Source organism: Electrophorus electricus, chromosome 3, assembly GCF_041902795.1.
Source record: "Electrophorus electricus isolate QZ-2024a chromosome 3, ASM4190279v1, whole genome shotgun sequence".
Taxonomy (NCBI): Eukaryota; Metazoa; Chordata; class Actinopteri; order Gymnotiformes; family Gymnotidae; genus Electrophorus; species Electrophorus electricus.
Window position 1 is genome coordinate 40,214,496 of NC_137499.1, and position 70,205 is coordinate 40,284,700.

The 70,205-nt window shown below is 44.1% G+C and overlaps 5 protein-coding genes and 2 long non-coding RNA genes across 13 annotated transcripts in view; 5 read left to right on the top strand and 2 right to left on the bottom strand.

Annotated features, from left to right (window-relative positions):
- The window catches only part of cacng3b (calcium channel, voltage-dependent, gamma subunit 3b), a 48,078-nt gene extending 37,742 nt beyond the window's left edge, over positions 1 to 10,336 (top strand). Inside the window, exons 3-4 of the mRNA XM_027031053.3 lie at positions 5,959 to 6,099; positions 8,439 to 10,336. Of these exons, the coding sequence (XP_026886854.1) occupies positions 5,959 to 6,099; positions 8,439 to 8,932 (635 nt within the window). The 3' untranslated portion in view covers positions 8,933 to 10,336. The remainder of the gene's footprint in view (positions 1 to 5,958; positions 6,100 to 8,438) is intronic.
- A 3,623-nt stretch (positions 10,337 to 13,959) lies between these two features.
- On the top strand, positions 13,960 to 19,471 carry LOC113590759 (uncharacterized). The gene is made up of 3 exons (XR_003412125.3): positions 13,960 to 14,097; positions 16,133 to 16,297; positions 19,443 to 19,471. It is a non-coding gene; the product is annotated as an uncharacterized LOC113590759 (long non-coding RNA).
- LOC113590757 (uncharacterized) lies at positions 14,091 to 20,673 on the bottom strand. The gene is made up of 3 exons (XR_014122931.1): positions 19,906 to 20,673; positions 16,860 to 19,745; positions 14,091 to 15,530 (listed from the first exon to the last, which is right to left on the bottom strand). It is a non-coding gene; the product is annotated as an uncharacterized LOC113590757 (long non-coding RNA).
- Positions 20,674 to 21,406: 733 nt separating this feature from the next.
- On the top strand, positions 21,407 to 35,372 carry rbbp6 (retinoblastoma binding protein 6). Of its 4 annotated transcripts, none has more exons than XM_035533978.2 (17): positions 21,407 to 22,453; positions 22,991 to 23,093; positions 23,317 to 23,353; positions 26,139 to 26,180; positions 27,501 to 27,589; positions 27,685 to 27,781; positions 27,948 to 28,090; positions 28,247 to 28,419; positions 28,502 to 28,605; positions 28,734 to 29,173; positions 29,313 to 29,385; positions 30,093 to 30,153; positions 30,255 to 30,306; positions 30,408 to 30,773; positions 31,003 to 31,122; positions 31,215 to 33,077; positions 33,207 to 35,372. In XM_035533978.2, the coding sequence occupies exons 1-17, from the start codon at positions 22,288 to 22,290 to the stop codon at positions 34,717 to 34,719; spliced, it is 5,442 nt and encodes a 1,813-aa protein (XP_035389871.2). In that variant the 5' UTR covers positions 21,407 to 22,287; the 3' UTR covers positions 34,720 to 35,372. The 4 variants fall into 4 exon arrangements, with proteins under 4 accessions (XP_035389871.2, XP_035389912.2, XP_081567709.1 ...); XM_035534019.2 differs by having other exon boundaries at positions 31,027 to 31,122; XM_081711583.1 differs by having other exon boundaries at positions 27,951 to 28,090.
- Positions 35,373 to 42,619: 7,247 nt separating this feature from the next.
- On the top strand, positions 42,620 to 51,204 carry LOC113590760 (uncharacterized). Of its 4 annotated transcripts, XM_027031054.3 has the most exons (9): positions 42,620 to 42,702; positions 45,650 to 45,682; positions 45,931 to 46,245; positions 47,960 to 48,274; positions 48,348 to 48,632; positions 49,705 to 49,992; positions 50,074 to 50,397; positions 50,477 to 50,608; positions 50,785 to 51,204. In XM_027031054.3, the coding sequence occupies exons 1-9, from the start codon at positions 42,672 to 42,674 to the stop codon at positions 50,994 to 50,996; spliced, it is 1,935 nt and encodes a 644-aa protein (XP_026886855.2). In that variant the 5' UTR covers positions 42,620 to 42,671; the 3' UTR covers positions 50,997 to 51,204. The 4 variants fall into 4 exon arrangements, with proteins under 4 accessions (XP_026886855.2, XP_081567711.1, XP_081567712.1 ...); XM_081711585.1 differs by having other exon boundaries at positions 42,628 to 45,682; XM_081711586.1 differs by having other exon boundaries at positions 42,628 to 45,682; positions 48,459 to 48,632.
- On the bottom strand, positions 51,126 to 53,669 carry LOC118241526 (heat shock 70 kDa protein 1-like). The gene is made up of 2 exons (XM_081711588.1): positions 53,555 to 53,669; positions 51,126 to 53,161 (listed from the first exon to the last, which is right to left on the bottom strand). Exon 2 carries the CDS (start codon positions 52,876 to 52,878, stop codon positions 51,811 to 51,813), a length of 1,068 nt encoding a protein of 355 aa, XP_081567714.1. The 5' UTR covers positions 52,879 to 53,161; positions 53,555 to 53,669; the 3' UTR covers positions 51,126 to 51,810.
- A 12,652-nt stretch (positions 53,670 to 66,321) lies between these two features.
- The window catches only part of wnt9b (wingless-type MMTV integration site family, member 9B), a 5,680-nt gene continuing 1,796 nt past the window's right edge, over positions 66,322 to 70,205 (top strand). The window contains exons 1-3 of the mRNA XM_027029784.3: positions 66,322 to 66,426; positions 67,666 to 67,919; positions 68,682 to 68,947. Of these exons, the coding sequence (XP_026885585.2) occupies positions 66,341 to 66,426; positions 67,666 to 67,919; positions 68,682 to 68,947 (606 nt within the window). The 5' untranslated portion in view covers positions 66,322 to 66,340. The remainder of the gene's footprint in view (positions 66,427 to 67,665; positions 67,920 to 68,681; positions 68,948 to 70,205) is intronic.

The window sequence follows — 70,205 nt, forward strand, 5'->3', positions numbered from 1 at the left end:
TGCTAGGTGTTGGAATACTGAATCTGGATGGTTCACATCAACTGATAAAAATCACAATCTTAAAGAAATGTACCAAGTTACCAAACCGTGTCACCATGTCAATGTAACTAGTTTCAGGAGGTCTTCAGCATCTTGGAAATGTCTTTGCTTTCAGACAGACATATACTATCGTATATATATGAGATAGTCTCATATATACCCGCACAAGGGGAGTCTCACACAGATAGTCTCATATATACCCGCACAAGGGGAGTCTCACACAGATAGTCTCATATATACCCGCACAAGGGGAGTCTCAAACAGATAGTCTCATATATACCCGCACAAGGGGAGTCTCACACAGATAGTCTCATATATACCCGCACAAGGGGAGTCTCACACAGATAGTCTCATATATACCCGCACAAGGGGAGTCTCACACAGATAGTCTCATATATACCCGCACAAGGGGAGTCTCACGCAGTTTCACATATACACAATGGGAGTCTCACACAGATAGTCTCATATATACCCGCACAAGGGGAGTCTCACACAGATAGTCTCATATTTACCCGCACAATGGGAGTCTCACGCAGTTTCACATATACACAATGGGAGTCTCACACAGATAGTTTCACATATCCACAATGGGAGTCTCACACAGATAGTCTCACATATACACGTATTCTCTCACCTTGGCAGTCTAACATAAACCTTCATAAAGAGAGCCTCAAACAGGTGGTCTCACACAGGTGGTCACACTCAGGGAGTGTAACACAGGTGGTCTCACATAGATCCTCACACAGGCAATTTGTGGAGATACAGCACAGATGTGGGACTGGCATCTTGAAAACAACAACCCACAGCAAGCAAGGCTCCTGCCAATAAGTATTCACAAAAGGCTTTTTTTAGGCTGAAATGCCTGGGGAAATAGGTCTAAGTCGCAATGTGTCCATGTGTGTGTGTGTGTGTGTGTGTCTGCGTGTGTGGGAGGGAGAGCGTATGCATTTAAGAATCTGCTCTCCAAAATTGTACTTCCAAGATCTTGGTATTTTTTTCTGTGTCTTGAGGGGAAGACTGATAGAAATCATAGAGAATCTGAGACTGAGAGAGAAACAGACAGAGAGAGAGAGAGAGAGAGAGAGAGGGAGATAAAAATGAGATAGAATGAGAGCGATGGAGGGACAGAGGGAGAAGCAGACAGACAGAGTGAGAGAAGGCGGGAGCTCCGTCCACTGAGAGGTATGTGGACATGCCCTGCGGCCTGGCTGGGAGCCTTTCACTGGGGCTTCCTCGCAGGTCTTGAGAACGATTGTTGGTGTCATTGGACTGTCAGCGGAAATAAAGGTACCAGTCGGATATGTTTCGGGGCACAGCACCATTTTGCAGGCAGCCTGGTTTGAGAGGAGCAGAGGGGTGGAGTGGAAATGGGACCCTCCCTCTCCTTCTGTCTATCTCTCTCTCTTTAAAGTGCTGTAAGCATGCCTCTCTTTGGTCATATTGGAGCTGTCTTAAACCAGGCGATGTCCTCTGTCCTGCACTGGACGCATCCCTTTCTGTTCTGTGAGGTGTTGGGTACCGCCCACCCACCACCCACAGGCACAGGGGCACACGACTCATGTCCTCCACCTCACTGGTAGCTGTGGCCCCTCCACCCTACTAAGTGCAACCCCACCACCCGAGAGGAGTGGTACCTCCACCCAGCCCACCCTCCAGCAGTGACTCCTCCACCCTGCTGTGGTACACGCTCAGAACTGCACTGATTCTGTGCTTCACAGCACTCTCTTCAGGCAGCTCAGGACACCTAATCATGTGGCCTTATCTCCTGTGGTAAATGGTCTCCACAGACTCCTACAGAGATTCATTTAATTCACACCCACTTTCAATGGTGTTTGTTCAGTGCGAGGGATTTTTTTGGCATGGTTAACACCACAAGGAATATCAAAGTGGAATCTGGCAGGCACGTTTAAAATATGCTTTAACAAGTGTCTCCCATCTCCTCCTGTAGTTAAGTGTCTCCCATCTCCCCCTGTAGTTGAGTGTCTCCCATCTCCTCCTGTAGTTGAGTGTCTCTCATCTCCCCCTGTAGTTGAGTGTCTCCCATCTCCTCCTGTAGTTGAGTGTCTCCCATCTCCCCCTGTAGTTAAGTGTCTCCCATCTCCTCATGTAGTTAAGTGTCTCCCATCTCCCCCTGTAGTTGAGTGTCTCCCATCTCCTCCTGTAGTTAAGTGTCTCCCATCTCCCCCTGTAGTTGAGTGTCTCCCATCTCCTCCTGTAGTTGAGTGTCTCCCATCTCCCCCTGTAGTTGAGTGTCTCCCATCTCCTCCTGTAGTTGAGTGTCTCCCATCTCCCCCTGTAGTTGAGTGTCTCCCATCTCCCCCTGTAGTTGAGTGTCTCTCATCTCCCGCTGTAGTTGAGTGTCTCCCATCTCCTCCTGTAGTTGAGTGTCTCCCATCTCCCCCTGTAGTTGAGTGTCTCCCATCTCCTCCTGTAGTTGAGTGTCTCCCATCTCCCCCTGTAGTTGAGTGTCTCCCATCTCCTCCTGTAGTTGAGTGTCTCCCATCTCCCCCTGTAGTTGAGTGTCTCTCATCTCCCGCTGTAGTTGAGTGTCTCCCATCTCCTCCTGTAGTTGAGTGTCTCCCATCTCCCCCTGTAGTTGAGTGTCTCCCATCTCCCCCTGTGGTTGAGTGTCTCCCATCTCCCCCTGTAGTTGAGTGTCTCCCATCTCCCCCTGTAGTTGAGTGTCTCCCATCTTCCCCTGTAGTTGAATGTCTCCCATCTCCCCCTGTAGTTGAGTGTCTCCCATCTTCCCCTGTAGTTGAGTGTCTCCCATCTCCTCCTGTAGTTACATTCTTAAGTGGCCAGTGATTCATTTTTCAAGGATGGCAGTAAAATTGAATGATGGAAGAGTATTTGGTCTTCCCCTGGGCACCAGTATATTAATGAGGTGTCCCCCTGGGTACTGCTGATTCCTTTGAGAACTCTGACTGATGGAGGAGGGCAGAATGGCATGGGCTGGGGGGGGGGGGGGGGTAGCTGATAGAGGAGGACAGGATGGCGTGGGCTGGGGGGGTAGCTGATAGAGGAGGGCAGAATGGCGTGGGCTGGGGGGGTAGCTGATAGAGGAGGGCAGGATGGCGTGGGCTGGGGGGTAGCTGATAGAGGAGGGCAGAATGGCGTGGGCTGGGGGGTAGCTGATAGAGGAGGGCAGAATGGCATGGGCTGGGGGGGTAGCTGATAGAGGAGGGCAGGATGGCGTGGGCTGGGGGGGTAGCTGATAGAGGAGGGCAGGATGGCGTGGGCTGGGGGGTAGCTGATAGAGGAGGGCAGGATGGCGTGGGCTGGGGGGGTAGCTGATAGAGGAGGGCAGAATGGCGTGGGCTGGGGGGGTAGCTGATAGAGGAGGGCAGAATGGCGTGGGCTGGGGGGGTAGCTGATAGAGGAGGGCAGAATGGCGTGGGCTGGGGGGGTAGCTGATAGAGGAGAGCAGGATGGCGTGGGCTGGGGGGGTAGCTGATAGAGGAGGGCAGAATGGCATGGGCTGGGGGGGTAGCTGATAGAGGAGGGCAGGATGGCGTGGGCTGGGGGGGTAGCTGATAGAGGAGGGCAGAATGGCGTGGGCTGGGGGGGTAGCTGATAGGGGAGAGCAGGATGGCGTGGGCTGGGGGGGTAGCTGATAGAGGAGGGCAGGATGGCGTGGGCTGGGGGGGTAGCTGATAGAGGAGGGCAGGATGGCGTGGGCTGGGGGGTAGCTGATAGAGGAGGGCAGGATGGCGTGGGCTGGGGGGGTAGCTGATAGAGGAGGGCAGAATGGCGTGGGCTGGGGGGGTAGCTGATAGAGGAGGGCAGAATGGCGTGGGCTGGGGGGGTAGCTGATAGAGGAGGGCAGAATGGCGTGGGCTGGGGGGGTAGCTGATAGAGGAGAGCAGGATGGCGTGGGCTGGGGGGGTAGCTGATAGAGGAGGGCAGAATGGCATGGGCTGGGGGGGTAGCTGATAGAGGAGGGCAGGATGGCGTGGGCTGGGGGGGTAGCTGATAGAGGAGGGCAGAATGGCGTGGGCTGGGGGGGTAGCTGATAGGGGAGAGCAGGATGGCGTGGGCTGGGGGGGTAGCTGATAGAGGAGGGCAGGATGGCGTGGGCTGGGGGGGTAGCTGATAGAGGAGGGCAGGATGGCGTGGGCTGGGGGGTAGCTGATAGAGGAGGGCAGGATGGCGTGGGCTGGGGGGGTAGCTGATAGAGGAGGGCAGAATGGCGTGGGCTGGGGGGGTAGCTGATAGAGGAGGGCAGAATGGCGTGGGCTGGGGGGGTAGCTGATAGAGGAGGGCAGAATGGCGTGGGCTGGGGGGGTAGCTGATAGAGGAGAGCAGGATGGCGTGGGCTGGGGGGGTAGCTGATAGAGGAGGGCAGAATGGCATGGGCTGGGGGGGTAGCTGATAGAGGAGGGCAGGATGGCGTGGGCTGGGGGGGTAGCTGATAGAGGAGGGCAGAATGGCGTGGGCTGGGGGGGTAGCTGATAGGGGAGAGCAGGATGGCGTGGGCTGGGGGGGTAGCTGATAGAGGAGGGCAGGATGGCGTGGGCTGGGGGGGTAGCTGATAGAGGAGGGCAGGATGGCGTGGGCTGGGGGGGTAGCTGATAGAGGAGGGCAGAATGGGGGACTGGTGAAACTGACAACATGCATGGTTGTGTTATTTTTACTAATACCATTTTTCAGTAATTTGTTTATAAGTAATACAAAATAATAGTAATAATGATATTTGTAAATATTATTATCATTATTATTATTTTCTATCTATCTATCTATCTATCTATCTATCTATCTATCTATCTATCTATCTATCTATCTATCTATCTATCTATCTATCTATCTGTCTGTGTCTGTCTTTCTGTCTGTCTGTCTAGCCATTTTTAATATGGCTTACAGATGACTTTAAAGCTCTGGTGGAAAGCTGGTGAAGCACTAGCGTGTAACAGAGCCCTGTGTGACTGATGTGGAGCGGCTGGCGTGGGTGCCAGTCCCTCACCCCTCTGCACAGGGCACAGACATTAGCACCATATATACAGCAGAAGGGCTTTGGAGGGACAGATGCGCAGTGATGCATTATCTGATGCCACCCTGATGAGAGCAGATAGGCAGGCCATTCACATTGTTCTTCACACCTTCCCAGGTTCCACTTCCATTCTGCCTGAGCTGAAGGCAGGCAAGAAGATGACGGGGGGTGGGTTGGAGGAGGGACTGGGGGCGGGGTTGGAGGAGGGGCTGGGGGCGGGGTTGGGGGAGGGGTCGGGGCGGGGTTGGAGGAGGGGCCGGGGGCGGGTTGGAGGAGGGGCTGGGGGCGGGGTTGGTCCGAGGAGACCCAGTTTGGAGTGAGTTTTCTGCTCTAGGACTTCAAGGACAACATGTGGCTAATTGGGGGAAGTGTGACGCTTCTCAGACGGAGGCTGTCTGTTCCAGAGGTCAGATCTGTGAGGGCTAAAGAGTGTGGAGGAGCTGCTGTTTCTGAAGGGGTCTGTCTGTCTCAGTTCAGACGCTTGTACCATGAAACAAACCGCTGAAGATCCTGAATGTCACACTGGATTCTAGTGTAGCTACCGGACCCTGTCCGAGTGCCACACACACACACACACACACACACACACACACCAACACCACCAATAAACAAACAAATACACACACATTCAATAACATTTAAAACAGGTCCAAAAATATTAGCTTACAGCTATTAAATTCAGGTATAACACATTACATATATTGAAGTTACACTAATTCAGTATGATGTACTAATGTATTAATATGATGGCTGAAGTCTTTGTGTGTGTGTGACGTATGTGTGGTGTGTGTGGTCTGTGTGAGTTTGTGTGTGTGTGTGTGCGCGTGTGTGTGTGGTCTGTGTGAGTTTGTGCGTGTGTGTGTGTGCGTGTGTGTGCGTGTGTGTGTGTGTGTGCACGTGCGCGCACATGTGTGTGTCTCTCTCTTCAGGGGCAGTTAGGGCCTCCAGTGTATTCCCCATTACGAGTGTTGGTTTGCTCTTCATGGGAGGACTGTGTGTGGCTGCCAGCGAATTCTACAGAACCAGACACAACGTCATCCTCAGTGCCGGAATCTTCTTCGTCTCAGCTGGTAACACACACTGCCCTATCTACAGCACACACACACTCAGATACACACACAGTGCTAGTCTATACACACTACCCATCTACAGCACTGTGGTAACACACCCTCCTCATCTGTAACACTGCAAAAAAAACACTTCACCATCTATAAAACTGCGAGAATACACACATTCATCATATAGTACTGCAATGCCAAAATAGATGTCTGTCTACAGAACCATTACAACATGCACAATCATGACTATTAAACCTCAGCAACACACCTTGACCCCTCTAGCTTGACACAGGTGTAGGCGGATTGGCATGTGAGGACCCTAGTGGCTGAGTTCTGTATGAACTCGTTTGTTCAGGGTTTACCCCCTTACTGCTTCCCTACGCGCACAAGGGGATTCATAAACACCCTCATATCCTTCTTAAATCACTCAGATTGTTCTGAAACAGCTATGAATTCATTTTTAAATCTTTCTTAAATCGTTATTAAATTGTTCATATGTGTGATTCATGAGGAGTTATTGCATCCACCAATTTTCTCCCACTTAGAATAGGATATGTACAAAATTTATGAGACTACCTTTATTCATCTAATGGATTATAACTATTTTAGCTAGCTGTTAAATTAGCTTTGGGTTTGAATATAAAATATAAATTAACCTTGATGTGTCATCGTCTTGCAGCAGTAGTACTGAAGTTTTGAGAGCAGTTATTCATCAGCTAACGTCTGATGAGCTATATCACCCACTGACTTTATATTCTGAATTTACTGCCAAATTAAACTTAAATTAAAATTAATTCATGACATTAGCAATTGACGTTCACTGTCCAGAGACCATTCTGTAAGACATGACAGTGTGAGATTACCCATCAGCCCTTGCTTTGCCAGGCCTGATTTCCTATGAAACCATACTTTCTTTATGTCTGTGTGGATAGTGACCAGTACTGACTGAACGTGAAGCTTGTAAGGCTTCTGTTACTCAGCTTCAGCAACTGTTCAATCCACTAATGAAGTCGTTAATGCTCAATTCCAATTATTGATCAAGAAAGTTGTGCTTTTTACCAGAAGACGTTATTTTAATGAATGATACAAATCAGACATGGCGCTCAGCTTTATTGATCATTTATGGGTGTCAAATATGTTAATTTATAATTCTCATGAACTGTGACCTCTTGTACAAACAGTGCCATCCAAGGTAATTTATGACAATTTGGTGACGGTGTAAGCTTTTGCTGAATCTGACTCTCTGAATCTGCCACGACAAAAGTACAAGAAATGTAATATAATACGAAAATGTACGAGGCCCATTCAAAAGTCAAATTTATAACAATTACATTTAGGAGGAGCTGTAGTTTGTAAAACATAAAAGCCATGCAACGCAGTGCGTGTAATCCTTTACGGTTTTTGACCGGCTGAGAATCAGCGAACTGGAGCTAAACGTCCAATCAGGGCCGTCTGTGCATGGCTGAGTGTCTGGGAGTGCGCCCAGTTAGTTTGCAGTGCACTGGGAACATATTCACTCACAAACGTGTTATGATGTCATCCGCCCCCACAGACGCTGAGGTGTGTTGACTGCTTGTTGACTGATTAACTGGGATTATTGACACAGACACTTTCAGGCCCTGTTAGAACACAGCATTGATCCATGTGGTGTTGTGCTCTCACAAAGGCTGGTAGGCGTGAAAAAATTCTATGTTGATAAATATTTAGAGACGACCCCATTAGGAACTGGAAACACATAAATGGCTGATTCAGTCAGCTGTATTTAGTGAGCAGACAGGCCTAGAGTCTGCTAAACAAAATGAGAATGACACCTTGTGCTATGACTGCATGTGCTCTGTGTACCTCATCCAGTGTCTGTCTGTCTGTCTGTGTGTATCAGCTTATGCTGTATGACTCGAGCATTCTCCATATGCTAAACTATCTTATCCAGAGCCACTCATAGAAGGTAATATTTTACATACTTTCACAACATTTTTACATTTTTAAATCACGTATAATCCTTTGGAATTGAAACATGACCTTGGCGTTGCCAACATCCTTCTACCACTAGATACTCCCTTCTTATCACTATATTCAAAGTTGGTGAAACCGAATTTCTAATCATTTCCTCTCAAAAATTAGTGAATGGATGAAACGCAGCTAAAATTCTTGATGTGTTTGCTGCTCTTGGCTGGTGTGGAACGTGCTGAGCCTTTCTGTGTGAAGGTGTGACGAGGTGTGTTGAGACTCAAAACGTGTAATGTATCCTGACTCCTCCCTCCTTCCTTCTTTCCCATCCCTCCTTCATTCTTCCTCTTTCTTGAACGCTCACTCCCCTTTTCTCCCTCTCCCCTCCCTGTCCGTTGCCGTAGGGCTCAGTAACATCATCGGGATAATTGTGTACATATCTGCCAACTCAGGAGACCCCGGGCAAAGTGATTCCAAGAAGAGCTACTCATACGGTTGGTCCTTCTACTTCGGCGCGCTCTCCTTCATCATGGCCGAGATGGTGGGCGTGTTGGCCGTGCACATGTTCATAGAGAAGCACCGCAAGCAGCGGGCCAAGTCGCGCACCGAGCTCATCAAGAAATCGGCGTTCGGCCGCATCCCGAGCTACCGCTACCGCTTCCACCGCCGCTCGAGCTCCCGCTCCAGCGAGCCTGCGTCCCGCGACACCTCCCCTATGGGCAAGGGCGGCTACAGTGGCCCTGCCAGCGGCGATATCTCCATGTACACGCTGTCCCGCGACCCCAGCAAGGCCCCCGGGGGGACCTTGCTCAACTCGGAAAGGGAGTTCCTTCAGGCTCACAACTCCAACTCCAAGGACTTCAAAGACGCGGCCAGCCGGAGGACCACGCCGGTGTGACCCCTTCATGGGGGGCGGCGGGGTTTAGGGGTGAATCCAAGCACAAGACAAGTGCCATGGCCAAGATTTTACAACCAGAGACTTGGGAAGAAAAACCCCAGCGCAGGCAGTAGAAAAAAATTTAAAAAAATTAAAATAAATAAATAAATTTAAAAATATATATAAATATAAATATATATATATATATAAGGGTCACAGATGTAGGGTAAATATAGGGTTAATAGGTAGTTATTGTTAGATTATTGGTGCTTCCTTTTATTGTTCATTTTTCAGTCCGTTTCTTTTGTTTTAACTGAGAGTGTAATTGAACACACCCTCCTCCCCCTCTACCCCCAGGGGGCGACTGTTGCTGCTCAAATTGAACAAGCAGACTATACTTTCTTCAATGTCACTCTTCAATGAACTGCCACTGTTATTCCTAAAATGTGACATGTAGACAGTGAAACTGTGAGATACTAAACTTTTCCAAAGCCCTTTGGAAGTGAAGGAGGGGGCAGGGTAGAGTTTTCCGACAGCTGGACTGAAAGGCTGACCCTCGCCTGCCCTTCCGGATAGGTGCCCTGTCCCTGAGAGTGCCTATCCTCATTCAGGAGGCTGTAATCAGCAGCACTCCTTCCTGTCCTGGGCTGGGGGCTTTAACCGAACCCCCCCAGTACCATCGACTCTGGGACTACGACAAGCCATTGCCCGCTGTCATCCTCGTTCCACACACACACACCCAAACGCAGTCTGGTCACCATCCTCCTCCTCACACCAGTAAGCTGCTACACTAAGCTTGGCCTGACATCACTCCTCCCAGCGCGTTCCTCACCAACACCGTCTTCACACTACTTATCGTCACGGGGGTATAAACGCTTGCTATTAAACATCGTCTTACACCCCACCTAAACTCCTGTAATTACATTTCTTTCACTAATGTCTAAAAAAAATAAGAAACTAGTATTGCCATTTATTAGTATGTATATTCTTATCTTAAATTAGTTCAGATTTCAGATGCTATCAACAGATTAGTGCGTGCCTGCCAACTGTAGACTTTCATTTTGTAGAGTTAATTTTGTAGAGTTTTAGATAGAACCAGAAACATATTAGATGTGTCTTCTGTACATGTAGATGTTGGTGGGGGTCAGGAGCTCCATACAGACTGTAAGCAGTTCTCCACAGGAGAGTAGTGTCTGATATTGCAGAGGAACGGTATCCGTGGACTCCACTGAGAAATCTCTGGGACGTTAGAAGTTCCGAGATTGAACTCAGATGGGGTGAGACCCCCACAAGTTCTTCTATTTTCTAATCTCTAATCTCCACACTAGCATAGCACACAGACTCTACAATCAAAAACACTAGTAAACAGGCACTTTCGAAACCTGAAGTGCTTAATCCACAACGTAGAGTCGTTTAATATAACAATGATAACTTCTGACTCGTACACACACGTGATGTAAATACAAAATAGAATTATAATACAGTAATTTAGTTGTTATATTAATATAACTCCAAGGGCTTTTGATTTTTAAATTATTTGAGCTGACAAGGGCTTTGAAGTAGTTTTAGTCCAACTGATGGAAAAGATAGTTTTGCCCAAGGAAACATTTAAATTGCAAAACCTTTACATATGGTACCTGTTCATACTCATGTTTGCAAAAGACTTTTAAGGTCAGATGCGATACTGTTAAGAATACAAAAATGATGCAATTTAGTCTGCATTACATCTCCTTTTGCCTGTGATACAGGGACGGAAATATGTGAATTATAAAGCCATGCAGTTTTATGGGTGTCTTTCCAGTCATATTTATGCAGAGCTAAAGATTTACCTGCCATATATAATCTCCAGGTATTATGTAATTTGCATCCGCCTCCAAATGTGTCTTCTAGTCTTGTCCCATTTTGCTCAGAATCACATCGTCCATTGTTATATACACGACATTACCCAACTTCATTCAAAGATAACTTTCACTTAGGGGTTATTATTGTAAATGTTTTGTTTCAGTTGGGTTTAATTTGTGTTGTGTTGTGTTGTGTTGTTAAAGAGTCCCACAGGGGTGTGTTCCACAGGGGTGTGCGATAGGTCCATTTCAGATTATTCCTCTCTTCCACTCTCTCAGGCCACCTACTGCCTGTTGCTCCTGCCTTTAGAGAGCCTTTCTCCACAGGTCGTCTCTTCCTCTTTCCTCCAATCCCAGCCATACCTCCAACTCTGCTCTGTCGGGACTGTTACTGTTGAGCGATGACCCACCCTCTGTCGCCAGACCTGGCTGGTCTCCAAGATGGCCTGCAGGCAGCGTTGTGCATGTAACCTCTTAACAAAGGCTTCAAACATGCTGTAGAAAAGCACACCTTTTAAATTCCATAGTTGTTTAGAAATAATTAAGGTAATTATAGCCAGAGAAATATTTAAAAGTTAGAAAATAAAGTCAGTTTTGAAAAATGACAAAAGAGGACCTCTTTGTCTGTACTTCATTTTCAGCATGTGAGTTAAATTCTTTTCCCATGCTGTACATCTAAACTGTTTACTCATGCTATATGGGAAATGACTAGCTTGACTCACCCGCGATACTCTAATTTGAATTATTTGAGTATTTGTAATTATTTGTGTGTGCTGTAATTACCAGAGGTTTTTAATTAAATTACTCATGACTTAAGCCGTTGTCCACAAAACATTCAAGTAAACTGAGTTTCAGAAAACATATTTACATAGCATATAAAGAATGCCATCCTTGAACTGAGAGTAATACATTACTCAGCTTTAGCATAAACATCTCTGATCTCGGTAAAAAAAACACCCACACAAAGGCCCCTTCACCTAAGGCTTAAGACATTTGCTTTTATTCTGAAATTGAATTTCCCAGTTGACAGTACTAAGGATTTTTAAGTACAGCTTTTCATCATCATTAACCTGACAGCCAACACTGTGAAAACAATTGAAGTACCTTCTTGAAAAAGCTATTCATCACTGGAGGGTCAAGTAAATAATTTAAAAGTGCTCTTGCGAGTGTTGTGGGGTTTCTGTGGATTTGCCACATGCATCCACGCAGAGGACAGAGCACAGGTAAGACCATCATCTCATTCACTTTGTGTAACAGCTTCTGACGAGAGGGATGAGTGAGTGAAACTCGGGCAGGTCATCAGGCTCCCCAGAATGGCAAGGACTTTAGTGAGCCTGAGCGCCCATCTTAGCAGCAGCTTGAGCTTTCAGATCAATAGGAGACCTGCTTGTGCTCGGAAAGCTTCATACTCCATGTCTTTGTGTTCAGCAGTGCAGCCAGCTTTGATCCAGCAAACGGGAGTGAGTGCAGGCTGCCTGTCTGAGGGCTCGAAGGTCTGATATGCTCCTTTAAATACTCCCCTGCACGCAGTCTACTGAACCCCTGCACAAGGTCTACTGAACTCCTACTCACAGCCTACCCCTGCGCAGTCTATGATCCCGTGTGCAGTCTACTAAACCCCCGCGCACAGGTGCTGCACCCGGATGCTGCACCTCAGACATCAGGCCGCTGGAGACGGATAGCTGCTTTAATGTGGGCATGGATGGGGACTCTATTGCCAGTGAAGGGGAGTACCCTGACACCAGCTTCTCTGGGGCATGTGTCTGCCTCAGCCCAGCAGGGAGGAGCCAGCCCCGGTGGGTGGGCACTCAGCAGGAAGTGATGGTGGCTTTCTGTGGTCATGTGGTGGTCCCCTCAGGGGGTGCATGAGGTCAGCTATGCAGGTGGTATTGACTGAGTGTATTTTGGAGATCCTGGCCAGAGGAAGACAGGGTGATCGTGCAGAGATTACTAACAAAAGCATTGCTATTCCTCATAGAGCAGCACTGGCTCTCTCCCATTCAGCAGAAGCCGGATAACAATCACAGAAAGGTCATGTTTTCCAGTTACCTCCCTCCACCCTACAGCCTTTCCTCCTCAAAACAACACCATCCAATTTCTAACGTCCATCACGAGGGAGGAGGCTGTGCAAGACAAAAGCCATTATTTCGCGCTGTCGGGAAAAAAACGTAGCGTTTTGCTCTCTGAGAATGTCTGTTAAGAACCTGTGAGAGTGATGGAGGAAAATTAAAACAAGGGGATTTATGGAAACCTCATTTCTACGGTGGAAAGGGAATTTCGGTTGTCTGCTTTCCAAACGGGCTTTGAAGATGCAGAGGGTAAATCATCACCTGCAGAACATCCTGACTGCTCTTTAGCATGGGGCTAAACACACTCAGCCTCACCCTCACAGTATTGTCTTTTTTTAGACTGTGATTGTCACTGCTGCTGTGGGACTTCCCTTCAGTCAGGAAGCAGAGTGGACAAGTCTGGGCTCTGCTGTCTGTTGTCCAGACACTGGATCTAAAACAATGAGGCAGATTAGTCTGGACCTGGACTTGGGTGACAACATATAAGACATAGCATTGCCCATTTTTAGTACTTGTGTAGTAGCAATTAACCTAATGTGAAACACCACTGTGACATAGCACCACCTAGTGGAGAATATACTGCTTGCTAAGCGTGAGTGAGTGAGTTACAGTCCAGGTCCAAGAGGTGCTTGGCGTCTAAAAATATCTGGTGAATGTAACGTCTGTTTTAAAAGCATACATCGTGAAACTAATACTCGTGTTGTGCTTTTTAAAAACAGAAAATAGTTTTAGCTCATCAGTCAGGGTCCCAGGCTGCTGTATATATAAAACAATTTCTAATATCTCGCTGTAACATCGGCAACAAAACAGGGTCCTAAAACATCCAACAGAAATCTATTAAATGATCGCACTGACATTTAATAATGATTTTCACAGTCTGCCCAAAATTCGGCTACCGTAAAGTCTCGAGCACAATAAATGCCTGACCCTTTTATCGCCAACGAGAGACAACGTCGGTTCGCACCAGCGAGACGCTGCAGGCTTCCTCCAGCACTGTCAGATCTTAATCTGTGCTGCTGTGTCGACGTTTTTAAATGAGCCTCCTCTGGCCGATCAGCCCGCCTTATCTTCCTGCCAGGTCCAGGCGTATTAGCGTGAGAGCAGAGAGCGCCATATGGCACCCCTGCTCCGCGTCTATTTCACACACCCCAGGGCTCCGGTTAGCCACAAACGGCCTGCGGTCACCCGACTGAGACGGTGGCGGAGCCAGAGGAGGTTGCTACAGTTGGAAGAATTCAAGTTTCCATGTCTCTCCGAGCAGGGAGAACCTCTGCAGGTGGGTTTGAACATGTCAGCTGGTTATGAGAAGTGTTATACCCTCTTCTCTCTCCCCTTTACCGAGTTCCACGTTTCTGATTTCCCCATTTGGAGTATTTAAAACGTACTTATTGGTCTTCACCCAGTCGCGCGAGAGAAGGTTCAGCGCGAAATCCGCGTTAACGAGGCCTCCACCAGCCTGAGAGAAACATTCCCAGAAGCTACTCACACCGAGCAGAACTTGCACTCACGCTCGGCTCCAATTGCGAGATAAACGGTAGAGTCAGGCGGCGTAAACAGATAAACGGCTCTCGAGCCGCTGGCTCGGTATTTAACAGACAGACAAGCGAGCAGCGGAGCTCGCGCGCATGAAGTAAACAACCACGACGTCATTTTCTATGCAAAAGAAAGCAGAAACCCGCTCATGATGGAGGACAAAACATGCGTCTTCTTTCTCGCGCCCAGAAACACAGGTAAAAGGTCTGTACCCCGTGCACTCGTTGCAGGAAGTTAGCTCAGTGCTGGTGGATAACGCCGAATGGACGGATTACGAAACACAGCACTGCAGGTACACCAGGGCGTGTATCTTATTAACGACTACACCCGCCATGCACGACATTCCCCCACATACTGAATCAATACTAAGTTATGTGCAACGCTTTTGAATGCACATTAGTTACCTTGTTCTCTAAAATCTACGTTTTGGTTAGATGCCATTGACTATCAACAGTGGGGGTAATTTTTGTATTTCGAATACATTTTGTCAAGACTGTAAGGAAAAGTTCTGTTTTGTTTTCAGAGAGGCTCTGGATATGTGTCCCAGCACTGTATGCCTGTATTCCTCGAAGTTAATTTAGAGCACGAGTGTTTAATCAGGGTGAAATTGGTCTTCGTCTTAATGGCCCCTGTTAAAGATAAAAGTGATTGAGCTGGGTTAGCTATGGTCTCACGGAGCACCAGCCATCTGCAGCGAGGACAGGAGACTGGCCGTTAAATCTCCCTTATCTGTGGTTGGGTGGGTAAACGGAGAGCTGATCCTACACTTACGCACATTATAGCCCATAAAGACTTCCACAAGCCTTCTGACTGGGAGGTAATGGGAGGTGAGTTTTACTGTCATTAGAAACAGTGCAGTCTAGTAATTACTGTGCTTTGCTGTGATCTGTAATGAACTTCAAAGTGGGGTCAGTAACCTTCATCACCTGCACTTATCCATCATCATTTAAAGTGCAGCCTCATAAGGGAGGAACCTTAAACTACTTTTGCTCCATTATACAATACATATGCTATATATGGTCACCAGCCAGGTTATGAGAAATGGCACTTTATTACAAAGGCTGTGTGCACAGTTAATGTACGGCCCATCTAATACATGTGTGTGGCAGGCATTTGTTAGAGCTGGATCAATGCAACACTCGATTCTCTGGACTACCCAGAAGTAGCATTAATAACCTGCAGGAAAATCAGAACATGTGAATCTTTACTCATAATAGAAGGAAGCATCATGTTATGGCAACTCTCAAATTTGTGACACGCACGCACGCACGCGCACACACACACACACACACACCCACCCTTTAGTGATTCGTTTGTTAGAAATACTCCTTGCCTTGTATGGCCTTCTAATGAGAATCTACCAGTCATGCCACAAATCTCACTGAAGACCAGGGAATCTGCTTAGTTTAGTTGCTATGGCTTGAAGATCTGGAATTCTCTTCCGGATCAAGAGACAGCCTAAGTACACTCAAAAACCTCTCAAAATACATTAATTTAATATTGAATTTAGTTAAGACTTCTGTTCTTTATATATATATATATATATATATATATATATTACTGTAAAGAACTTTTAGCCTTTGTTATGGTTCTTATATTAATGTAATCCTCTAATTTGATTTTCTCATTCTATTTTTTTTAGAATTTGAATTTTATCTCTGTCATGAAAAGCCATTTGTAAAACTTGTTTTTAAGGGTGCTATAAAAAATGTATTTATTTATTTATTTATTATTATTATTATTATTCTTGTCTGTTTCCATCTTGCCCTTGATCCTAGCTACTGCTGTTGGGCTGTTTTTTGGATGGTGGACCATGCTCATTCCAGCTGTGATACTGCCATGTGGAAAAAGCACAGCATCACTGCTGTACCTGATAAACTACCAGCGTAGAGCTCTCTACCACGCTGCTACCATGTCCACACTAATGTCCACGCCAGTCAGAGGTGAGACGCTGGATAGAGGATGACCGACGAGCTGTGCAAACCAATAGGTGGTCTACAATCTATAACTGTATACCTACAAAATGCACTGTGAGGTTGGAGTTCCTATTAAAGTTGGCACTGAGTCTAGGTAAGTAGACAGTCTAATTCAGAGGTAATCAAATCACAGCCTTCAAGGTGCAGGTCCTACATATTTTCCACCTTCCCTTTAACTAGGAGTCAGGTATGATGACAAAGTGGCCAACCAGTTACATGAATCATTTAATCAGCCGGGGGTGGGGGGTGAATTCAAAATTAGACTACTTCATTTTGTATTATGTACAACAAGTCAAGGTGGGTGGGGTTAGAATTTGCTTTGTCCATATGGTCTTACACAAGCTGTCTACATGCCATGAATAACGGGTATACCTGGACCCTTCAGACCAATGGTTGGTACACAACTCTCAGGGGTGTGTGTGTGCGTGTGTGTAAAGTAATAATTGACGGGCAAATGATTGGGACAATGGCACACACGTGCGTGCGCAGTTTTCAACTGCAATCCATGATGCCACTTAACAAGACTTACCAGGTTGCACAAACAAGTGAAGGTCCCTCCTGCAGAAAAAAACCCAGAAACACAGATGTAACATCTGGCTGGCTCTCTGTCAAACACCAGGGGACAGCACGCTTACTTTGATATCCCAATTAGCATCTTTTCAGATACTGCACTCTGATTTTACATTTCTGAAGAATTTGAGGAAATTCTGTCAAATCCTTCACAGAAAGGGTCATATATCACATAACAAAACAACAAACTGCATTTATTTGTTTGGATGAATCCAGAACAGCAGTATCATTACTTACAAATAATGATGAATACAAACCACTTTGTGACCTCCCCAATCTAATAACTCTCGACGTCAGACAAATCCAGGCTGATGAATATTATATATCTGATCAGAGCTGCGTACACAAAACAGGTCTATGTTATGGAAGGGTACTGCTTATCCTCACACACCCATACCCTAGTCTGTCTATCTGCATGAAATGGCCGTTCTTCAAGACTGGACACCATGAATGTTCAAGATCCACCTTTATTTAATATTTAATTCGGAATTATCCAGGCTATCTCTTTTTGTCTTCTTTACAAAGCAATCTTATAATTATTCCACAGAGGTTTTCTACAAGGTTTAAGCGCCTTTTGGAGGGAAAATAAGTGTGGTCTAAATGTTTGTGTAGCTGAGGTCATAAAGCAGGATGAGCCCCTCACGGCTGATGTTCTCTGAAAAGGCTGTCACTACCAATTACCCTGCTATCCTACCTCAACCTGAGCATGCTCAGTGCAACCCACCCCCAATAAGGCTGTGCCACCCAGTCCCTGGGGAGGCTTCCACTGACATGCATGATTCACAGCACAGCTTTACATCAGCCGCCAACTCTTGCTCCACTCATGCTGTGAATCGGCGCACCACCTCACGCACTTATCAGATGTCAGCACAAATGCACAGACCCCCTCGCACTCAGCTATCTGTGCAGATATATGAGCCCCATCACTTCTCTTCTACCCACAGTTTGTCATCCGTATATATTTGCGGAAGGGAAATATATCCTTTTAGTTTTGCACAGCACGACAGCTTGTATAGGCACTGAAGAATATGACATTAAACAGTTCTCAAATAAATGTCTTTGTATGCTCCAGGGTTCACCCCAATGTTCTGAATCCCTCAAGCATGTATGACTGAAGCTAGCAGCTGCATGTCCCTGCATTACCGTAAGAGATCGTCCCAGAAAAAGACTCCCTTATGAAATCTTGCGAGGATAATTTTCCATTTCTGAAATGGGGATGAGCGTGTGGAGAAGAGTATGAGTGAAGCTCCCTCAGCAGTAGAGAGGGAGCCTGTGGGATTCGGCGGCAGGCCGCAGGGAGCTTTACCCAGGAGTCCCCAGACACCTCCCAGCAGCCAGCTGTCATTGCCAAGTGGGGGAGTGCGAGACAGCCAAAGAACCCATAAACTCCCTCTCTCTCTCAGCCAAAGAACCTATAAACTCCCTCTCTCTCTCAGCCAAAGAACCCATAAACTCCCTCTCTCTCTCTCAGCCAAAGAACCCATAAACTCCCTCTCTCTCTCAGCCAAAGAACCCATAAACTCCCTCTCTCTCTCAGCCAAAGAACCCATAAACTCTCTCTCTCTCTCAGCCAAAGAACCCATAAACTCTCTCTCTCTCAGCCAAAGAACCCATAAACTCTCTCTCTCTCTCTCAGCCAAAGAACCAATAAACTCTCTCTCTCTCAGCCAAAGAACCCATAAACTCTCTCTCTCTCTCAGCCAAAGAACCCATAAACTCTCTCTCTCAGCCAAAGAAATCATAAACTCTCTCTCTCTCAGCCAAAGAACCCATAAACTCTCTCTCTCAGCCAAAGAACCCAAACTCCCTCTCTCAGCCAAAGAACCCATAAACTCCCTCCCTCTCTCAGCCAAAGAACCCATAAACTCCCTCTCTCTCTCAGCCAAAGAACCCATAAACTCCCTCTCTCTCAGCCAAAGAACCCATAAAATCCCTCTCTCTCTCAGCCAAAGAACCCATAAACTCCCTCTCTCTCTCAGCCAAAGAACCCATAAACTCCCTCTCTCTCAGCCAAACAACCCATAAACTCTTTCTCTCTCTCAGCCAAACAACCCATAAACTCCCTCCCTCTCTCAGCCAAACAACCCATAAACTCACTCTCTCAGCCAAAGAAACCATAAACTCTCTCTCTCTCAGCCAAAGAACCCATAAACTCCCTCTCGTTCTCTCAGCCAAAGAACCCATAAACTCCCTCTCTCTCAGCCAAAGAATCCATAAACTCCCTCTCTCTCAGCCAAAGAATCCAAAAACCTTTGCTCTTTCAGCCAAAGAACCCATAAACTCCCGCTCTCTCAAAGAACCCAAAAACCCCCTCCCTCTCTCTCTCTCTCTCTCTCTCTCTCTCTCAGCCAAAGAACTCCTCTCATACACTCATCTTGGCTGTAAAAGTTTTCCATACAGCCTATACAAATCAAACATGCAGTAGCTACAAGCACAGGGTGAAATTCTGTTGTGAACCCCCGACGGAAGGGGGGGACTTACGCAATAACGATGATCTGTGTGTGTGTGTTTGATTGGCCTCACATGCGCATCTCTCCACCAGCATATGCTGCATTACGAGCTGAGCCTCCTGGGCCTGAAGCAGTACCTGATGTGCTGGTGGGTAGGTGGTTCACTAAGGACACAATGGCTGGTGATTTTGCCCCTTTCTTCCCTCCACTAATGCCAGCGCGTCCTTCCTCTCCAAACATGCAGTGATCTTGCTGATTTGAATTGCCTCCCAGACAGCCGAGGCTGACACACAACAGGAGGGAACTTTGGGATTTATCTCTGGAAACACCTGCAGTTCCCCCTCTCTCTTTCTTTCACTCTTTACATCTCGGATAGATGCATTTGGCCACGTCCGCTGAGCATAAATGTGAAATGACATTATGAGGGGCAAAAAATATAAATAAAGTACTCAAGAATAATTACAGTCATCAAATCCCAATGTGTTATGTAACACCCAACCACCAGCAGCAGTACATCCACACCCCACCCTCCCCATACTGTGCAAATACACTCACCTGCTCAAGGTGATCCCCTGGGCCTCCCTGGAAGGCCTTTGTTGAAGCTTTGGAGGCAGTGTCTGGAACATGCACACCCCTCGTCTCCCTTCAGAGCCACACACAAAAAAACAGTTCTACTGGAAAAGCATTTGCAGGTGTGTGTCAGCTAAAGTGAAGTCAGCTGAAATACTCTATGCGAAGATTTCTGAAAGTAAAGAAACGTAACACTGAATCTGTCACATTATTGATGTCTAAGAAGTGGTGAATAAATGTATTTTAAAGATATACGTTTAGAATAAGGGTATTCTTACATATGACTGTCATTTGTATATGTAGTTTTATGTTTATGAGCTTTACAGGTGCACTTAAACCACACCCACACAGTCTACTGCAGGCATTGGTTTGGGATTAAGGGATATTCAGGCTTTCTCTCTGAGCATATAGTAGCAAGATGAAATATATATGGTCTGCAGCAAAGAGCCGCTATCATCCTGGAGCAATCTGGAGAGAGCGAGAGGGGGATCACTCATAGTTTTAACCTGTGAAACTGTGATAGTTGAGTCACATGACCTTCATGTTTCCAGATTCTCTGAGTCATACGACCACTAGATGGGAAGGTGGAGATCTGAACATTTAAAACTTTAAGCAGCTGGCACCCACTTGACAGGGGATCAGAAAAAAAGCTTCACTGTTTACCAGTATGCACCACAGACAATATGAGGTTAAACCTATGTTGAATGTGGAACCAAATCGATGGAAAGAGTGGTCCCTGGAAACTCATGTGAAATTCCAAAAGTCTTACTTGTGATTCATCTTCCAGAAGATTGGATACCAACTAGCTGAAAATCCACTCTTCACTGCTTCACTGATATTTGGGAAAATACAGGTTTGCCCCATGGCGAGTACAGCCATGGACCAAGTGATATGTGTGTGGCATAAATCACTGGGGTGAATGGGACATATGTGTTCTCCTTAGCCATTTCCTTCAGCTCCACACAGACATGTGTGTTCATAAAGAAAATATAAAGACACAAAAATGTCCTAACAATACCAGAATCCCCTTTTTCCAGTTTTGTGAAGGTTTGGCCATCAATGAAACCACTTTTGCTGATTTCCTCACTAAGTGCAACATCGCAGGGTGGTGAGGCAAGATTAACAACTATATGCTGCCATCTAGTGCTAATAACACCGTGGTAGCTGTTAATAGGGTAAAAGTGAAAAAGGCGAATGAACATGAATAATATTTTTAAAGGCCCTATATTGTATAAGAATATGAAAGAATAACAGAATAGGAAACATTATTTATGTGCGGAGCAAATTTGTCAGAGTAACAGTATTTGTTGGTTTGGTCAGTAGCATAGGTTGCATACAATTTGTGAGGATTATTTTAGGTCAATTCGTATACCACAAATGACGACCGCCGTGAGCCAACAACCTCCTACACTCAAAAGACAAAAACAAACTAAAACGTTGCGTCGCGTCGTCGTGATCACGTGGTTATACAGACGCACGCGACGCAGCCCCTGCGTTTTCTGTGGAAACCCCGTGCCGCAAAGGGCATTTTGAATGTGCTAGCTAGCTAGTTAACGTTGTGCTATCGTTTAGACAGCTTCGCTGAATTTGCTTTTTGGTGATCAATACTGATGCACAATCGGTTTGATTACCATATTAGCTGATCTGGAGCTGAGATATTGTACTTACGTTGTTTTTTTTGTTTGTGTTTGAGTCCTCTGGTCTTTTGTTTTGGTATCGGAGGCCATTTTAGGCCGTTTGGTGGTCAGGCCTTCCTGCTTCACTAGCTAACGCTGAATATCTAAAGTAGGTTCATTTTCGCGCTCGTTCTGCGTTTGGATTCCACTCATCGGACATTTGGAGAACATTTGGAGTGGACATCAGGGTTCTTGTTCGCCAGGACTGCGTTTTTGAATCTTTTGGACTGTATTGGACTCAGCCCCGGGCTAATCCGGACGGTACCGTCACCCCAGCCTCGGGCTAATCCATATCGCACGTTGGGACTTGGTAGAACCACGGAGCAAACACGAACTGTAATAGTTTTCGTGGACACTCGACTCGACCCGGAGGAAAACCTTGAATGTTGATATAGTTTCGGTTGTTGCGGACTAATATTAGTGTTTCGCAATTCGATCATCTCTGCGCGTTTCGACTGGATCTAAGCGCCTGGCGTCCGGTTTCGCTGACTGATTTATTAGCTAGCTGAGCTAGTAAGCGATGGTGCCTGTGATGACTTAAATGGGGTTGAATGGGTTGTCGCACATTAGAGGCTGGCCAGCCAACTTCTTTGTTGGTTTGACAAAGGGAACATTTCTTTAACCAGCACTGCGAATTGTACTTGGTTTTGATTGTGTTGATTTTTAATCTAGCTGGAAGAATTGTGTAAACATGTCTTGTGTTCATTATAAGTTTTCCTCCAAACTCAACTACGATACGGTCACCTTCGACGGACTTCATATCACGCTGAGTGATCTGAAACGGCAGATCATGGGCAGAGAGAAGCTGAAGGCCGCCGATTGCGACTTGCAGATCACAAATGCCCAAACTAAAGAAGGTAATAACGAATATTTGCATGTATTTGATCCTGTATGTTTCTTTTGCACATAAATAGCTAACCTAGCTAGCTAACTGGCTAGATCACCAGTTCTGCTCTAGCTAAACAGCATGTGGACTCTCACGTCGTGAAGTCTGGTCTGCGCTTCCTTTTCGTTAGTTTATTGACGCATTTCCATACAGCGAGCTAATAGCTAACGACTATTCTCATGTGACAGCTTGTACATGCTTTTCGAGTAAAGAAGCGATAGAAAACTTGCTGTTCGCTTCAATCCGGTACTAATGGCTGCTGGCCTAAATACTTTGTTACGGGTGATTACTATAGTTCGAAGGACTCGGACTGGGGATCGTAGTGTGGGTCCGCCTGCATAATCCTTATGAGTGCAGTCCACCAGACAGTAGGGGGCGCTTCGAGATGGGAATGGGTTCAGGTCAGATGGGATTGGCCCAGTGGGGGAGTGGCTGGCATGTAACGGCGTGAGTTGCGGTTAAGATACATCGCTCTTCATACTTCTGTGTTCTTCATGCGTCTTTTCAGAATACACAGATGATGGAGCCCTCATCCCCAAAAATTCGTCTGTCATCATTAGACGAATTCCAATTGGTGGAGTAAAGGCATCTACTACCAAAACATTTGTTATGTAAGTGACCACGTTTTATTGTCGAATTGCCCATAGTAAAACTTGTTCCAGGACTATAAGTATTATAATGTATGAACTGAGCCTTATATTTTTCTTGTGACATTAGTGATCTTAAAAAAGATGTTCAAAGCATGCAAAGGTAAACCTAAGGTTAACGGTGCCCATGGTAACAGTGCACATGGTAGCTTTGAGTAACCGCTGGTTCTTGCTGGGTTCTTTGCAGTGATCGCTCTGAACCTGCAGTTGGATCTTCGAAAGCAGTATGTAACAGCACCTCATTTTGTCTCATTTACACACATGCCCTTTTGAAATGATGCAGCAAACTATTTCTTGCTCTCCAGTGTTCTTGAAACCATCTTGCAATAAGTTTGTTGAGCGGAATATGATAATGTGTGATGTGTTAATTGTCTTAATTTAGTTTTGCACAATTCTAACTGTATAGAGGTGTACGTGCATGCCACTGCACTGTATTCACATTGAAAAAAGAGATACATGGGTTAATTGTTGTACATTCTTATGTACTGTTGTATGATCATATTGGTCTTTAGAGTGAGTTGAACATGATGGCATTCAATCTGTTTGTCCTTACAGTGGTCAGTCTGTAAAAGCTGTCTTTTGTTTTTTGAATAATAAAAAAAGATGTTATTTATTTTTTTAACACCCTATATCACACAGCTTCAGTGTCTCACTCTCCATGTTTACATAATTTTTAAAGATGGTGCATAACAGGACCCTGTCTGTGTGTTTGTGTGTGTGTGTGTGTGTGTGTGTGTGTGTGTGTGAGCACGAGAGAGAGAGCTAGTGTCAGACAGGCAGTGCATGAAAACTTGCTGTCTGGTCTTTAATAAGGCTTTAGGACCATGTTAATGATCCTAAATAGAATAAGAAATGCAAAATGTCATCCTAGATGACTACAAGTTTAATACTCATATTGCTCGTTTATGATCAGTTCTGTTAAATATTGCTCTGGTCTAATATTTTACACACTGTTCTTGTGGTAGTGTGTGTCTTCTGGTCAGAATTAAACCTTGCACTCCATGAACTGTCAGTCTTTGAGAATACAAAGACCAAAGTTTTCAGCAGTTATGAAGTTTTTGTAATATTTTAGACTACAGTAAAGTTTTACACTGGATGTTATTTGCCAACCTTGCGTACTGATGGACCTGACGTTTTTTCTTTTTCTTTTTGTGTAGGCTTAGAAATATTTCATTTTTCCTAAGCTTCATTGGGACTTTAACTTGCAAGGCATTTTAGTTTGCTGGCGTGGAGCAGGGTTTTTCACCCGTGTTAAATAGAAATAAGTCTCTTAACGATGGCGAGAGCCATTTTTTGCCTCTAGTACATGTTGGCTTTGTTAATTTTTATTTATTTATACTCTAAGTACTTTAGAAGTGTAACATTTGAAATGAATTCAGGGTCTTAAATTTTATAACTGCACATAACAAAGTGTTTAGTAAGAGCTCTCGGCTATCGTGTGCCTTTCTGAAGGACATCTCTAGTTCCATACGTTAACGCAGATGGCGTGAGAGGCTGAGGTGTGGTAACTAGTGCTGCGTAAATGGAGGCTTTTTATATGACCGTTCCTTTCCAGCGGGTTCCCAAGCGCCAGTGAATCGGTCATCATTGGGTGTGGATTGATAGTCTGCTTCCACCCTGTGCCAATTGATCAGTGCAAGTTTACGATGGTCCATGCTGGGGCTTTTGTCTCGAATAATGCGCTGTTATTGGTTTTTTACTGATGTGAGTGGGGAACTTGTCCAGTCTGCAGAGATGTTGCTGCAGGGGAGCTTGTGTGGGTTCTGGAGACTGGGAATAACGCAATGTCCTGAAGAGATCTTTTTGATCGTGTCTTTGGAGATGATTAAAAAAAACTTATACCAACATTGTGGAAAATATTTATACCATTTAAAAAAACAATATAAAATACACTATGGCCTTACGTATAGTAAAATATTTCTGTAAGTATTTGTGAATAATGTATATAGTGCTATTTAAGTTTACTATTGCTATGACGAAGATATACTCTTTGACTTGATATTTCTGGAATGAACTGTACTTCTGTAATTGTAAAATCGTTGTTCATATTGACTGTGTATGACACTTTCATTGGTGTTTTAAAATGTTGGATTTAATTTTGCCTCAGATTTTATTTTTTTTAACTAAACTTTTGATTTTTATATTTTTCTGCGTGTTAATTGATCAGATTTTTTTGTTCTCATCTTGCCATTGTTGATCTTGCCATTGCTACACTTTTTAATGAAAATCTGATCTTGGATTCATTTCCCACAGATAAATCTCGAACCATTGATTGTTGCTGAAGACACAAGCTAGTCTTCTATTTTTGTGGATGATTTTTGATTAACTGGGTTATCTTATTTTTTTAACCTTTTAAGAAAAGGCATAACTTTTAGGCTGTATTACAGTTTGTAATGCAGATGTTCTATGATCTGGTTTCTTTCCGCTTTTTGACACCACAGTCTTCTCCTCCTCTCATTTTTCCAAAAGAGCGCTCTCTCTCCCTCTCTCTCTCTCTCTCTCTCTCTCTCTCTCTCTCTCTGCGGCTTGCAAGTAGTCCGACTTGTTTTATTACAGAATTGGATTCTGTACTGCTGACCACAAGCTTTGTCAATAAAATCCCTTCCTTTAAAATGTATTATCATCCTTCATAAGGCCTTGCGTGTTCACTTCTGTGAGGGCCTGGTCCCGACCTCCCCGGGGACGCGGACCAGGACGTGTGTGCGTGACGGTAGCCCAGCTGGGACACGTCCAGGTGGTTCTGTCCTCATTTTACAGCAGGTTCTGACGGAAGCACCAGCGTTAGTTTGGTCACATCCTTTCTTCAGTGACGATTGAACCCCCATGTTGACGGGAACTAAGGATTAAATGTCAGGCCTAAAGTTTGTCTTAAGAGAATGGTCTGGTTTTTAAAAAGGGCCAAAAGGAATCTAGATGACGTTGTGTTTAAAAGCATTCATTGTCAGTCAGTTGGTTACCGCAGTGTTTAATGTTGCAGTAAACCTTCTTGTCCAATTTCTTTGCAAACAGATTGATGATTCTCCATCCATTTCTCTGGCCCAGCTTTCAAAGGTACACTCCTCCTATCAGTTCGTAGCGCACACAGATGTGTCACTTTTGATGTACTTGATTTCACAAACCATGGGTAATTGTGCATGAGTCATGCCTTTCACACGTTCTGATTAGTTAAAGGTGCCCCATGGTTTGCTGTAGCTTAACACTTCTTTGTGTTTGTGTGTGTGCTTTTTGTTGATCTTAATTAAGCTACAGATTTATTGTATAACATTTTGAAAACATTCGTTGTTTTGTTGCAGTTAATTGATGAATTGAAATGAACGGGCACTTAATGGGCAGTCAAAATAATCTGGTTTAGCTTGATGTTTGACATCCTATCATCACACCTTTGCTGAAAATTTGTGCTTATTGCCGCTAAATTTCGGTGTGCATGTGGGCGTTGGCCGTGAGTCTGCCCGACGCTCTAAAGAGGGCACTCTCTGCCTTTACCAGTGAGGAGGGGGATGGAGAGTACCCTACATACAGCCCCACACTCTTAATTGTGGAAATGTGTGAAAGAGGGAAGCCTTGGAGATCCACTGTCTGTTTGGTTTGACCCCCCCCCCCCCCCCATCATTAATGCAGATGACTTGATTGCTTTAATCTGAGCCATGGTCTCTTTACTAGTGACACTGTTCACACAGGATTATTTGATTTATTTATTTTTTTTCCACCATGGTTTTTGTGGCTGCAATAACATATCATGCACCTTTTTTGTGTTTTGTTTAGGTTGTTTTTTCTGAGATTGTCATTTATGCAGATGTCATCTTGCATGCAGACAAATTTGTTTTAAAAGTTTAAAATTCAAATGCTGTTGCCAGCCTTTAATATTTTAAATGATCAAAGTAAAGGTATGTAGTGAAAACAGGTTGGTAAATGTAAGTTCATGTAGTGAAACTGTTTGAATGGCTGAAGGATGTTTCATGCAGATAATAAATCTAAACAGATTTTTTGATCATCTGGCAGCTTTTAAAAGATTGTCTGCCTGAAGATTTTTAGTCCCTACTGACAACATGCCAGTTTAGCACCCTTGTGGATGTGTTTTTATACATTTATTTTGCCCTTTTAAATTGACGTGAGGGGTTCATACAAACCCCGAGCCGAACGAGCCGGGTGACCTCCCCTCCATCGCACCAGCTTGCGCAGACCTTGGCCAGTAGCTGGGCGACCAGCGGTGCTGTTCCTCAAGGCTTGCGGTACTCCCTGTCCCACTGCTCCCTCCACCAGCCCTGGAGAGCGGCTGTCTCTCTCTTTACAGCGTCAGTGGCCAGGGAGTCTCGGGCCCCTGGGTACCTCTCCCGCCTTAACCTGTGTTTGACAACGTTGCCTGTTACGCAGACCGCCAACCTGGCAGAAGCAAACGCGTCGGAGGAAGACAAGATCAGAGCAATGATGTCTCAGTCCAATCATGACTATGATCCAATTAAGTAAGTGCTGCGTTCAGTCAGACATATGTGGAGCACCTCATTGTGCCCTCGTGCTGCGCCTGATTGGACCTCTGTTTTGTTTTTTCCTCTGTTAGTTACGCAAAGAAAGTTGCGGGACCGCCTCCTCCAAACTACACTTGCTTTCGATGTGGGAAAAATGGGCACTACATTAGAAACTGCCCCACCAATGGGGTAATTGGGTTTTAATTACCTTTTCTGTCTTTAAGCAAAGTGCATGAAACATTCTCCCCACTCTGTGTGTGTGTGTGTGTGTGTGTGTGTGTGTGTGTAGGCGAGTGTGTGTGTGTGTGTGTGTGCAGGGGGGGGGTAATCTAATCCTCTACTTCACTCGTGTTAGCAGGACAAAAGTTTCGAAGCCCCTCAGCGGATTAAAAAGAGTACTGGGATTCCTCGGAGCTTTATGGTGGAGGTGGACGATCCGAGCATCAAAGGCGCCATGCTGACCAACACTGGAACATACGCTATTCCCACCATCGATGCGTAAGCCCCCCCCCCCAACGACACGTGTCCTAAGCACCATCACTGTCTGCGTGTCCATTCTGAAGTCCCATACGCAGTGCTGAAACTACAGCCTTTGGTTTTTTGTGCTGAGTTGTTGCTGATTGTGTCTTTCCCACGGTTGCACTGGTGGTACAGGGAGGCCTATGCAATCGGGAAGAAGGAAAAGCCCCCGTTCCTGCCGCAGGAGCACTCCTCTTCCTCGGAGGAAGATGACCCTGTGCCTGATGAACTGCTCTGCCTGATCTGTAAGGACCTCATGACGGACGCCGTGGTCATCCCCTGCTGCGGGAACAGCTACTGCGATGACTGTGAGTGCACGCTTCGTGGGGCAGTCACGGCTGAAGGCAGCGTGGCTGGGCTTCCAGAGCTCATGGCTTCCTGTCGCCGCAGGTATTCGGACGAGTCTGCTGGAGTCAGAGGAGCACGTCTGTCCAACTTGTAATCAGTCTGAAGTTTCCCCTGATGCTTTGATTGCCAATAAATTCTTGCGCCAGGTAAAAGCATCAACCTGCTCTAATACACGATCTCCTTCACGCAGTTTGTATAATCTTGAGGTTTTTTGCCGTCACGTCTTGTCTGTGCAGCTCATGTTTAGTCGTCGATCTGCTGCTTTTAAATTCAGGCCGTGAACAACTTCAGGAACGAGACCGGTTACACCAAGCGGATGCGTAAAGCGGCGGCAGCCGCCGCCGCCGCCGCCGCTCAGTCTGCCAGTCCCGCCGCCTCGTTGCAGCCCCGCCCGCCGCGCCACGCCCAGCCGCCACGCCCCGCCCAGCCCCTCAGGCCCCCTAACTCCCGGCAGCAGGACCCGCTCTTGGCTAACGTTCCGCGGCCTGCTGCGGCCCACACCCCACCCCAGAGCCTCTCGGCAGCTGCCCCGCCCCCTTCTGTGTCTCTCCAGGGCTCCAGCACACCCCCCTCTGGCAGCAGCTCCAGCGCGTCCCCGTCTGGCAGTACTTCCTCTCTTGCCGGGAGCACCAGTGCTCCGGCGGCTGCTAGCTACGGTGTGGCACTGTCCCTCCAGCAGCAGGCCAGCAAACAGGAAGAGCCACCTATGCCCAAGTAAGTGGTTTTACTGAGTGCTGGCTGAAAAGGTATAGCGTTGACTTGAAATGCATGGTTTAAAAGTGTTCAGTTCCATTGCGGGTGGGGGTTACAGATAGTTGAACTAATTTGGCTTTTTTATGTCTGAATTGTCCAGAGAGCCAGACGTCTCGGCACCATCAGCTGTAGTTGCCTCAGAGGCTCCACTGCCAACCCCACTTATTCCAAAGGTACCGTGTGCATTTGTGCCATATGACATACACATTCTAATACTAAACCACGAGTTTAGAAGTTTCACTGAAAAGTGTCATAACTTTAGGACCTCCCCGGTTGTCACTTGTTGAAGTGTTGAAGTTGTCTGTTATTGTAGACAGTGATGTTCTAGTTGGCCCAAATGGTGTGTTGGCTTTCAGCGCAAAAATAAGTGATGTTACCAATCTAGAGAAAATAGGCTCTGTTTGATGTTACAAACCTCAAGTTTATTTACCTTTGTTGTTGAGTTGAACAATCAGAGCTGTCTAACACTAGTTCAGTAAAGCAATGCGCTACAAGGCGTTTGTTAGTGAGATTACCATGACGAGAACAACAACTTTTAATGGCTTATTGCTTTAAAAACAGCTATTTTAAAAACGTGCACTATTAAGCTTGCCCACTCCAAAATTTGTGCTTGTGCTATGTTGGTTACATGATTTACAGAGGTAAGTGTGTTGCAGGTTGTTTAGCAGCAGGCATAACAGTTGATTATCAACTCCGACTGAGAATTTAAGAAAATCCTGAACTAAAGTTGCTGCTGTAGATGTAATTAGATGTAATCGTTCTAATGTAGCTCCAACTCACCGTGTAATACCTGATCCCAATTTAATGTGCCTTGTAGTTTTGGTTGGTTGGTTTTTGTTTTGGGGTGACTCTGTATGGTGGTTGTCCCGTTTCCGTTTAGGGGTACCATGTTCCTGTGATTGGTCAGCCACACGCTCTCCCTCACCCTACTCCCAGAGCAGGTGAGACTCATTTATATACAGTTTACTTCTTTCTACCCACAACAAGTTGGTGAAGCACAAATTCTGAATTTTTTGTATATATTGTTTTATTTTCACTTAAGGACCCAGACCTAGTGGACCTAGACCGGCTGCAGCCCGACCTGCGTGGGAGCCGTGAGTATTACTGCCATCTTCTCTCAACGTTTCCGTTTGATCCACAGAAATAGTGTGGCGGTCGGCCGATTGATTTCTACTGTTTTTCCACCATCTCCCAGGTCCCCAAACAGAGGCAGGGCCCCCAGTGAAAGACCCCTAAGAGCTCAGCTTCCACTTGTCCAGCCTCCACCTGTAGCTCCGCCTGTATACGTGCCCCCCCTCTTTCCTCCTCCGCAGCACACCATGCCACAGCCCCCTGGGGTGGTGCCGCAGCAGTACCCTCTGCAGTATCCCCCAGGACAACAACCCCCTCCCCCTTACACCGTACCCCCTCCTGGGTACCCCCCGGCCCCGGCCAACGTCCCGGCTCCATGGGTACCCCCGGGTACGCAGCCCTCCCTGCCCAACCCCATCCCCTCCATGACATCTGCACCCTTCCTGTCCAAGGAGGAGTTCTACAGGCAGCAGCGTCGACTGAAGGAAGAGTGAGTAGGCCTTAGTTCATTGGATATTTTTCCCTCAACGTTGGGCTAGTTTTGGTGAATTGTAATGAATGACTGGCCACTGAAGCATAACAATCTCTTTATTCATATTCCTTATTAGCAATGTAACACGCACTACAAATATGATGAGCTAGAAAGTTGTTTGAAATAGGCCCTGCTCTGCTGTGTTTTAACTGTCAAGTTTTATCTCCTTCCTGTTTTCAATAAATAGTCCCCACTGTCGATTCGTTACCAGGGAGAAGTCTAAGCTTGAGGAATTTACCAACGACTTTGCCAAAGAGTTACTGGAGTATAGAAAGATCCAGAAGGAGAGAAGACGATCCTATTCTAGGTTTGTTTTCTGAGCAGTGTTTTCTTCAGTTCTTCAGTTTGAGAAGGTGAAACTCAGACGAGTAGACGTGACCTCCTGTTCTTTTCCTTCAGGTCCAAATCTCCATACCGTGGTTCTTCCTACAGCGGCTCATCCTGCTCCTATTCCAGGTCCCGCTCCCGCTCCCGTTCCCCGCGGTCCTACTCGCGGTCTCTTACTCGCTCTCGCTCCAGGTCGCGCTCGCGCTCGCGGTCACGGTCCCGCTCTTACTCGCCGTACTCCCGCCGGGGCCGCGGGCGCAGCCGCAGCTACCGCTCCAGATCACGCACGCCCCCCTACCATCGCTCCCGCACCCGTTCTCCCTCATACAGGGGGCGGGATGGGGCCGGGGTGAGCAGCGGCATCTACCGCTCTCGCTCCAGATCGCCTGTCTACAGGGGCCACAGCCCCGGCAAGAAGCTCCCACCGGGCTCGCAGCTGGAGGCAGACCGCAAGTACCCGGGGAGGTACAGGGAGATTCCTCCTTACGATGCAAAGGCGTACTACGGCCGAGCGGTGGATCAAAGCGACCCCTACGAGAGGGAACGGTACCGCGAGTGGGAAAGGGAGTACAGAGAATGGTATGAAAAGTACTTCAAGAACTACGACGCCCCACAGGGCAGTCAGGTCAGAGGTCGTGGCCCAGGAGGTAGAGATCCATACTCCCCCGAGCGGTTTGCTCCGCCCAGACCCAGGGACAACTCCCCCTACAACCGGGGGCGCCGGGACGAATACCCGCCCCACACCCAGGCTCACGGGGTGCCCCCAAGAGGCCGTCCGTTGACGTACCAGGAGAAGTGTGCAGAGAAGTATGGTCACCTCCATCTGAACAATGCAGGCGCCGCCCGGGGTGTGAGCAGAGAGTCCCTGAAACCCACCAAAGAACGGGAGCCCAGTGCAAGTGCAGCGGCAGACTCCAAAGGCTTGAAGCACAAGAAACACAGGAGAAAGAGGAAGGGCGAGGATGGCGACATGTTCAGCCACTCCGACTCCATGGACGAGGCAAAGAAGGATGAGCGCAAGGGCGACTCTGTGCTGATGAACTCGAGCCGCGATGATGCCACTCCGGTCAGAGATGAGCCGATGGACAGCGCGGCAGTGCCGTACAAGAGCACTTCAGACAAGGAGAAAAAAGAGAAGGCCAAAAGCAAAATGGAAAAAGTCAAGCGCAAAACCGAAAGTGGCACGCAAAAGAAAGACGTGCCGGGAAAGAGTTGTAAGCCTGCAAAAGAAAAGGAAGTGGAGACGGCACGAGAGAAAGTGGCTTCTACTGAACCAGCCATTAAGAGAATCAAAGAAGAGCCGACTCAGAAGATGGACGCAGCCAAACCACAGCCATGTGAGAAACTCATGCTGCCCCGAAAGCTAATGCAGCCTAGACCCGTCAAACACCACCAAGAGCAGAAGCCTGTCAAAGACGAGCTGAAAGTTAAGAAGGAACCAGTCAAAGAGTTGGTGAAAACAGAAAAGCCTCTACCGAAAGATGGGAAGCCCAAGCTGGAGAAGCCGGTCAAAATGGAGGAGAAAGCCGTTAGCAAAGCCAGTGAGACGAAGGTGGAGAAAAGGAAACGCAAAGATGAAAAGCCATTTGCGAAGGACCTGGAACCTCCTCCGAATAAATCCCCAAGGGTGGAAACTGTCGAAATGGTCAAAGGCTCCCCGAAACCCAAACCTAAGGCTGAAGGTGAGAAGCCTGTCGAGCGAGAGAGACCGGCGATACCGTCTCTGATGGACATAAAGCCCGAGCCTGTGAGAAAGATCAAGCTCAACCGTGAGATTGGGAAGAGGATCACCAGCACTGAGCGGGTTGTGGAAGTTGAGGAGCCCATTCCTGGTATTCCTGGGAAGAGTAGACTTGACCCAAAGCCCAAGACTAAGGCCCGGCGGAGGGTGAATGCGCCAGATGGAACAGAGTCCATGTTGGTTGATTACACCAGGTGAGTTGGTGGTCAGTGTTTTTGTGTGTGTGTGTGTGTGTGTGTTGACCTTATGTATTAAGTTGTGCATTAATAATGAAATGCTCAAGTATATGGTTTTGATGTACTAAAGTATGTTGTCTTTGACAGCACCAGTTCTACAGGTGGCAGTCCTATTAAGAGGCACGAGGAGAAACAGGACTTGAAGAAAACTGTGGTGAAGACCCTGGAGGAGTACACCAATGACAGCTCTACGCCTGCTGAGGATGAAATTGTCTTGATTCAGGTGCCCCGTTCCAAGTGGGAGAAGGAGGACTACGAATCTGAGGAGGACGATTCCAAGGCCATCACCTCTTCTGGAAGTGGCGGTCTGGCTACTGTGAGCTCCGCTCCTGCTGTGGATAACGCTGCTTCGAAATCTAGTGACAAAGAGTCTACCCGTGTGGAGAAACCCATCTACGCTGCTAAAGATGGTCAAGCTGAGGTCAAACCTGCCAAGGAGCTGCCGCAGAGCGAATTGGAGAAAGATGGTGAGCGGGAAAGAGACAGGGGCAGGGAAAGGGAACGCAGCACCTCCGATCGGGAGTCCTCAGACAAAAGGAAAGCCGCAAATGCAAATCACGACCGGGATCGTGTGCAGGAGAGAGGCAGCGACCATGGCAGCGAGAGGAGCTCCTCCTCTCAGTCCTCCAGAGACAGGCCAGGGGATCGCTCTGCACCTGCGTCCAGGAAGCCACCTGGTCGGGAGCACAGCACCAGCCTCCCTGACAGAAAACTGGATCATCGAAGCAGTGCAAGAGAGCACTCAGACTCCCGACAGAGAGACAGCAAGCCTAGAGACCCACTCAGGAGGAAGGAATCGCCACCTCCGCCCTCTAGGTGTAAGGAGCGGGAAGTGCACACGGACATGGCGAGAGTTCCTGCAATTTCCCAGGAGTCAAAAAGGGCTGAACACAGTCCTCCTGGGAACCGGAGAGCTTTATCTCAGGCTGCCCCGGAGCTTAAAAGGGCTTCGGAGGACCACAGAATTGATCGACCTGTACAGGGCACCAGGCACCCTGACGGTCGTCCCATAAAAGATACTGAGCGCACTGGGCACAAAGTTTTGCCAAGGACAGTGTCCCCAGAGCCCCGGGCTGACACCGAAAGAGGGGCCGTTCACCCGGACAGAGAGCACCCAAAAGTCAAGCCCCCATCTGTGCGTTCGACGCGGCTGTCCTCAGACCTCACGAGGGAGACGGATGAGGCAGCGTTCGTTCCAGACTACAGCGAAAGCGAAAGTGAGGCCTCCGAACCTGACAGCAAAGCAGAACTTAGGGAAAGGGGGCGTGACAGTAGCGTAAGCCCAGCCCACAGCCAGAGTGCCAGCCCCTCAGGTAGCCATGCCCACAGCAGCTCTCCCAGCTCTCCAGGAAGCCAGGACAGCAAGAAGAGAAAGAAAGAAAAGAAGGACAAGAAAGAAAAGAAAAAGCACAAGAAACACAAGAAACACAAAAAACACAAGAAGCATTTGAGTAATGAATCTGAGTCAGAGCCCAAAGGACAGAAACACAAGCATAAGAAAAAGAAATCTAAAAAGAGTAAAGATAAGGAGAAGGAAGAGAGAGACAAGGAAAGAGAGGAGAGGGCCAAAGAGGAACCAAAAGAGAAGGTTCCTGTTTGAGGCCATATGGAACTCAATTTAGTCATTTTCAAACCCTAATGGTACAGCAACTTTAAAAAAATACTGAGTTTTACAAAGGCATTTCTGGTTATTGTAAAGACGACTGTTCAGATTACTTTGGTCTTTATTTACTTTTCTGTAGAAAGAAAAAGTTGAGAAATATAATCATAATGTGCTAGTCTCTGCCACTTTGAGAGTAGCTGCTTTGAACAATGAAGGCCAATATGTTGATCTACTTTTTTATGCATACTGCTTTCTCCCCACCCCCCACAACACTTCTCATATGGTCATGGTTTCTATTAAGACAGCCGTAGAGGAGGCACTTTAGAGAGTAATGTGAACATTAATGTGACTGCAGTTTGCAGGAGAGTTTGCGCCCTCTGGTTCCACATCTCCCTCCAACACCCAGAAACGGAAAAAAACATATCGTTACACGATTATGACAATGATGAAATGTTGTTACTGTTGCAGCTGGGTATAGTGCTGATCTAGCACAGGGCACATCGTCTGCTTGTGAGTTTTGCACTGTGAATATTTCCTCTACTTTCAAGTTTTTATTTTCCATTGCAGTCTCATGATGGTTAATTTAAATTACCAGCTGAAAAATGAAATGGTTTCTTTTTTGAAGATAATAAATTGAGCAAAATATCAAATCTTTTGTCTCTCTTGTTCTGAATTAGTCAATTTATATCTAAGATGTTGTATTGTAAATTGTAAATTGTAAATTGACCAGTGTCAGCCAATTAAGTTTAAGTCTATCAGTATAAGAAGCCAAGGTGGATGTTCCCAGGTTAGGACTTTTCTGGAGATAAATGAACCATCCTTTTTAAAAGCAAGCACATCCTGATACACACAATTTTAAACTGCAGGAGAGATCTCAGATATGCAGAAATGTGAGATTACTTTGAATTACTGCTGTTTTTAATAATTCTATGTAGTTTGTTTACTTATGTATTATACAGTTTTTTAAAACACCTAGATTATTGGTTAAAAAATTGCTGTTTATGCTTAGAGAAACGTTTATTTGAGGATTACAATGTCAGGAATTCAAAGTTTGAGTTGTACTATATAGAATAAAAATCACTTTCACTTTTAAAGTAAAGGTAACTAAGCAATAATTACAGAGACAGCTACACAGATGAGTCGTGACTGATTGAAAACCAATTAATGTACCCGCCATAAAAAAAATAACTGACAAAATATCAACATGGAATTACAGCCTCAAAGATAAACTCATTTGAAGTGAATTCATAAAGTTGGTAAACTATTTGTGGGAATCATTAGGCCTAATTGCAAGGGAAGGACCAAAATTGGGTGAAGTTTAAGACCACGTTGCTCAGGTCTACAAAGATGACAGACGCAATACAAAGGAAAGCAAACCATCAATGAAAGCTTCTGTGACTGTTTTACAGCACCAAGCACTTGGCTGGGAGAAGGATTTCTAAGGAAGTGTTGAAAGCTATATTTACAAATCACAGCCTCGACTCATGAGCCTCTTGAGAAGAAATGTTACTAGCATGAACGAGCTGGTGTGAGTTGGAATCCTGATAGAGCAAAACCTTTCAGAAACCAAACACTATTGGCAGAGAGACTAATCCTGCCTAGGCTGGTGTGATGCAGCATAATGCCCAGACAAAAACATTTCTCACTATATTTCTAATGGTTCAGGGACAGATCCAGGAGAGAGGTGGGAAAAGGGAGTACTCTGTAAGTCTAGCAATGCACAGGCCTTAAGCTTATCTCATGCACAGAGCCAAGGAGCCAAAGGTAAGAGACAGCTGGAATTCAATTTGCATAATTATGAGTTTAAACATCCTTTCTGTGTGATGGCTAACCAAGGTATAGTGTTCCCAGTAATCATTGGTTTAAACTTTTTAAGCACTGGAATTGCATTAGAATTATTGCATTTAATTATCCTTTACCTACTTTTCTCTTGGCAGACAATCAAGTTGCGTCAATTGAAGTACCTGGCTCAGGACATGTTCCTACTTGAAAATCCTGAGTTGCACAAGCAAATAAATCCTGGTGGATGGAGCTAATACAAATATCCATGAAAAGCAAAAGCCTCTTGAGTGTTTTACAGATCTGAGAGGACCATGATGGCATCCAGTGTGCAAGATGAACACTGGCTGTGGGATTAGTGAGTTTTCTTTATCATTATCTCTGCATGACACGAGAGTACTGGATTCACACTGGCAGAAAAAGCTCTGAAAAGGAAGCTGAAAGGTGAACAGTTTTCTAATCCACTCACCCTATAAGGCAATGCAGTGGCAGCAGAGCTAATCCAGCAAGTCTAGGGAGATGTGGGGAAGATTCAGAAAAAACAAAACAAGTATAACTGCCACAAGAGTCTTGTCTGTTTCCAGCTTAGGGATATGTTGTGGGTTCATCTTCTCAGTACAGGATTTACTGGTAAACTGACATAAAAGTGGAAAGGTGCTAGCTACTCAGATATTAAATGTTATAAGTCTAGTTAACTATCTGCGCTGGGTTTTCCAAAAGCATGATAAAGCAAAGATAATTTTTAAACGTTAGGGCAAGTATTACACACTGAACACTCTCTCTCTTATTTAAGATAATCTTAACACTACAATGGTTTTAGGAAACAGGGCCCAGATCAGATACCTTAATGAAAGTTATCAATTTGACACTGCTCATGCCAGACACCTTAAACCTTACTATGACTTGGCCGGGTCACCTTCTACTGGGCAACCATCATGGTCACATCTTAGGTTTTTAAAAACTGAAAGAAAGGTATGCATATACCATATTGTACTTCTTGTGTATTGCCATTCCAGTCTTAAGGGGAGCTGTGAGGTATGTAAACTCTGTGCTGTTCTGTGTTTTATCAACAAGAATAGAGAAGAAATTAGTGAAGAGTTGTTTCCTGTGTGCTAATTTCTCCTTTACAAAGAAGCTTGGTAGTAACACTTTAACATTTATAGCCATTTCATTAAGTTATCGTGAAAAACGCAGTTGACTAAGTTGTTTATGTAGGTATTAGCATGCTGTGCTAACCCTAATTGGATGAGTGTTTTTTTAATGTTTAGGACTGCTTATCTGAATGACTTTTGTTAAAAGGAGAAGACTTTAGATCGTACCATCATTCTGTTGTTGTTAAAATGATTCTGAATTCATTGGATTTCCACAGAGTTTGCAAAACACTTTCAGAATTTCAGGTCCCCTTTATGACTTTAGACATCTGCCTCACCACTTGACATATGGCATAGACTGGAGGTTGCAATTTTTCATTATATTATATAAATATTATATAAATATTTGTGCCCATTATTAATTAGAAGATTGCACACTTTAGCCCTTCTGGTCTACAAGGGTCCTGTGGGACCAGTCAGCACGGTTCACTGGAGAACAAGAAGCACTCGATTGGGTTCTTGCCAAATCCTGTTTTGACTGCACATGATTGCAAACTAAAATGTTATATTTGCCTGTAATATTTATTCAGGTGTTTTACCATGTACATTTTATAAATGTGTGTGTCCTGGCATCTGCAGATATGTGCATGGAAAATATCAGATATATAATATTATATCAAATATATAATATCAGATATACAGCTCCAGAAAAAAATAACAGACCACTCCAATTTTTTCTTAAATCAGCACATGTGCAGCAGCCAGTCCATTCCAGTGTTTGTTGAATTCCTTCACAGACACACCTCATTCTACTTAATGAGATGCTGAATAGGTGATCACCTTAACAAAATCCTATTCTAATGAGCAACAGTTTAAAAACCTCTGCTGCTTTCATCACTATTCTGTTATAGCACCAGCTGGATGGGAAAAGGAGTACTAGGAATACCCAAAAAGTAAGTGTAGTCCAAATACAGCTACAGACCATGCCAAGAGTTGAAGAGAAAGGTTCTTAATGAGGAAAAGAAGGGTTCAGTTTTAGCTTGACTGGTAGAGGAATACAGTGAGCGTCAGGTTGCTTCTATCTTGAAAATTTCAAAAACTGTGGTTCATAAGAACAAGGTCAAGCAGCAAACACATGGGACAACAACAGCTACAGACTGGCAGAGGTCAAAAATGACTCTCTACCAACCGTGATGATCACCACCTCATTCGAATGTCACTTAACTGTAAGATGACGTCAAGTGAACTACAAAAAGAATGGCATGCAGCAGCTGGGGTGAATTGCACAGTAAGGATGATTTAAAACAGGCTTCTGGAGGCAGGGCTGAAGTTGTGCAAAGCTAGAAAAAAGCCCATCTTCTCTGATGTGGGTCATTTTTGGCTTTGTCCAACACCTGGTCGTGTAATGGTTAGACAGAGACCTGGAGAGGTCTACAAGCCAAGAGTGTCTCTCACTGACTGTGAAGTTTGGTGCAGGATCAGTGATGATCTGGGGGTGTTTCTGCAAGGCTGGAATCGGGCAGATTTGTCTTTGTGAAGGACACATGAATCAAGCCACTTACAAAACTGTGCTGGAAGAAAATTTGCTTCCTTCTGCTCTGACAATGTTCCCCAATGATTTCCTCTGATGATTGTTTTTTTCAACAGGACAACACTCCATGTCACACAGCCAAGCCAATCAAAGTGTGGATGAGGGACCACCAGATCAAGACCCTATCATGGCCAGCCCAATCTCCAGACCTGAACCCTATTGAGAACTTCTGGAATGTGATCAAGAGGAAGATGGATGGTCACAAGCCATCAAACAAAGCCGAGCTCCTGGATTTCTGTGCCAGGAGTGGTGTAAAGTTACCCAACAGCAATGTGAAAGACTGGTGGAAAGCATGCCAAGACGCATGAAAGCTGTGATTAAAATTCAGGGTTATTCCACCAAATATTGATTTCTTGACTCATCCTAAGTTTAAATATTAGTGCTGTTGTTTATAAATGAATATGAGCTTGTTTTCTTTACATTATTTGTGGTCTGAAATTTATGTAACTGTTTTGTTATTTTGACCATTAGTCATTTTCATAAACAGAAATATGCTCTAAAATCAAATATTTTTATCTGGAATTTGGAAAAAATGTTGCCAGTAGTTTATAGAACAAAACAAAACTGCTCAGCCTGGTCAAACACATACCCATCAACTGTAAAATGAGAGAAGCTGATTTTTGTAGTGGTCTCTTATTTTTATCCGGGGCTGTATAACGTTGGCACAGAAGTCTTGTTCATTCCTTAAAAACTACTAATGCTTAGGGAACATAATCTTAATCTGGTAGATGTTGGATTTTGTTCAGGATGATGATGATCTAAAACATTTGTAAAATCTTTTTTTCCCAGATTTCAGGTCTAATGTACTGATTCAAAACCTACCATTACCAAATCTTTTTTAAATAACTGGTCTGGATAGGCCTTTAAAGTCCCATCAACAGAAAGCTGTGCTTGAAGAAGATGGTGTCATCTAGAGAGTCCATCTTCCAAGATGCTGTGTACCAGGCCTCACAATTGATTCTTCTCATCCATCCCTATAACTACACACCTACAACCAAAGCTTGAATTCACATATTTGATGGCAAAAACAAACAAACAAAAAAGGTAATATGTTGGGCTAGTCTTACTACTGTGTGGATAGATCCTTACTACTGTGTGGATAGGTCCTTACTAGTGGATAGGTCCTTACTAGTGGATAGGTCCTTACTACTGTGTGGATAGGTCCTTACTATTGCATAGGTCCTTACTAGTGGATAGGTCCTTACTACTGTGTGGATAGGTCCTTACTAGTGGATAGGTCCTTACTAGTGGATAGGTCCTTACTACTGTGTGGATAGGTCCTTACTAGTGGATAGGTCCTTACTAGTGGATAGGTCCTTACTACTGTGTGGATAGGTCCTTACTATTGCATAGGTCCTTACTAGTGGATAGATCCTTACTACTGTGTGGATAGGTCCTTACTAGTGGATAGGTCCTTACTACTGTGTGGATAGGTCCTTACTATTGCATAGGTCCTTACTAGTGGATAGGTCCTTCCTACTGTGTGGATAGGTCCTTACTATTGGATAGGTCCTTACTAGTGGATAGGTCCTTACTACTGTGTGGATAGGTCCTTACTATTGCATAGGTCCTTACTAGTGGATAGATCCTTACTACTGTGTGGATAGGTCCTTACTAGTGGATAGGTCCTTACTACTGTGTGGATAGGTCCTTACTATTGCATAGGTCCTTACTAGTGGATAGGTCCTTCCTACTGTGTGGATAGGTCCTTACTATTGGATAGGTCCTTACTAGTGGATAGGTCCTTACTACTGTGTGGATAGGTCCTTACAGGTGGATAGGTCCTTACTAATGGATAGGTCCTTACTAGTGGATAGGTCCTTACTATTGGATAGGTCCTTACTAGTGGATAGGTCCTTACTACTGTGTGGATAGGTCCTTACTAGTGGATAGGTCCTTACTAGTGTGTGGATAGGTCCTTACTAGTGGATAGGTCCTTACTACTGTGTGGATAGGTCCTTACTAATCATTTTCTTGGACATTTGTTTACGCCGATATCCGCTGTATGCATTATATAACCTATAAGGCAAAAGGTATTGTAGTATAATTATTGGCTCAGGTTTTTGTCAGATCCAATTACATTAAAAGTAGAATGAGTTGCACTGAGGAGCTGAGAAATGTTGAGTGTTGCAATGCCATAAGATGCCACCTGTACCAGCAGCAGTCAGTTGATGAAGGTTCCAGCCTGCTCGATCTGTCTTGGTCAACTGTAAGCGCTATTGTTGTGAGATGGAGATGTCTAGGAGTAACAACAGCTCCTACAGGTGTAATGGTCAGGTGTTCACATACTTGTCGCTATATAGTGTACATTTTTGCTGTGATGGAATGTATTAAGAAGGTGGCAAAACAGATCAGGTTCACTAACTACTTGTTGGTGGTGGCATACATGAATGCAAATCATTCAGAAACAGAGAAATGTCAGGACAGAGGAGTCTGTTTGTACATAAATCAGCGCTGGTGCAAAAATGCATTTATCAGGGAGAGAACATGCACTATAGACATTGAACTCATATCTGTGTCTGTCCATCCATTTTACTTGCCCCATGATTTTCCTCAAATATTTCTGAATATGAACATTTAAGCAGAATGTAGGAAAATGGTCTCATTCTAGCAAGTGCTCCCACTCTGGCCACCTTCTGTATACTGAAGTCCAGGAGCTGGAATAATAATAAATAATAAGTTTAATTTATATAGCACCTTTCACAGACTCAATGTCACTTTACAATAACAATAAAGATGGAGGGAGAGAAAAAATAACATTGACACATTCAACACATTAATTACCAACTAGGAAAAATGTTATGAGATATGTTGAGAAAAGAGGTGCATTTTTAGTTTAGACTAATGGCAAATATATATGATATTTGTGGTTGACCCTTAATTTATAAGTCATCCAGGGCACAGAGAATGTCCGTTGTTTCTCTAGAACACACTTTATGTAGTGTTTTCCAGGCTCGGTATGTTATGGAATGCAATTTTTCAATCAGAATTCAGTAAAAGACTGTGGAAATATACCACAGCCAAAGTTTTTCCTGTGCTGATTAAACATAAAGGGAGAATTGATTCAAATGGCACAGCAAAGGATTATGCTATAACCCTAAGTCAGTTCTGACTATCATGTTTATATGTGCAGTTTTTACATAATTTTTTGAATGCTTTTATCCAGAAAAAGTTAAAGATGTGCTATGTACTTGGGAATAATTTATCCTCAATGATGGTGCATCTAAATAAGAGAAATTATAAGTCAGTGTTGACTAATCATAAAATAACAAAAATACCACTTCATATGTAAATATTTTTCAATAAAAAAAGGCTAATGCACATTTCAGCAATTTCAGGTTTTTTCAAAACAGGAAAGAGTACAAGAGGAATCGAAACTGCCTGGGCAGGGCTTAAAGTATGAAAGGCCCAGCTGCAGAATTTCAGCAGTGTTCCCTGTCTGAACACAGAAGCAGCTCACGACTTTCACCTACGACCCCAAGAACAAGATGTTGAGCCCTCATCTCACGTTAATGTTTGGTAAATTCAGTTTTAACATTTTGTATTCTATTTTTGTAATTTTTAAATTTTTTTATAGTCATACTGGAATTGTAGGTCAGTCATAAAGTAGAAGTAGTAGCAGTAATAGCATTAGTAGTAGCAGTAATAGTATTTAGAAGATACCTGCATTTTGAATTATTGATGAAACAAGCATGTAACAATGGAAAGTTACATGGTATTAACATCTTATATTATCTTGTAAGTGTATATTTGGATTCTGTCATTTACTAATTACTGTTCTTCATTCTTTAGCTGTTTGTTAATGGTTTGCCTCAGATCATGGCTCTGCTTTTGGTACAGTATGTTTAGTATTGATGTTGGCAGTGATATTCATACACTCGTACCAGCTCAACCACATTCCTATTTAAAACATATACACTAATTACATATAGTTGCCTTATGTAGATAATTATTATTTATCCAAGGTTGTTTGTAGGCCAAATAAATTTTAGGACAGGGTGCTAATGAATCCAAGCTGTGATTCATCACATTAAAAGGTGACAACATTATTATTAAATTATTCTGCCATGAAGAGTCAGTGTTTACATAGAACAGAATGAGGTCGAAATTGTATAATCTGTCATATGAAGTGCAAACGTATGATGTGTGTGAATACGGTGAGGTACATTGTCCATAAGGCTGTGGAAAGGCTAGGAGCAGCACAAAACTCAGCCCCCCCAACCACGTCACTACCACAGCAGTAGAAAAGCTGTGTTGATCTGAACACTAGGGAGTGTTCACATAGACCTGGACACTGGGGAGTATTCACACAGAGCTGAACACTGGGAAGTGTTCACACAGACCTGGACACTGGGGAGTGTTCACACAGACCTGGACACTGGGGAGTATTCACAAAGAGCTGAACACTGGGGAGTGTTCACACAGACCTGGACACTGGGGAGTGTTCACACAGACCTGGACACTGGGGAGTGTTCACACAGAGCTGGAGACTGGGGAGTGTTCACACAGACCTGGACACTGGGGGAGTGTTCACACAGAGCTGGAGACTGCAGCGTGTTATTTCAACCTACAAAATAAATAGCCCCAAAAGTTTTGAAAATTCCCCCAAATAAAAGGTGATTATTAAATTCCTGCATCTATAGTTAGTTATACTCAATGAACAGCAAATTACTATGTCAGTGAATCGATATAACTGTAATGCCTCCTTGAAGGCACCCTAATAAAATGATAACTTAGGGGGAGCACATCTCAGAAATAATGTGTTAGCATAATCTAATAAGTTAGCGCGATGCCTCCAAAAGTGTGTCTAATAATATTACGTTGATAGTAATAACTCCTTTTAAACCCTAAGTGGTTAAAGACCTGAACAATACACAGGTGTCACGGAACGCTCGCCTCCCGAGGGTCCCGGGGTTTGGCCCACCACATGAAGTGGGAGGATATTTGTTTGTAACCATACCTGCACACACCCGCCCCTTGTCTTATCTTTATGTATATAAACCAGTGTCCTTGTGTGTAGGGTGTTGGTCAGTGTTGATGTAGTGTCGTCATTGTTCAAGGTAGCCGTGTTCAGGCCTCAGTTGTAAATAATCAATTGAATAAACAATTAAATTAATAAATGAAAAACTAGATAATAAATTGTCAACACAATAAATGCAACAATGAAACTAAGCTTGGCTATGTACATCTTAGGTGTTCACAAGTGTTGGTATCATCCGTCTTTGGGGCCCAAGCATTGGTGAACATTTGTAGAACACTGAATAGATTTTACACGAAACATGGAGCCAGTTGGTCCAATACTCACGAGTCCGTGATGCATATGGAGATGAGCCATAGCATCTGAGGCAGCACATATGCACATCTCCTGTCACTTCACACATGTGGATCATTAATTTTTCCAAAATTTCCCAAATATTAAGTACATTTTAAATAGAAAAATAAAGATGCAGACTTGAGGATTAATTAAAGAGAACAGCAGGGCCGTGTTTATTTTGTTGTTCAGTATAATACACAAACGAGCTGTAGTCCGGAATACGTCTGACAGTCCCAAGAGGGCAAGATCTTTATACATGCTTATCAACCACTTTCTTTTTTTTTTTACATAGTACTTTTCAGTGTTTCCACCATTAAGTCCAAATCATGCATTATTTAACATGAAATTTATATACAATACTTATACTAGTTGGAGTTTGGTACCATTATCTCCAACAGTGAACTGTTTTATTTTTTAAAAAGCTGATCTCAATCAAACCACCTGGTGTCCATCCTGATAATAATGTTTGTTCCAGTGCCAAGCCAGGATGTCCTGGCCTTAGACCAAGGCCTTTGACTGAAACCTCTGAAGGCCTGACACAGAGACCTTACACTGAGGTCTACAGAGGCCTGTTTGTAAATAAACCCAGTTTATTTTGGACCATTTGCATTTTTCTGCTTATAATATCATTTTATTACCTCATACACAACACAAATGCAATGAGTTTTGTTGGGACACTAGTCCTCCTAGTCCATCTACACAAACAGTGGTGTGGAGAATCAAATCCTCTTTTGTAGGTAGAAGTAGCTGGTGTTAGTTCATTGGGGTAGCATGTAGTTTCCACTAGCTTTTAAACTCAGTGATGCTAACTCGCTTCACGGAAAGAAAAACAACAACAACGCACATAGTGGAGAGAAGGCTATAGTTTCATGCTAACAAACAATGGCAGACTTGAAACACTCAATGTTACTCAATGTCACTCAACCCTAGCAGTCATCTGATTGCCCAACTTGCTCCAAGGCTGGCAGTTCCAACCAAAAAACTGGTGCAAAAACAGAAAAGGATGCTGGGAAGCAGAGTATTTAACACTCATATTTAACCCAACAATAATTTAAAATATAAACATAATAAACAATATGGGGTCCCCCCCTTTTTATGGTCTCTACGTCACTTATTATGTGTTTGGATTAATGACAAATCTGTTTGTTTCAGTATCCAGTGTTCTTAGTGCTTCCTTGCTGGCTGGTAAGTGGTTTTTTTTTCAGTAGTGAAACTGCATTTGGTATGAAACAAATACCATGGAAAACCGATTACTAAGCATTTAGTTCCTTCTTATATATTGCATGTAATTTAAATTCAAACTTATTTTCCTGAAATGTATTGCATTAAAAGTGTGACACAGAAAGCAAGACTTTGTTCAAGTGTGTAGAAATGTACCAAGTTGGTTAGAACGCTTGTGTTTGATAAAGTGCATGATTCTCCTTTCCTGACAGATGGCGCTAATATAAGACTCATCGGAGGCAGTAATACCTGCTGTGGTAGAGTGGAGATCTACCGTAATGGCCAGTGGGGAACCGTGTGTGATGATGACTGGGACATGAAGGATGCAGAGGTGGTGTGCAGACAGCTGGGATGTGGCCGAGTTCTCAGTGCCCCTACCAATGCCCACTTTGGTCAGGGAAGTGGCCCGATATTTCTGGATGATGTTAAATGTTCTGGAAGTGAAAGGTCCCTCACACAGTGCTCTCATCCTGGATTTGGAAAACACAACTGTGGTCATGGAGAAGATGCTGGTGTTACATGTTCAGGTATGGAGAAACGTTTGTAGGTTAGAAAACAAATACAACATCCAGTGATACTGATACTGAAGGAACTCCATTAAAAAAATAATTTGGCCACCACCTTAAAGGAACAATATGTAATATAAGTATTGAACTAAATCATAAAATGATCATGCTATGTCATCAGATTTTAAGGAAACATTGTTAAGTTGAAATACAGGTTTCTCCAACAACGGTGCTACAGCCAGTGCATGCTCTTTTGTAATTGCCATTCTGGAGCAAAAAGTCTGTTTGTGTTTTGGGTTGTGATATTGCACACATCCCATTAGCATTTCAACATTCTGAGATGCCAGATATGAAACATATTGGCTGTTAAACAAAGTGTGCAATCAAACAGAGTGATTAGATTCTATCTGACATAAAGCCTTGGCATACTTCTAAAAAGCCCAGTGACCAGAGACGTAAAGTAAATGCTGGCAAAACAATTGAAAGATTGGAGACAGCTAAGAGCCTAGAAGGACATTAAAAGATGGATGGAGAGTTGACTAACACTAATTTTCTCCTGAATAATTAAGCATTTAGCTTAGCTAACATTAAATAATTTATCATGGCTACTAGTAGAGTTGGTCGTTTTACATAATTTCAACATTCAAGCATTCACATTCATTTTCTGTGGTCCATGTTCAGCTGTTATCAAGGCAGCAAGTATTTGAGACACAGCCGGTGAAGTGATCCTGATTAAAAGTTTGCATGATCTGTTAAATTTATCAGTGTGTTATCAGGACCTGGAAAATAGAAATTCTAAATCCAGTGTGTATTTTCAGAGCAAAGTTCTTTTGTTCTCAGGGTAACAGGCTTAGCATTGAAAACCTTACATAGTGAGCCATAAACATAGCTAGTTAACACTAACAGAGTTCTAAAAACTCCACACGAGCAGGTTTGTAGTTCGCAAACAATAAAAATATTGCAAGTGTAAAAACCTTGCAATGCTCTTCTTATGGGTCCTTCGTGTAACTTAAATGTCATCAACCTGGCAATTCGCACAAGCAATGTGTTTGGAGGGGAGGGGACAGACAACACTAGTATTTTAAATTTGGACTGCTGTGCCCATTTTAAACACTTGATGTGAATATGACATATTGGTCCTTTAATGGATTTCATGTTTTGGAAGATTTTATTTCATGTAACTCATTAGAGTTGTCTTCATTCAGGCCCATGCAACTGCACCAAAAAGACTATCAATCTATCAGTCAGCTGATCAATCAATATAATAAACAACATAAAAGAAAAATAAACTCAATTTTAAGGTGCTTTATTTGTGACTGAATGTTTAAGCATTTGCTGATTAACACACATCATTCAGTTGTGTGTATAGCACCAGTAGATAAGGGTGATCTTAATTTTTTCATATTATTCCAGAGACACTTTGTGCCTGTCTTCCCATGTGTTCATGCACTGTGTGTTTAAATGGGGGAAACCCGTGCATATATCCTGCCAGGATCAATTATTCAGTGGAGACTTCATATCTCAGTTTCGATATCAAGTAGCATCAAGTATTTGTATTTTGAATTAAACATGTACAACTGTAAAGCACATTTTATGTATTAGGAATGTTTAGTTTTGTTGAAGCTTTCTGTAAATCCAAATGGTTTTACACTGACTGACACTTGTGAACAAAATTTCACTTCACTACATTGTTAGTTAGTAGATCTTAAGTCTCTGTTTTTATATAATAACTCAGGGAGCATTGAGATCAGACTGGTGAACGGTAAGACACGCTGCTGTGGTAGAGTGGAGCTCTACCATAATGGCCAGTGGGGAACCGTGTGTGATGATCACTGGGACATGAAGGACGCAGAGGTGGTGTGCAGACAGCTGAGATGTGGTCGAGCTCTCCGGGCCCCTGCCAGTGCCCACTTTGGTCAGGGACAAGAACCAACATGGCTGGATGATGTTCAGTGTTCTGGAACTGAGAAATATATAAGTCAGTGTTCACATGGAGGATTTGGGAAGGAGGACTGTGGACATGATGAAGATGCTGGAGTTATATGCTCAGGTAAGTGGATGTTTTTGTAGCAGTAAATTTTGTAAATAAAACCATTTATAAAACAACTTAACTTGTTTAACAGGTGACTTGAGGAGTCCTAAACTCTTCCAAGTCTCATCCCACTCTGCTTTCTCACCTGGAGAGACCATTCAGTTCAGATGCACCACACCCAACCCAACCTGCATCTCCACAGAGTTCAGACTGTATAGAAATGGGACACTGATAACTACCCAAACAGCTGAATACACTGCAACATTTACTTTGACTGTGGATGCCTCCCATCAGGGCCAGTACAGCTGTGGTTACTCATACCAGGGAAATGGCATCATCACCTCACCTACTAGCAGCTCCACTGGTATTACTGTGGGTAAGTGTGTTTACACTTAAACATTTAATTGTAGTAATGTTAAATAGTGTGAACAATATTTCTAAAACACCAGTGTATATAGTGAAGAAAGCATTTCTTTGTGAGATATTAAGCATGTTCCAGGCAAATGGGTAAAGGACACTTCTCAGCACAGCTTGGAAATCTTTAATGGTATTTATCATTTTAATGAAAAACTAAATTGTTTAGTTCATATCATCAAAATTATGTTTTGTCATTCTTACTTTTTCATATAAAATGCTAAACATCCATTCCAAAGTTGGGGGATTTTAATAAAGTTTTGAAATTAACATTTCCACAATGTCACGATTAGTCCCTCCCAGTTTCCGTGCGCCGTGTTTTCCCATCTTGTGTGTTTTAGTTCCATGCCATAGTTTTGTTTTCTCCGCCCCTCATTTGATTTTCCACACCTGTCCCTTGTTTCTACCTTGTTTAGCTCATGTTTTTAAACTCTGCCTTGTGCCTTTGGTCTTGGCTGTTCATTGCATTTATGTGCATGTGTTTGGTGAATGTTTTTGAAAGCCCATATATGCATGTACTTAAGTTTGTACTCCGTGCCTTTGTGTTTCCTAGCCTTTGTTATAACCTGCTTCTCCTGTTTACCTTTGTGTGTTTTTGTTTGTTTGTAATGTATCCTCGCACTCTCCATGTTGGCTCTATGACTGCTATAACGATTACAACTCTGGATTGGCCCCTAATAAATCTCGCTCTTCTCCGCACGTGCGTGCGCCTCCTTACCGCTCACCATTACATACGTCATGTTTCTTCACTCTTTTTTATTTTCTCACAGTTTGGTCATAGACAACTCCCACACACTAGCCAGGTCTCTCAGTACTGAACAATATCAACCAATGTTGAGGGTGAGGTGCTTCCTCCTGTGAATGTGAATCCAACTACTTCCTGTTTAGTGAGCTGCACTTGAGCTACATCATATGACAGCTCAACACAGTCGGAGCAGAGTGATAATTGTTCAGTTATGGTCGTGTGAACTTTGCATTTGTATGAAATGAAAATATATCCCTCAGAGCAAATGACCAAAATCTTCCTTTTACAGTTGCTATTCCCATTCCACAAATCTCTCTCAGTCCCACCAATAAAGTCATATGGGGAAAGAATGTTGACATCACCTGCTCCATAGAAACTCAGTACAGAGGTGGAACCTTCACTCTGCTGAAGCACTCTGGGCCATTTAGACAGATAAAGAATGGAACCTCTGTCACCTTCACTTTCCCTAAAGTGGACTTTGTTCATGAGGGGTCTTACTACTGCCAGTACCAGACAAGAGTTTCCATGCAGGATTTCACATCTCCAAAGTCTACTTCTGTTGGTTTCTCTGTTCTGGGTAAGGTGTTTTGTTTGCAGTTTTTATAGTCAGATTTCTGATTTTAGTTTGCAGCTTTTTAAATGATTTCTTGTTTTCCAGTGATTCTGCAAAAGCCCAGTATCTTCTTCAATTCTCCTGATGGAAGTTTCCACCAGGGCCCTCTGAGGTTAGAGGTGACCAGGGGTCACAGCTTCTCCATCATCTGCTCCACGGAACCTCAGTATCCAGGAGGCTCCTTCCACTTGGAGTTCAGTGGATCCAACATCAGCAGGACTCAGTCAGCTGATAACCACTCAACCACCTTCATCTTTCCTGTGGCAGATTTTATCCATCAGGGAAACTACAACTGTTTTTATGAAGTAGACGTGTCCAGTCACACTTTTAAATCCAACAGCACAGAACTCTTGGTTTTTACTATAAGAGGTAAAGTAAGGTGCAGTAGTTTTGCCTGTTGATGGTGTGTTTGTTCTAGTTGAAATGTTAATGATCATTTCTCATTCAGCATCATTGGCTCCCTTCATTGGTTCTGGAGTCACAGCTGCTCTGCTGATCATATTAGTGCCCGTCAGCATTTACTTCATAAAGAGACGCAAAGAACAAAACCAGACTGATTGGAAGATGGAGCACAGACAGTGTGAGTACTTTCAGTTGAATTTATTTGTGCACGCAAGAACATTCATAAAATGATCTTTTGTTATCATGTTCATTGACATTAGTATTGACTTAACCTCCAAATATGGTGTAAAGAAATTAGCTTAACAAGTTTTATTTGTCATCATCCAGTAAATGTTTTTAATTCTCACTCTGTAGGTGCCAAAAACACATATGAAATTACCAGGGTGAATGAGATGGATGATGATGATATTTATGAAAATGCAGAAACCATTTTCCAACAGCAAGAGGATTTGGATGACTCTGCTGATGACTATGTCAATGTAGACTCTGATGATGACTACACCAATGTGCAAATAAAGGCAGCTGATAATGACTACGAAGACATTTATACAAACTGTTCAGTGTAGTTGGGCAAACTGAGCAGTTTTAATGCTCTAATGAGAAGAGTCCATGAAAAAAGAAAGAATGCTAAAAAATGCTTTCCATCTAAAGATGGCAGGGTTTTTATGTAAGAAAAATAAACAGACAAATCATGCCAGAGTTTTTAATCTTTTAATGACAATGTAAAATAATCAGAAATGTTGTAGTAAAAAAACAATTAAACATTTACAATAACCCTGTTGCATAAGTGTAAACACACTTTTATAATTGGAGATCAATCACTTACATTCAATGTCATGTGAAATAGTAGTATACACCTGCCAATAGTTAGTTTACATCTGCCCTCTCTGATAAACCACAAATAAATTTCAGATGTTCCTGTAGGAACTCCTACTGCAAAACCCCAGGGCCACAAAGAGCTTATGGGAATGGGATCTTACTGTTGAATGGGATGGAAAAGGGATCTTACTGTTGAATGGGATCTTCTTTTTAAAATGTATTGGAGAGGGATTCACAAGAATTTCAAAGCTTATATATATATTTTTTTTTTCTTTTTTTTTTTTTCTGTAGCCAGAATTGAAGCATTATTTAAGGTGGAGTGAATCATGAATAGCTTCAAGTATGGCTTTTCCACAAAACATTGTGGCGTCTGCTAGAAGAATGTGACTTGTCTACATGACAACAACCCAAAGTTTACATGCAAATAAACAAAGAAAAGACACACTGAGCAGACAGTAATGAGCTTATGAACATGACAGGCTGCCCAACAGTGGTGACTTGGCAGTGGTGGGGCTTGAACTGGCAACCTTCTGATTAGTTGCTTTCAAGCTAGAATATTTATTAATTATGGCAACTTCTCTGAAGAGACTGAAGATCTGCGCTGAAGATCTGGGTCTGCTTGGTGGGGATGGTGGTGTTGCCATTGATGAGAGCGGTCATGACTCCACCTGCGGTCTCAATGCCCAGAGACAGCGGGGCCACATCCAGCAGCAGCAGGTCCTGGACATTTCCAGATGTGTCGCCCATTAAGATGGCAGCCTGAACTGCGGCACCGCAAGCCACTGCCTCATCTGGATTGATCCTTTTGTTCAACTCTTTGCCGTTGAAGAAATCCTGCAAAAGTTTCTGGATTTTGGGGATTCTCGTAGAACCTCCAACCAAAACAATGTCATGGATCTGGGATTTGTCCATTTTGGCATCTCTAAGGGCTTTCTCCACAGGATTCAGTGTTCCCCTGAACAGGTCAGAGCACAGCTCCTCAAAACGTGCTCTGGTAACAGAAGTGTAGAAGTCAATGCCCTCATACAGGGAGTCGATCTCGATGCTTGCCTGAGAGCTGGAGGACAGGGTTCTCTTGGCCCTCTCACAGGCTGTGCGCAATCTCCCCAGTGCATGCTTGTTCTGGCTGATGTCCTTCTTGCACTTCCTCTTAAACTCCTCCACAAAATGGTTGACCAGGCAGTTGTCAAAGTCCTCCCCACCCAGGTGTGTGTCTCCTGCTGTTGCTTTCACCTCAAAGATGCCATCTTCAATAGTCAGGATGGACACATCGAACGTACCCCCTCCTAAGTCAAAGATCAGCACATTGCGCTCTCCCTGCTTGCCTTTGTCCAGGCCGTAGGCGATCGCTGCAGCTGTGGGCTCATTGATTATCCTTAGGACGTTCAGCCCAGCAATCACACCAGCAAATTTGGTTGCTTGCCTCTGAGAGTCATTGAAGTAGGCAGGTACAGTAATAACAGCGTTGGTTACCTTCTGACCAAGGTAGGCCTCTGCAGTTTCCTTCATTTTCACCAGGACCATGGAGGAGATCTCTTCAGGGTAAAAGGACTTCTTCTCTCCTTTGTACTCAACTTGAATCTTTGGCCTGCTTCCATCACTGATGACTTGGAAGGGCCAGTACTTCATGTCAGACTGCACGACCGGATCGTCGAACTTCCGGCCAATCAGCCTCTTGGAATCAAACACTGTGTTGTTTGGGTTTATGGCCACTTGATTCTTCGCAGCATCTCCAATAAGCCTCTCTGTGTCTGTGAAGGCCACTTAGCTGGGTGTGGTCCTGTTGCCCTGGTCATTAGCAATGATCTCCACTTTTCCATGCTGAAACACCCCCACACATGAGTAAGTGGTGCCCAGGTCAATCCCAATAGCAACTCCTTTAGCAGATGACATGTTGCTTGTAGTCGCGTATCTAAAGTTACACATATGAAAATTATGCTCTAAATTAAGACACATGCAGTTAAAACAGTAATTACAACACAGCAAAAGTAACTAAAGTAACAGCAATAATAATAATAATAATAATAATAATAATAATACCATAAAGATTTAAGTGTCTAATTGTAGATAACATAGGCGCTGTGCTTTAATACAGCCTGCAATATGATCCAAACCCTTCAAATACAAAATCGAAGCAGAACTGCACACATGCTTCTTTTATCTTGGTAATAATAAGGTTGATACACGAAGCGTAGCTTTGCAGAATAATCTTATAGTTTGAGGATTTATTTTCATTCGCTAGTTAATTAATATCAGTAGACTATTGGCAGAGACCATAGAAAGAAAGAAAGTTAAACGCACTTACATTTATCAGGATTCGGAATGATCTAAAGTTGGTGCCCTGTTAAAGCCGCTGGTTTACTCCTCCTCGCTCGTGCGTTAGTTACCGAACGCTGTGTCTTCCACGAGCTGCCGCTCGCGCTTTATATTCAAGCAGGTAACGCCCCCGTTCACCTCGCGACAGTTCTAGAGGATTCTCCATTGCGCGAGCTCACCAACCGCGAGTCAGCCAGCGACGCCGCCAGTCCAACCGTAGACTACTGATGTCTCTGAGACCGAATTAGTCCGTAGAAATGAAACAAAGATCCAGGATGGTCTGAAAGGGGACAATACCAACAAATAACCAAACAAGTTGGAAAATGGGAAAGCGGAACCACATAGGCTATGTAAATGACTATAAATAAATGTTTTACTTTATCATAAAATTACTTCAGTCATTCCGGGCCAACGTAACGTTTCCTATTTCCCCACATTTAAGGACTGCTGTATATGTTATATTGTTCAATAAATCTGTATACAAAAGGTATTCATTAAACGTGTTTTTACTTAGATTAGTTTCAGTAGGACATTCGAGTAAAAGCAACAGAAAAAACGTGGTCCGTCCAGAACTTTCCCCCGCTGTGGTCTTGCGTCAGTGGTGGGCGTGGCCGCATCAGCTTGCTTTATTCTAATTGGTCTGATTCGCACGAGCGTTGGAGAAACAACGAGAAATGTCAGGAAGTGAAGGGAGAGCGGTGTGGCCGGGAAGTTCATAAAATCAGAGGATTAATAAAACTGCGAGAGGGAACATGTGGATGCAGTGATCGAATACTCTGGGTCATTAGAGAGGGAAACACATTCACATGGCAAGCAGGAGACAAAACAAAGACACGTGGCCATGGCAACGCGAAGGGTTGGTCTTCAGCCCGCCCTTCACCATGGCCCGCCACTCCCTACGCTGAAGATGGAAATCACTGGACTGTATAAATTCTTATTGATAAATATTTATTATTCAGTACAGACACTACCTGAGATTTTCAGATCATTCCAAGGGGTTCCTACTTTTGCTAGGCCACATGCGCTTGAATACCTGACATACGGAACTGTTATGAGTTGCTCATAACAGAAAGAGGAAGAATGAAAAGCAATTTTGCTTTTTGATTTTAAAGAAGCGAAACTATCCCTTAGCTTATTTTGACTCAGTAATATGCCATAATTACATATGTGAATTCGTCAAAGACGAATTATTTGGGTTTCTATGTGCTTATATAGTTGATATGCTCTGTACTTGTGAGGTAGACGGTGGGCAGTTTATCTCGTATGCTGATCCCGCTCTCGTTTTGGAACGGGAACAAGGCCCCTGAACGTCACTAACTTTGTGGACCTGGTGAGGAAAACAAATACTAATTGTGACTTTTTTCATTCCCAATTTTTGGGGAAAAAAGACCTAAAACACTGGCATACACCTACATGATCTTACCTGACCTCACTAACGAAACCTTTTCTCCTAAGGGGATTTGGCACGAAATGACCCAAAGTTACCTGCCTCAGATGTTGAAGGCTGCTCATTGTCCTCCTCGGGACTGCTTAGATATACATCTTCCGTCTCATGGAGCATGCCAGCATCTTACATATCTATGGCGTTAACCTTTACTGAATTCCTCAAAGAAATCAGAATTTCACATTAAGTAGCTTAGCTATTTCTTACCTATAACTAGGTTAGCTAGTTAGCAGTAGCTAGATATCAACACCGTCAGACGTGTCAGTTATCGGTTTTACAGCATTTGTCATGAACATATCAGAGAGTGTTGATGCTGATCCTGATACCGTTAGTGAGGGTAAGTAGCTAACATTAGCTATGTTTGGTAAGTTGATGTTTAGCCAAACAGTAGCAAGCTAGCTAACTGAACTGTCTGGTACGTGTCATGAGATTGATGATGTGTCCTTAGGTAGCAGATCTTGACACCGGTTGAGGAATCAAAGCCGATTTTGTTTAGTGTGTTCCACTAGTCAGATAACTAGCTAGCTAACTAAATGGATGAGGAAAGCAGTAATTTGTGTGAGGGAGTGTTGTTGGTTATGTGAACATTACTGATTATATTTGAGTAAACTCAACCCTTTACCTCTCTCTCTCTGTGTGTGTGTGTGTGTGTGTGTGTGGGCTACTGGGACTGTGTAATAACTTTGCCTACGTGGTTATGCTGAGTGCTGCCCAAGACATTTTAAAACAACAGGAATCTCAGAACACAACAGTGCGTGCAAATTATAGGTCTGTATATGCTTGTCTGCCTGTATTACAGTGTGCCTAGTTGCCTGCAGAAAAATGATCTTGTCACACAATTACAATAAATAATTTAATTTGCCAGAATAAAATTAATAAATGGCATCTAAAATTTCTCATACTGAATGCCTACCTCAGTGTGGCTATCTGTACAGGAAATGCACTGAAGCACTTTTGTAAGCTGTTCTGGAAAAGAGCCATCTGATAAATGCCATAAATGCTGATGAAGTTGCCTGGTAGCAGAGGGTACATGCTGAGTTGGCTGAGTGTGTTGCCCTGTGTATTTTGTAGACTCCAGCACCAGGTCTGCAGCAAACAAAGAGTGGAAACAGCAGCAACTCGAGTCGCTATGACTGCAACCCTGTGTCAACTGCAGTAAGTCTCTCGCATGCACAGAAACGAATGATGCATCCTGTATGTGTCCCATACCCTGATAGTTTTATCAACACACTGTCATTACATGTGCTAGTTATTTTTCTTTTTTTGAACTGTGCCATGATGCAAGTTAATTGGCTTATTGTAAAGATGTGTTGGTATGCTTACAGACCTATTATTGTGTCTGTTCTGTCATATGCTATAATTCTTCTCTCTGTCTTCAGGCGGTCCTTCTGGCTGACATCATACCCACTCTACTAATCAAGCTAACAGCACTGTGTTTCTTACAAAAATGGTTTATGGGTACTGGCTACAAATATGTAGTATGAAAGGTCACAGTTTGAATTAGGAACACAAGTCTGACTGCCTAACATCAGTACCAGGGTGTAGATTTTCAGGGCCAAAAATGGGCCAAAAAAGATTTAACTGACTCTGAAAAGTCAAAAATTTGTTTTTTGTGCAAAAAGTGTTTCAGAGGGATGTAGCACTCTTAAAATTGCTAAGCTGTTGGGGCGTGATCACAGAACCCTCAAAGGTTTTGTTGCAAATAGTCAACAGGGTCGCAAGAAACGTGTTGAGAAAAAAAGACGGAAATTAACTGCCAAAGATTTGAGAAGAATCAAAAGTGCAGCGACCAGGAACCAATTATCCTCCAGTGCTGTCATATTCCAGAACTGCAACCTATCTGGAGTGCCCAGAAGTACAAGGTGTTCAGTACTCAGAGATATGGCCAAAGTAAGGAAGGCTGAAACCTGACCACCACTGAACAAGACATATAAGGTGAAATGTTCTTGTCATCACTGACAACCAGTTCTTGTCATCACTGACACATTTAAGAAGGCTAAATTAAAAGTCGTGGTGTTGTTCCAAATGCATAACTGCTTCCATACAGCAGAAACCACACATGCACATGCACCCCTGTAACTAGTCATTAGTAAATCATGACTCTTGTAGCACTGAAGAAGCATAAAGGCGGTCAATTAATTAAAAAAACAAACAAACAAAAAAAACATATATTTAATATGACGTGAGCTTCACATATACTGCTGCTGAGTATATGTGAAGAGAGGCAGGATTGGCGGGTGGGGATTGCCGGGTGGGGCTTGTCATAAATGATTTTGAGCTGTTTCATTCTAAATAGTTTAGAAGAGTGCAGATCTGCAAACTCCATCACAGTTTGGGCATCTGAAAATTACATGGACCATAAATATTTTTTATATTGTAAATCTGTGTAGTTTTATCCATCTTGCAACTTTTATTTCACTGTTTATATTGTACACTCAATTTGATCAGGTTTTATGTTCTATGATTTTATTATCCAGTGCATTACCATTATGTTTGTACTGTTTTTTATCTTGTGTGTACTATTTTGTTCTGAAGTTTTGAAAAGCCCTATACAACTAAAGTTTACTTATTATTATTATTATTATTATTAATAGTAGTAGTAGTACTAGTAGTAGTAGTAGTACAATCAAACAGTTTAGTTTAATGGTTTAGTTGGCTTTATTGAAGCTTCATGTTTTAATTCAGGCCACATGATCATAGTGATCTGAGTGTAGTCCTCTTCCTCCTCTTCATCTGTGATGGGCACAGTGATGCCAATCTGTCCATCCTCATCTAATATGGATGAAAGTAGAGGATGGTTGCACAGCATCCATTTTCATTTAGTCAAAGAAATAACCTGATAAGCCTGCCTGCATGGCATTAATGTTACTCTAATGCAGCATATTTACCTGGGGAACAGGACATCCTGCGTGACTGAGCTCAGCGATGGCAGGCTTGGGAGTTCCGCATGCAGGCAGGCAAGGAGGGAGAGAGGCTGGGGAGACAGGCAGGCAGGCAAGGAGGAAGGCTGGGGAGGCAGACAGACAGGCATGCAGGGAAAGAGGGAGGGAGGTAGGAATGGAGGGAAGAAGGCTGCAGAGGCAGGCAGGCATGCAAGCGGGGAGGGAGGGAGGGAGGGAAGCTGGGGAGGCAGGTAGGCAGGAACTGAGGGAGGCCGAGGAGGCACAGAGGGAGGCTAAAGAGGCATACAGGCAAGCAAGCAGGGGGGGGAGTGAGGGAGGCAGGGGAGGAAGGGAGGCCATCAGGGAGAGAGGGAGGGAAGCTGGGGAGGGAGGAAGGCTGGGAGGCAAGCATGTAGGGAGGGAGTGAGAGAGGCTGGGGTGGGAGTGCGGCAGACAGGGAGGCCAGCAGGGAGAGAGGGAGGGAGACTGGGAAGCTGGCAGGGATAGAGGGAGGAAGGCTAGGGAGGCAGGGGAGGAAGGGAGGCCAGCAGGCAGGCAAGAAGGCAAGCAGCTAGGGAGGGAGTGAGAGAGGCTGGGGTGGGAGTGCGGCAGGCAGGCAGACAGGGTGGGAGGGAAGGCTGGGGTGGTAGGAAGAGAAGGATGCTGGGGATACATGCAGCCAGACAAGCAACATGTGACCCGTACTCCAGGGGAAGGCAGGGAATACATGCGGCTGGACAATTAGAATGGAGACCCAGACTCCGGGTGGAGGCCGGGTATAACCAGAGCTGGACGATTTGAATAGAGACCCAGACTCCAGGGAGAGACTGGGGATACATGCAGCTGGACAAGCAGCATGGAGTCCCAGACTCTGGGTGGAGGCTGGGGATACATACGGCCAGAATGTTTGAATGGAGACCCAGACTCCAAGGAGACCCTGGGGATGCATGCGGCTGGATGAGCAGCATGGAGACCCAGATTCCAGATGGAGGCTGGGGATATATACAGCCAGAGGATTTGAATTGAGACCCAGACTCCTGGTGGAGGCTGGGGACACCCGGAGCTGGAAGCTTTGAATAGAGACCCAGACTCCAGGGAGACAGTGTCAATACATGCAACTGGACAAGCAGCATGGAGACTCAGACTCCGGATGGAGCCTGGGGATACATACGGCCAGAGTATTTGAATAGACACCCAGACTCTGGGGAGCCTATGTGGATACATGCGGCCAGACGAGCAGCATGGAGACCCAGACTCCTCGCGGAGGTTCATGATACATGCTGTTCATCTGGCCACATCTAACCCCAGTCTACCTCCCTTCCTCTTTCCCCACCCTCCCTCCCTCACTGCCTGCCTGCCTTTCTCCTTCACTCCCCAGCTCCCCTCCCTCCTTGCCTATCTGTCTGCATGCCTGCCTCCCCATCCTTCCTCCCTCCCTCCCTCCGTTCCTCCCTGCCTGCCTGACACAGCGAAGCATTCACCCTTTCCACGCTCACTCTCCATCGTTCTGCAGAAAACATGAGACGGAGCTTTCAGCTGGGGGCTGACGATGAGTCTTGAAGCTGGCTGGAGCAACAGTCTGTCCATCCTTGTCTAATATGGATGAAAGTAGAGGATGTTTGCACGGTGTTCATTTTCGTTTAGTCAGAGAAATAAGTTGATAAGCCTGCCTACATTGTGTTAATGTTACTCTAATGCAGCATATTTACCTGGGGAACGGGACGTCCTGCTTGACTGAGCTCAGCGATGGCAGGGTTTGGAGGTCCGTAACCAGGCAGGCAAGGAGGGAGAGAGGCTGGGCAGACAGGCAGGCAGGGAAGGAGGAAGGCGGGTGAGGCAGGCAGGCATGCATGCATGCATGGAGGGAGGGAGGGAGGCTGGGGAGGCAAGCAGGCAGGCAGGCAGGAAGTAAGTAAGGAAGGCCGAGGAGGCAGGGCAAGAGGGAGGGACGCAAGCAAGCAGGGATGGAGTGAGGGAGGCTAGGGACGAAGAGAGGCCAGCAGCGAGAGAGGGAGGGAGGCTGGGGACGCAAGCAGGCAGGCAAGAAGGCAAGCAGGTAGGGAGGGAGTGAGAGAGGCTGGGGCGGGAGTGAGGCAGGCAGGCAGACAGGGTGGGAGGGAAGGCTGGGGTGGTAGGAAGAGAGGGAGGCTGGGGATACATGCAGCCAGAGAAGCAACATGTGACCTATACTCCAGCGGATGGCTGGGAATACATGCGGCCAGACAATTGGAATGGAAACCCAGACTCCAGGGAGAGGCTGTGGATACATACAGCCAGAGGATTGGAATGGAGACCCAGACTCCAGGGAGACCCTGGTGATGCATGCGGCTGGATGAGCAGCATGGAGACGCAGACTCCAGATGGAGGCTGGGGATACATACAGCCAGAGGATTTGAATGGAGACCCAGACTCCTGGTGGAGGCTGGGGACACCTGGAGCTGGAAGATTTGAATAGAGACCCAGACTCCAGGGAGACAGTGTCAATACATGTGACTGGACAAGTAGCATGGAGACCCAGACTCCGCGCGGAGGTTCATGATACATGCTGTTCATCTGGCCACATCTAACCCCAGTCTACCTCCCTTCCTCTTTCCCCACCCTCCCTCCCTCACTGCCTGCCTGCCTTTCTCCTTCACTCCCCAGCTCCCCTCCCTCCTTGCCTATCTGTCTGAATACCTGCCTCCCCATCCTTCCTCCCTCCCTCCATCCCTCCCTTCTTCCCTGTCTGCCTGCCTCCTTAGACTCCCTCCCTCATTTTCTGCCTGCCTCCCTCCCTGTCTGCCTGCCTGGCACATTGATGTGTTCGCCCTTGCCGCACGCTCACTCCCCGTTGTTGTGCAGCAAACATGAGACGGAGCTTTCAGCTTGGGGCTGACGATAAGTTTTGAAGCTGGCTGGAGCAACAGTCTGTCCATCTTCGTCTAATATGGATGAAAGTAAAGGATGTTTGACCCACTGTCAGAAAAGCATTGCTAAAAACAAGTGTTTATCTCGGCGTCGTATAATTGTGATGGATTGGACAATTTGGAACTGGTTCCCGATTCCCGTCACTTTGCTTCATGATTGAAAACGTTGATTGTGTGTTGAAAACAGATGGGGTTTTTTATATAAGTGGCTGTGAATAGATTTGCTTTTGCTATTAAAGTGTGTTCTTCCTAACATCATACCTTCTCAGATTCACTATTAATTTGAGTTGTCTCTTGTTTATAGTCTCAGACTGCTACTTATGTATCTTACACAAAATTGAATGTTTCCCATTGCAAAGCCAAGATTATTCTGACATATTAAAGGAAGCGTTATTAAAATGACTTCATTCTGGTTACCATGGTATTAAGACTGGAACGCTTTGAGAATACCAACTCCGGACAGATAAACAGAAAACCTATAGTAGAGATGATGCATAAAATGACTGCTTGATGAAAATAGATATTTACTCTCATGTGCAGGAGAAGCTGCCGCATCTCTCGCCTCCTTCAGTGTCTGCTGCTCCTCCCTCGTCTTCCTCGGCCACTTTCCCGGCGTCCCCTCATCCGCTGCCTTGTGGTGTCCCAGGTGGAAAAGGAATACTCACACTGCGATGTGGGGGGTTGGTGCCGATGTCTACTCTATACGTAAAAGGATGGATTCTGTTTCAACGAAAATCCGTGTCAGTTTAAAACCAGGGTAACATGGTAAACCACAAAGTTAGTTTTCAGCTCATGAGGCACAGCTTTGGAAATACCCGAGACAAATGCCAATAATTACCAATATCTGAGCTGCGTGATTTTATCCCCAACACTTCTTAAAATTGTATTAAGAAAATATAAGTATTTCCTTACAAGCTTGATTTCGCGTCAATTGTAACATATAATTCGATGAAGAAGTTGTTTTGGTCTATAAATCTAATCGCATTATCTTCTTAATGACAATCGGAACACGTTCGCGCTAATATTTTGTTGACACAATGACGAAATAATACACGCTTGTTTCACCAAGACCAGTCGCGATGCACGCGCCCATTTAACAGGCGTAATAATGACCGTTGCTAAGCAACCTGCGCTGCTACGTAGCAAAATTGCTACTCGTACTCACTGTGGCAAGATAGTTCGCTGTTTCCTACTAGATTACCAAGTATAGAGCAAAACAAAACCCACCGACAGTGAAATACATAAATCAATCGAATTACATAGTTCATATAAACCACACTGACCTCTAAACAAAGCAGTGTAACAACAACGGTTACCTCGGTTACCAATTTTCTCCTAAGTCTCTGAATCAGGCCTGCGTTGTTATAGCTAGACATCAGAAGAAGTGCAACGATGTCTGCATCGCAGCCACCCTGCTATTGCAACGTTTAAAACTGTTCCCAAAGACGCTGCCTATGAAATCTGAACATACACCTGTTCCCGTCTAGGCGTAAATTTTACGGCCGGTCCTGTGGAAAATTTAGCTTGTGACCGGTGGATAAAACCTTACACTAGCAGTTAGCCAGTCGAAAAGATCAGATACGATCAGAACGGAGTCGGGCGGTTTGCCTTTATCGTGTGCTGTGTTGCTTTACGCCCTGTAATCTCCACCTCGCTGGGTGAACGGCTTATCCGTAAATAAGGTCAAGTAGCATACCGTCTATCCACAGATAAGAATTAATGGAAGAAATTAATTAGCTAACAGTATCTATGTAAATGTATGTATACACACCAACGGTGAAAGTTCCTGCCTCAAATCGGACACGTTTCAAAGCTTTAAAACTTGTCTCGTGAAATGACCGTATTTATACCTTTTTGTAGCCACATAGTGATGTCACAACGATGTGACGTCATAATGGACCGTGCCATTAGGCCTAGCGCTTTATTAGTAGGACTCTACTAATTTCAGAAGAAAATCAGTTAATTTCACTGACCTGTTTTATCAAAAATATTTCACGAATTTTAGGATACAAATTAATTTGCTACATTTCACGGAATGTATTAAATAACACTTCACAAGCTTCATGGTAGGATAGTCACTTAGTCTCACTAGGCCTGCCATCCTAAGATAATTGCCTTTGTCTGAGTGGTAAGCACTGAACATCAGGAGACGTTGTTGGGCTTCATTCCTTTTCACTGAGAATTCGTGGATAGGCAGCCCCGTACTGACTTTAGTTTAGCCTGGAACCGTAAATAACTTCCAAAACATAACAGCGATGTTTGTAAAGCAACGTTTTTTAAAACCAGAATCAGGAATGTTCATGAAAAAGAAACCCACATCAGCAATCAAAAGGAGAAATAGTGCAGGTCAAAAATGCACGTTACTTTTAGGAAATCCCCAGAGCGATGTTCTGCTTTGACTTTTCTCCATAGCAACAGAAAAACTGCTGTGAGGTCTGACATTAAACTCTGCGCCAGCCAGTTAAGACGCGTCTCCGATCTTTTTTTTATCCTCCTGCATTTCACAAAAATCAGGTAGGTCTATTTTAAGGGGAATTTCACGGCATGAATTTAGCAGGGACCTACTTATAAAGTTTAAGTGATGATCCATGACAGCTTAATTCTAGCTCTATAGATTACTCCTGACAAAACAGGCAAAATATGCCTTTTGTAAGATGTATTATTTAGATCTGAAAATATAGACAACAACTAAATATGTCTAAAAATGATAAATAATATAAATATAAATAATTATCATACATCATTTTGTATAATATTTATTTCCGATTTTTGTTCTTAAAAGCATAATGGAATCTGGCCGTGTGCCACATTTCCAGGCAGCTAAAAAGAATCAAATCAACTGGAATCACATTTTCTATTCAATTAACTTTCTTGCCATAAATTTATGTTACCATTTTAAAAATATTTGGTAATTAAATGAGCATGATATAAGCGGTTTAAGATTTAAAATCGCATTGTTAATGCTAACATTTAATTCTTCTGTAATAAAGAATCCTTTTAGGGATCTATAAAATCTGTAATGTCATCGGTGGTGAATTAGACGGGAAATTCTGGGTACACATTTATTTTAAAGTATATTTAAAACCTACACATTTATTTTAAAGTATATTTAACACCTACACATTTACTTTAAAGTATATTTAAAGCCTTTTTTTTCTTTTGATTTCTGTAAACAACCAAACAGTAATGTGTATTAAAAATGTACGGAAATTCAAATTGTAATAAATACAAGATTTCCAATACAGTTTGGTGCTCTGAAATATGTGATGGATTATTTATTTTTATTTTTTACTTATAATTATTACACATAAATGTCACTCCTCAAAATAAAATCAATAAATTATTAACCTTTTTAAAAATATGTTTAGGTTGGATAGCTATAATTAGAACTAGATAGAAGACAATGTATGTATGTAGTATGTAGAGTACCTGCAGATTGACCTCTTAAAAGTGCAGTAAATGGCAGAAGATAATTTGCATACTAATTGATCTGAAACAGTTAATTTCGCATACTTTTTCTTCTTAAAATCTTTCATTTGTGTAAATCTGAGCCAGTTGTTTGATTGCCAGAGGAAATAAAAGAACAAAATGCATCGTCGTGGTGTACCTCTTCTTATCTTGAAATATCTTTAAAATAGCTCTATTTTAATGAACATAATGTTACCTTGTAGATTATTCTTATCACTCTTTATTTCTAGAAGCATTAATAAAACACCTATTTGAGATGGTCAAAATCTTTATTTGAACCAATGGCAATTAAAGTTTGATCCACAATTTGTTATTTATTTATTTAAGAAGATGGTTTTTGTTTTTATTTTATTCACTGATTGATTTTTGTTAAAGCCTCTCTGAATATTTTTTGAAGGCTCTTTGCCTTTGTGATTTTTTTATTTTTTATTTTGCTGAGTATTTACAATTTTGCCAGGTGATCAGAATTAGGTATAAAATATTTCTATATAAATTTCAGTGTATTGGGAGAATATGAATATTTAAGATTAATATTTAATGAGAGAATATGAATATTTAAGAAAATATTAATAATTAAGAAATCCTCTAGATGGCGCTGTATGTTTAGTATAAGTCACGCTTCCCCGTTGACTGTGCAAATGGTTCAGTGGTAAGTTTTTAACCTTCAGTGAAGCAGATGACGAGAGCATGAACGTTAATGGTGAGGTCAGATCCCAGCTAGACATTGTGGGAAGCAATCTGGGTTGTTGTTTTGCTTTCATTATCTTGGTCTTTCCTGTCATATCCAACACATAAGACTCACTACTACAGTTGTATAACTACTAGGCAGCTGTGATGAAGAGACACAGGGTCTCAATGTCTGTCCCAGTCAAATGAATTTTAAAAATTGGGGGGCTGTGGGGTGGCTACTATTCTGTGGTTTCTGGTCATGGAACCACAAGAAAGGCACCTGACCCCCTCCAGAATCAGATATGAGGGTCTCAAACAAAGAGTGTGACATCACCCTGGAAATGTGGAGCCCAGATGGCCATCTACCAGGGTCAGACAGAAGAGAGATGATGAGGTCGTAGCTGTGTTTAGACCAGCAGGCCCATGTGAGGCGACGACAGCTGTGAAAAAAAAACTGCATCAGATGCGTCTGTTAATGAAGAACAGGAAATGAGAATGGGGTCACAGTTTGTAAACACAGCACTCAAATTATGCCACAGAAAACAAAGCACTGTCCACTCTAAGCAGGGGTGTCAAAACGAAGTACTGGAACGTCACTGTGTTGCACATGTGTGTGTGTGATCCCTAATTTAGCACTTCTGATGCCAGTTTGTTGGGTTTAGTCAGGTATTTTACAGCAGTGAAACAGTCCCTTCTGTAATGCAGATACAGGACTCAATTTACACACCTTTCACTGTGACTGATTAAAATATGTGAAACTCAATATTGAATTCTCAGAGTACTATAGGTACTGTAGGTATCAATATATCATTAGACTTTTGAGTGCCTATTGTAATACAAGGTGAAGTATACAATATTTACTAAACTCTGACCATAAATCATTTTAGGAATGTGCCTGGAGTCATGGTTCTGTCTGTGTGTATAGACTGCACACCTCTGAGTGAAGCAATCACTACAGTCACTACACAACAAATGCAGGTAACTGATTTTGGATAATGACTTATTAATTAGGGATAGGAAATTGCTCATCAAACCCAATGTTTGATTAATTAATTAATTTTGATGTATAAAATGGTTTTCCTAATCAATTAAATTGTTAATAAGAGCTTTGATAAAACAAAAATGTACAACACTGAAAAACTGCTCAGTGAATAAGTAACATCTTAATACAACAGGTAATCACACCTCTCCAAGCAGGAGAGGTTCCTTGAAATGGCTGGAACCAATATCAGATAATCCACTCAGGAAATCACGCGGTCTCCGTGATTGTCTCGCCCAGCTCGGGAACGTGCCTGCCCCCAGGGCAGAAATGTGTATCTGCCCCTTTAAGAGGCTGCGCGGTTGTGAGCAGCGGGGATTTCTACTCGGACAGACAGCGCAATGAAGAGCAGCGCCGACCCGTCATCATGTGCACCGGGCTTCCAAGGATTGCGTGCCTGTTGCGACTTCTTGCCCTCTGTATCCTGTTCTCCCAGGCAGCAGCCTATTTCGGGTCAGCCACCTTTTTCCACTTGTCCGTTCTGTTCGTCCCAGAATTAGCATCGGGATCCCATTTTGTTACTCTAATGTGGTATTTACCAGATCCGCCGTTAATTGGGTAGCAGAACTTAGTTGCTACGTACTTGTTTAGTAACAGGTTGCGACACGTGACGATCTAGAGAATGTTGTGCGCAATTACGCGCGGTTTGGATCAGGTTCACAAAAGACCATGTCAAAGGTTTCTCACGAATCATTTGTTGTAAAGAACCTTTTTATAGAACTTGTTATGATATTATTAGTAGCATTAATAATTTATTGTCGTTGTGTTTTAGATGGTTATTATCCTAATAAACGAATAGACTTGCAGCTACAGCCCTTTCAATTGGTTTCCGCTTTTGATGGCGTTATTTGGACAAAATGTAAAAATATATTTTTCCATAATTTTGTTTTAAGACAGGAAAGTTTAACAAGCTGTTAAAATTGTTTAATGTAGTTAACAGAAGCAGAGCACGAGAAACGCTCCCTCGCCGTTCCCAGATGTCTTCCGTCAGCTGATCTCCGCTGGTTTGGCAGCGCGTGCGTGCCCTTGCTCTACCTGATCATTAAGAACTTTCTGGCTTGTGTTGACAGGACATTAAGCGAGTGCTGTTTATAATAAGGAAAATGTACATTTATATTTGTGGCATTTTAAGTGCGCCTCGCTGGTACTCTTAAGATAGGTTAAGTTAGGCTTTTTTCCTCCATTAATGAGCGCGCAGTAGGAACGCGTGTAGTTTGGTGTCTTTAGACTAAGACCTCTATTCAAATGCAACTATTCAAACTAACAATACATTCAAAGCACGTGCGCAACAACAAACGCATGCAAATAACTGGGTTATGTTTTTCAACGATTTTCTATTGCTAATCTTTTATTACCAATAATAAAACTGTTGTTATTATTCAATCTTGGAAATCTAAGAAAACCCATTGTGTCTTTAGAATAATAACCTCAAATTCGGTGTTTAGGTTTCACCTGAATATTACATAGTAATCGTCTTCAGTCAAAATGAGCTAATTTTAGGGAGTTGTTCTATCTATCTATCTATCTATCTATCTATCTATCTATCTATCTATCTATCTATCTATCTATCTATCTATCTATCTATCTATCTATCTATCTATCTATCTATCTATCTATCTATCTATCTATCTATCTATCTATCTATCTATCTATCTAATCATTTATTTACGTTTTGGTTCGGTTTGCTTCTAGGCTCACGGGACGCGAACCCTTGGTCTTTTTACCGAGTCCGTATTCTAGCGAGCCGACTACCGGGAAAGCGCATGTGAAGCAATGCGAGCAGATGACACTGACGCGCCGCCAAAAACGCGTGTGCCGCCGGGAGGCAGGCCTGGCGGAGACGCTGCGCGAGTCTGTTCGCCTCAGTCTTCTGGAGTGCCGTTACCAGTTCCGGAATGAGCGCTGGAACTGTAGCCTGGATGGTCGGGGAGGCCTACTCAAGCGAGGTGAGGACCGAAAAGAACATATCCTGGAGCGATTATGTGGTGATCACCAGGTCTACAACCACACCTACAATCCGTTAAAAGCTTTCTATCTTAAAAACGTATTTAAAGCATTAACGTTAAAAAAACGTATTGTTTTTAGAGCGCGCTATTTTAAAGCTGGCGTGTGCGTAAATCTCGGGAAAAGCTCATCACCAGAATGGGAACGTAAGATCCACGCGCGGGTGAGCGAGCTGGTAATTACCGACTAGGGAAGTTCGGAATCCCGTGCGGTGGGGCCGCGCGGGGCAGCTTGAGGTATTTTTACATCACGGAAGAGCGCGCGCAGTTCTGAGAGGAAGAGGGCGGCGTGATCGTGGGCTTTGATCTAGGGGGGAAAAAACTGTAGTCAAAATAACGATTAATTGGATGGAAATCCACTCAGCGACGGATACGAGGGAAAGAAACGTGTTCTTATGGTGGAGTACCACATACAGCTGATAACCCTCAGCATTTAGTTCACGGGGAAGTATTGAGGCTCGCTCACGTCTCCCATTATAATAACAGAGAATGCTTGGAAAAATGCTTTATAAAATGCTTTGAAATTGACTGTTGCAGCTTTTGGATTGAAATTCCAGCATCCCTGTATAAGCCACATTTCATTTTATGGAAATATGAAACTTAAAAATGTAATTCTAATACATTTATTGTGTGAGTAATGGTGTAATGGTCTGTTAAAGACAGCAAAAGCCAACCAGGGAGAAGCTAACGCAAGTGTTTCTCTAGCCTTCAAAGAGACAGCCTTCCTGCAGGCGGTGTCGTCGGCAGCTCTCTCGCACGCGCTGGCCAAAGCCTGCAGCTCGGGACGCATGGAGCGCTGCACGTGCGACGACTCTCCCGGGCTCCAGCACCGCGAGGCGTGGCAGTGGGGCGTGTGCGGAGACAACCTGAAATACAGCACCAAGTTTCTCAAAAGGTTCCTGGGCCAGAAACGGGTCAGCAAGGACCTGCGGGCGCAGATCGACGCTCATAACATAAACGCCGGCATCCGGGTGAGTGATGTGAGGCTGAGAAATGTTGGAAACGGTCGACACTTGCGCTCATTGGCAGCCTCGGTCTGGATCTGCACCGGAGTCAAATATTTTGTATGCCAGATCATTTCATTTTATATACAAGTCTATGGAGCCTGTTTGGCCTGGAATGAGCATGGACGACAGACGCTTCAGGGTGTGAGGAGGTGCGTCTGCTCCTGTCCACAACCGGGAGGAGGCCTGTGTTGGTACGGAAGGCAGCTGAGCAGGAGGCACTCAGGTACTGGCTGTCTGGAGCCGGGTGTTCCCTCCTTTGCTCCAGGCTTGCTGTGGGGCCCTCTGAAAATTAGAGGCTTTCCATCAGTCCTATTATAACATGAAGAGACCTCAGTAATATATGAGTGTTTTTTTTCCACATACTGTATGCCTCCTGCATGGTTGCTCTAAGCCCAGCTAGCAATGCCCTTAAAGGTCTTCCATAAATCCTCTAAAGATTGTCCACAGCAGGACCTGTAAGTAATAGCAGCTTGAGGGATAGAGAGAAAGAGAGTGAGAGAGAGAGAGAGAGAGAGAGAAAGAGGGAGAGAGAGAGGAGTGGGGGGTTCTTATCTGTTTCAGGTCTGTTTCAGGTTGTGCTGCTTTCCTGAGTTAACACCTTCATTCAAAAACAAGTGAGGTGGCTGAATGTTTGCTACCCTCCTCTGTCTTGCTCTCTCTCACTCAAACACACACACACACACACACACACACACACACACACACACACACACACACACACACACACACACACACACACACAGGGATGGCCCTCAGGGTGTCTTCATACCTGTGCAGGCTGGAACAATGTGTGTAGGAGCCCTGTCGCCCTGGGCGTCTTCCTCTGTCTCAGTGGCGATTTGACCTCTTCTTGGTCCCCATCTCATCCAGGGCTCTTTGTGGGACCTGTGAACTCTTGACCACCTATTGGTCATTCACCAGTGCATCCAGTTTCAGAATAGCTAGTCCTCTATTTATCTCTCACCACCAGCAGAAAAGACACGTAGCAGCGTCTGTCACTGGTGTACTCACCAGAACATGGACTTGTTCGGAAGCTGCACAGACAAACCGTGAGCTATGGACATCGAATGAAAAACAGGAGAACAGATAGAGTAGGAGGCTGGTCTGAACATGAAGAGTAGGAGGCTTGCTGTCTCCTCAGGCAGTGCACAGGGAGATGGGAGGATAGGAGGATAGGAGGGACACAAACAGGGAAAAAGAGAGAGAAAGAGAGAGAGAGAGA

Coding starts and splice junctions, on each gene's coding strand:
- rbbp6 (XM_035533978.2), top strand. CDS start 22,288: ATGTCTTGTGTTCATTATAAGTTTTCCTCCAAACTCAACTACGATACG. Junction 22,454..22,990: donor AAATGCCCAAACTAAAGAAG/GTAATAACGAAT, acceptor GCGTCTTTTCAG/AATACACAGATGATGGAGCC. Junction 30,307..30,407: donor GCCCGACCTGCGTGGGAGCC/GTGAGTATTACT, acceptor ACCATCTCCCAG/GTCCCCAAACAGAGGCAGGG.
- LOC113590760 (XM_081711585.1), top strand. CDS start 45,574: ATGGGGTCCCCCCCTTTTTATGGTCTCTACGTCACTTATTATGTGTTT. Junction 48,633..49,704: donor CTCCACTGGTATTACTGTGG/GTAAGTGTGTTT, acceptor TTCCTTTTACAG/TTGCTATTCCCATTCCACAA. Junction 50,398..50,476: donor CTTGGTTTTTACTATAAGAG/GTAAAGTAAGGT, acceptor TTTCTCATTCAG/CATCATTGGCTCCCTTCATT.
- LOC118241526 (XM_081711588.1), bottom strand. CDS start 52,878: ATGAAGTACTGGCCCTTCCAAGTCATCAGTGATGGAAGCAGGCCAAAG.